This window comes from Neolamprologus brichardi, chromosome 17, assembly GCF_056152115.1.
Source record: "Neolamprologus brichardi isolate AB-2024 chromosome 17, ASM5615211v1, whole genome shotgun sequence".
NCBI classification, from domain to species: Eukaryota; Metazoa; Chordata; class Actinopteri; order Cichliformes; family Cichlidae; genus Neolamprologus; species Neolamprologus brichardi.
Window position 1 is genome coordinate 31,735,091 of NC_142120.1, and position 71,402 is coordinate 31,806,492.

Sequence of the window (71,402 nt, forward strand, 5' to 3'; positions counted from 1 at the left end):
GAAACAAATAGTTTCAAAAAGTTATTTTACATGTTCAGACAGTTAATAAAGAGCAAGGAATACTTTATATACCAAGATCTTTATTGTTTCATTATTCATAGGAAGCCACATCTTCGATCTTCTTCAATCAATCAATCAATCAAAGCTTTATTCGCCACATGCAGGTTGCCCTGCAGTGAAATGGGACCCCCCCCCCCCCCCCCCCTCCCCCGACCTTACACACACAACACAGACATTACATGGGAATACAAGTCGGAGATCGGTAGCGTTTCAGAAAAACACTGAAATGTACACTACAATGGGAAAGTACAACAGGAAAAAAAGAGACCTCTACTCATGCTTATTTCTACCTTTTCTTTAAATATTTGACAGAAAGAGTGACAATGATGTATATCTGACTTCATGAGTCAAACAATCCACTACTGAACAAGTCCAACAGCAACAACTCACTAGAGACTTCATTACCTGCTGAAAGACTGTGCTTTCAGATGACAACGATAATCTGTTTACAGCATCACAGACAGATAGATGGAAGTTGAGTTACCATATAAAAAAAAGACTCATGTGTGCATTATGAAAACACGTTACCGTTACTTATAGTATGTAATGTCAAGTAAGTCCTCTCGGAGGAGCTGTTGTGCATCTGCTCAGCTTGGAAACCACAGTTCCATAATAGACAGATATATCAATTTATCGATCTGATACCAGGTAAAGAAAGGGCCAGTACCAATATCGATACTGATACTTTAAACTTTTAAAGGCAGCTTATGTAGAGGTGACACGACTTATGAGATGAATCAACATCAAATTGCAAAGTCTGGACCGTTTTATGACCATAATAAAACGGGGCATAAATAAAGGGCATAAATAAAAGAGACGAGGCAGTCAACACAAATAGACTGAGACATTTTTCATATTGCATGTTTTTTCATTTCCAAAAGAAATTATTTAACACAGTTCGGTGAGCTATATACTGAACTTAGAGGATAGAAATGATATATTGCTCCTACCGCACAACGGTCAATCCGATATCAATACCAGTGTTGATACTGACACTATCAATACGATTGCTCTGCCTGCCTCTAATAGAAAGACAGCAAAATGCAGGACTAAGACAGAGGGCGAGGTTACCATTCACACTCATGGCCAATTTAGAATTGTCAATTAACATGCTGGGGACCGAGGCAGAGAGGCCGTATTACCCAGAGAGAACCCACACAAGCACAGGAAGAACATGCAAACTCCTCTCTGAGGAACCCCACCCAGCCAGTGGCAGTTCAATCCTCAGATGTTCTTCCCGGAAGGTAGCTCCTTTTACCATAGCACCTCTGTGCTACTTGCAATTCATAGCTATAACCCTATAAGTCTTAATTACCATGTTGTTGCCTTAACTAACTAAAATGTAAAAGTAGCTGCGATGATAAAATGTGCATATTCTTGTCTGTAAATGTTGTGTTAATGAGTTTAACCTTGCCACTTCAAAGGTTTGGCACACTCACACAGGCATTCCGTATTCTGGCTAATTAGACCTCAACTTATGTTAGAGCTGTTTGGAGTGTTTCTGAGCTTTCTGAGTCTCATGAACCAAAAACAAGGGTCACGGTGTGTACAACTCTTAAAGAGAGTGACAAAAAATAGTTGGAGGCCAGAACCTTGGTAGTTTTTGGGCTGTAGGCCAAACAGTGTAGCTGCCAAGCCAAGTCGCAATAGCTCCCAGGGTTTTTCTTTTCTTCTTTTATTGTTGTTTACTTTCCCTTGCACTTAGGTTATATTTGCCTGTGATTTCTGCAGACACTGTTTCTGGTGGTTATCTCTTTGGCGGTCAGCACTGTCAAGACATGTCAATTGATTAAATGAACTCTGAGCAGTCATAATGATTTAGGCACTCATCAGAAATCTCTGCAGAATCTTGCTTGTTTATATATAAGAAGTTTATTTCCACCCACACTGTTTTCAGTGTGTTTTGAAGTGGAACCAGAGAAAATAACAAAAGGTAAACTGCTGAAAGCAATATGCAGAACAAGCCAGCTAAATAAATCATGACACGAAAAGTCTGCAACTGCAACAGATTTAAGAGAGCTCTTATGTTTGTGTGTTTTGCAGTCGCTGTGAGCCAATGGCTGTGCTTGGGTTGAGTTAACTGAGGACAGGTGTACTTGATTGCACTTCCACTCTGATCTACTAACACTGCTCTCACATTTTCTCTGTTCAGCAATGTTATATATACAGTCAATATTTAATATGGTTTGAGATTGAATGCAATACTTTTATAGTAAATATTCTTTTGTGGTTCTGTGAACTTTACAGTTACGATCCTGTTAAATGCTTGGTCACATTATCCTGTTTCTCTGTGCAAGACAGGCCCTACTACATCTGGCAGTTTAAAGAGAGAGTAAAGAAAGAATATAATGTGCAGCCATAGATTTTTTGCACTTTTCTTACAACTCTGTGCTGGACTGGCATTAAAGAATTAATATGGAAAATTCTTTCATTTTAAAATGGTACATCGAGATGGTTTTTTTTTTGGGCTGTTATGTTTTCTTCTTACCCCCCCCCCCCGCCCCGAAATATTCTGTCTGTACACAATTTATAAAGGCGAGTCCTAAAAGATAGCCTATAAACTTTCTTTATATCTTGTCATACAATCTTATTTTAAAAAACGTACATGACTTTCTAGACCTAGTTACTCTATAATAACACCACAGTGTGTATATTAACAATAACATGAACATAAAACAGCAGAAAGGGTTTAAATATACTTTGCAAATAAGCTGGAGACCACACAACAACAACAACAACACAGATGGAGCAATAAGTTGCTGGGAAGCTTGAAGGTACGAAAAACTGATTTGCAGAGCAGTGATCAGTGAAGATAGGAAGACAGGAGATAAATGAGTGGACACTGAGTCAGTGAGCAAGGCAATTATTTAGGGGGAGGAACACACTGAAAGAAGGAGAAAGGATGGAGACGAGAGGCCAAGGAGAAGAGGAAAGACAAAGATAAAGAGGCGCTTGGAGAACGAAAACAAACAAAGAGAAATGAATAAATGGAATGAAAGACCACAAAGACTAAAATGTCAGTGGCAACTTTCATAATTCGCACTGTTGAAATTTTACAGCGATCTCTAAACACACACGTGCAAAATACAAAAAAGAAACCAGTATTAAAATGAAAAACCCACACACCCACTGATTAGTGTTTAAGTGTGATGTCATGTACTTATGTTAAACTTGTGCCAGGACATGCGTTCAAGTCATTCCCCACAAACGAAAGTGATCTGTTTGTTTGTTGTGAAAGAGTCAGTGGAGCACAGAAGGCCTGAGCACGGACAGATGGACTAACTGGCTGGCTGGCAGGAAGTAACAGGCTGCATGCTTCTTTTTGATTGGCTCTAATTATGATCTACTGCCGTGCCTTCCAGAGATTTGCTGACTGGTTGATGTGAGTTGTGTGGATGTGTGTGAGAGCGTGTGCGTATGCATGTGTATGTGCACACCCTTCTGTGGTGAATCCAAAGTTTTCACAGGGAAAATAGGACAGGCAAAGGTGTTAAGCAAGTAAGAAGCAGGTTGTGTTTACATTTAGTTAAGCCATATGGTAATGCAGCAATCTGAAAACAATTTGTCTCAGCATCTGACTGCCTCAGCAAAAAAAGGGGGGGGGGGTTCTTTGATTGGTCGCAGCATATCAGTTGCACGGTATTTCATTGCTGGTAGCAAGTTAATTTTGCAAGCCCACAGTCATCTAGAGCTAAACAGCTCCATCAGTGAGATTTAATTAGAAAATACCCTTTTTTTGGCTCTGTTATAATCTAGTGGAAGAATTTTCTGTTAATTTTCAGCGATGCACTGGTGATTTAGACCCTGCAAACTCAAACCACGCAAAGTCTCTTTTTAAGAAATATGACCCGAGTCGTCAACCAATTTTCACACAAATTCTAGAAAGAGAACTCAATTAAAAAGATGACATTTAAGCACATAGTCATTTATTTATAAAGGAAAATGAGCTTATAGCACATATCTGTCAGGGGAAATCGTACATGCACCTCTAGGATTAGCAGTAAGTTTGTAGGTGACCCTAGAATCAGGTGCTTAATCAGGTGTAAGTGTTTTAATTTAAAGAAGTGATCTATATCAAAACCCGATCTTCATAACGCATATTTGCAGAACTCAGTTGTGGCATAAACAAATTATATTCCTATGTTCTTCAGTGAAAAGAGTTGATGCTCAGTGGGTAAGGAACTATCTCTGAAGAGTTGCCTAATGCTAGAGTCACAGTAAGGAGAAGAGCAGTTGAAGGATGCGGCATGACCAAAATGATCCCATATGTCAGAGTCAGTCGCCACCTTTAAAGCGACTTTGGTGCATCAAGATGGCGATAAAACAGCAGTTTGCAATTGAATGTGGTCAAACTGGCAATTACATGCAATCTGTTTGTGACATTACAGTCATTAATGGTGATAAATCAGCCAACATTGCCACTGCTGTCCTTTATCCATCTGCTCCTCTCTATGAAGACATTCACAATAGACAGAAATTCACATTAACCGGTTACATTCAGAGTCTAGTCAAAACCTCAAAGTTTTGGAAAATAAAATCAACGATTCTTCAACAAATAGTGGCATAGTTGCTACAGGACAGCAATTTAACTGCAAAGTACCTTTGCTGCTCTTCTATATAAGATCTCGCTTTGATATTGGAATGTATGCTTCCTACACAATACACTGCTGATGGCTGTCTTTGTTCACACTCTCAGAATTTGTTAGTCAGAGCCTTTTAGTCTGTGGCACCAAGGCTGTGGAGGAGTCTAACACCGGAGTTACGTTTAGTTGACTCTGTGGATTCTTTTAAAAAGCTGCTAAAAAGTTTAAATAGGCTTTCTGTTCAGAATTTGTTTTGAATTATTATTTATTTATTTTGTGTCTTATTGTATGTTTTTATGGCTAGAGTAAAATAAATATGAACTTTATGCGTACAGCGCTTTGTGACTCCTTGTCTCTTAAAAGCACTTCAAAAATAAACTTTATTTACTTATATATCTATAATACAACCAGTTGTTGAGTCAAGAATGCATTGCAAAGAGATGTGTCACAAACCAGTGACCAGTGTTGGGGAGTAACGGAATACATTTCCGCCGTTACGTATTTAAAATACAAAATATGAGTAACTGTATTCCGTTATAGTTACCGTTTAAAAAGGTGGTATTTAGAATACAGTTACTTTGTTGAAATAAATGGATTACATGGCGGTACTTCCCTGTTTCATATGGTGGGGGTCAGGACTGTTTGGGTTTTGTTTGACAGCTACGTTCTGTTGTTCCAGGTGGCAGCGTTACGGTTGCCATGGTTACAGGGCGATGCTCTCTCTCTGCGTGTTTCCTGGGTGAGAGAGGCCGTTTTGTTGTTGTTGTGCTAAGCTAATAGGCAGAATGCTACAGGCACAGCCCTAAAGAATGTAGCATCATAGGCAGTGTAGTCCGTGCTGCAGGGAGAATGGACTGCCATACCCGTTATGTGTCTGTGAGCGAGGGAGGGAGAAAAAGGAAAAGTACGAGTTGTCATCGAGCAAAAACGGGAGCTGGAAGCATGTAAATATAATAATAACCACTGCAGCCAAGAAGAGTGCCTGATGAGCCCAGTTGTAAGTAAGCTATTAAGACTCGACTGTACACCGTGTTCGTGTTTTCCTCCAAAAACAATAAGTTCCTTTGGAGCAGCCTTTCAACGCCTCTCTCTGTTTCTCGCTAGCAAAGTTGACCTAGACAACAAAGTAAAGCTAGTTTTCGGCTAGGAGCCCAACACGAACCGGCCGTATTAGTCAGAGGTCCCTTTACTACTGTTCGGAGCCGCGGACCTTCAGTAACAGTAATAAATCACAGCAATAGTACATTCACGTAGTTGTAAACAGCATGATAATATATTAAGTAATCCAAAGTATTCAGAATACGTTACTCTCATTGAGTAACGTAACAGAATACTTTACAGAATACATTTTGGGGCATGTATTCTGTATTCTGTAATGGAATACATTTTAAAAGTAACCTTCCCAACACTGGCAGTGACCAGCTAGACTCTGACTAACAGCAATGTGTTGGCAATCTGCCTGCATTTATAAATTAGACTGCAATTATTTGCAGACCTTCTTCAATCTATCTGACTGTGTAACACCCGAGTGTTGCACACTCGTGCAGCACCTCTTGTGAGAAATGCAATTCCAGTGCAATCACAAGGCTACTGATTTTTCCTAGTCATAAGAAAGATGCTGTCCTATTTTAAGTGGAGTGTGACTGAGCCATGATGTTCATGTTCATGACTCCACCATCAGGAGAAAACATGGCAGGCACGTGCAGAGGGGGGGGGGGGGGGGCTAGAGGGGCTTGAGCACCCGCCCCTTTCCTGATGGGTGCCCAAAGTGCCCTTTTGTTGAGGCAACTTTTAAATTTTTCTTATTTATTTTTATGTGTGTGGGCGTGCGGAGTCCTGTCTGTGCCCCTCAACAATAATATTTAACTATTAATCACAGTTTTGTTAAATAAAAGGATCTGGCTTGCATCAGTCACATGATCACATTTAACCAATGATCGCCCTTGACGGCAGAACGCGCTGGTTACGAGCCGGGAACGAGCTCATAAAGAGCACGCGCATTTTTTGCAGTCCGGAGCTGTAGGAGAAACACAAGTTAACTCAGAGACACAGACTTACTATATTTCTTCCATACAGACTGATGCGACAAAACCAGTAAGTAGGTGTACAGCGTAAACTGTAGTGTATAGCACACAGGAGTATTGGCTTATTACGTACACGTTGGTAAGTTGTCTTGTTGCAATTTGATGAACTGAAACAAATGAGCGTGCTGTCTGTGCAACAGCGTGACAAACATTACCTGTCCTTTTATTAACTGCACATGTAGTGCTGGTCATAGCTGCTAGCTCACTGGGTAAGGCTGTCATAGGTCTGTAGCTCTGTCCACCGTCTTAGTGAACATATCTAGTTTTAAAGTAAGTTACAGAGCATTTCCTGCCTTTCTGGGGGGATTATATTTCACTAAAAAACGATCTAATAAGCATGTCCACATAATTATGCATTATTATAATATTTTAAAAAAACACGCTGTATTTTAAAGAACATACTTTAAGAAGCAGATTATATTAGATTTATATTTTAAATAAGACAAAATTTGGTTTTTACAGCAGTAAAATTATTGTATCTCTACAGTTTAAAAATGTAATAAGCTTTGCCCTGCACAGAGTGGATAGTGAAACAAATGGAATCATCATAAATACATTATTTCATATTTATTACTTCCCCCTCCTCATTGCTTTATTATTGTAGCTCTAGTAATAAATAATAATGTAAGGATTCTGGATCAGCACCACGATGCCCATAGTATATACAGTATTCTGAAGAAGGTCTAAAATGTCACTGTGTGTGCGTGCATGTGTTTGTTTTATGTATATGGATTTTTTTAAATTAATACTCATGATATAACATTGTCCAGACATGCCTGGTAAGTACATGAGGAGGGAACAGTAGAGCTGTGTGAGGCTACTAAAGGCAGTGCTATAACATTTTTCTGTCATCATTTTATTATAGATTAAGTGCAAGAGTTGTTAGGTGTGGATAATTAGATTATAGTTTATTGCAATAGCAAGTTGTGCCTTGTTCTCAGATAGACAGCAAGTGGAGAGTGATATATGAAATGATGGGATGGAAAGAAGAAGAGAAGCAAAGAGTGATTCACAGGCAGAGCCGAGTTTATTTCTCACAGTTTTTTGTTGCCTTATGGTTCCAAGCGCTGTCACCAATCTTTGCATTTTGTTATTATCTCATGATACTTGTTTAATCAGCTACCATCTCTCCTATGGACTTTTTAATGTCTACAGTCTCAGATCAACACAGCCCTGCCCCCCAGCACTATCAGCAGCAGGAGCAGCAGAAACCCCTCAACATCAACATTGTACCCATCAGGTAAAACATCGGCTACGTTTGCTTTGCCTTGTCGCCACCTCACAACAGTGATGTAGTATGATGCGATCCCATATTAGATTCTTGATGAATGTGTGTTGTTGTTAATCAGCCTGGTTCAATGTGCCCCTTTTTAACTTTGAGCACCCGCCCTTTTAAACGTCTCTGCACGGCCCTGAAACATGGCATGCATATCAGGGCTGCGGGGAGAAAGCCACCACTCTCCAATAAGAAAGCTGCTGTCCATCTGCAGTTTGCTAAAGCCAGAGGGTTACTGAAACAGTTTTTCTATTCAAAGGAAACTTTAAAGTACTAGCTCATAGGCTTTTTCTATCTGTGAAACATTGCGGTAGTTTGAGCCTCTTTTTTTTTTTTTGCTGCATTTGGACCAGTGTGGCTTCCTATGAACTCTCAGAACCATCATTAAAGCTAAATAAACTTTTTTAAAAAAAAGGGTTTATTAAGTGCATTTAATTTCTAAATTAGGCAGAGAGCACTTGCTTTGGCACAGTTCATTAGGTTTATGTGGGATGCATGCCCTACGAGGTGAACTACAGACGTTCCCCAGAAGAACTGTCTCTTTATGCCCTTTCCCAATGAGTGCCAAACTCCATTGATGACCCTGGAAACACCCAAGTGTTCATGAAAACTAAATTTTCTAATAAAACCATCTGCCGAGCAAGTTATTCAGTCAACAGCTTCAGCGTGTTAAATGGCCCTTTGGTTTGATTTTTTATTTTTTTTTTGGTCAGACAGTTTTATTGGCTTCAGTGTTAGTATTCCCTCCTCACCCCTTTTCGCTTTTGTCTTTGTTTCTGATTTCCCTAATTTCTTTTCCACCCTCAACATCTTTAAACCTCCATTTTCTTCTCCCACCCTTCTGCAGTTTTGTCTTCCTCCTCCTCCTTTATCCTGTTCTTTTCCTCCCTTCCCTTCCTCCTCTCCTTATTCCCCATCTTTCAGCACGAGCTGCTCTGCATGCCAGGCCTCTCCTCTTGCCTTCTCTTCTCATCCAACCTCTAATCAGATCAATTCACTATTCCATTCACAGGGATATAATAAGGTGATTATGCATGGGCCCCGCGCTGCTTCCATACTCTTGCTCACACACACACACACACACACACACAAACACACACGCACACACACACACCCTGCCCCTTTAGCACTGATGGAAGTTGACGTTGCATTTCCCCTAAAAATTCTGTGGATGTTCTCCGTCAGAGAAAGCTGGCAACCTGGTGCTCCCCGATTAATTTGTCTCTTCGCTTCTAATCAGTGTCACGACAGAGGAGGAACACAGTGATGAGAGAAGGAGGGAGAGAAGGAGGAGGAGGCAGGGAAAGAGGAAAGCAAACAAGGAAGGGAGGAAGGTCCCTCTAAATGTTTGATTAGAGTCCACCAGGAGACCTCTTCAGATCAAATCTCCAAACTCAGCACAAAGAATAGGGGTGATTAAACTTCTATTGCCATACTTCAGCAGCCACCTCAGCTTCTTTGCACACCCATAATAGCCCCGTGACAAATACACCAAGGTTTCAGAGACTGCTGTGTTTGGTGTGTCTTACCTGTGGTGCAAACAACAGCAAGAGCAACAACAACAAACCCTCTAATCAGGCTGATTGCTGCATGTCTTCATTTTAGCATAGAGGTTTAGCAAAGTAAAGGTGAAATATCAGCTCACTCACACACACACAGCACGTTTCTGGCTCCGCTTCTATGGCCCACGTCTGATCAATTGCACCGTGCATCACTAATTTCACTGTCCATGATTCTGTGACAGTGAAATCAGTGATGCAGGTCCATGACGAGTTCATAATGCGCTGATCGTTTTGTTCATTTGTGTTTTATATTGTGGAATCTTTTTCCAGGGTGAGCAGATATTAAATGAACTTAAATCAGGTATGAGGATTTCTTTTGAATAGGCTGAAATATTTGATGATAAAAAAACAACAAATGTTGGGAAACTTGATGTATTCAGCTAGATAACTTTCTACTCATTTTTGACTACAACCATTTGGTTAAGTGTCTCATGATCGTTTTGATTGGCATCTGCTTTTTTCAGGCCACAAGCAATCAAAGGAAGATAATTGTCTGTTATACAAAAACAAAACTGGAGAGGATTGTAGTATCGCTGATCACATAACTGATTAATAGGCCAATCATCCCAGTCTTGTAATTCAAGGACGCTAAAGAATTACCAAAGAATATTTGGCTGCAGGGAATGGTAAAGAAACAAGAGAAGCAGTGACAAAATCCAAGAAGAATACAGTAGGAGAGCTAGCTCACAGTTCAGGAAGAGAGAGTGGGTTATTTCACACAGTATTTATGTATTTTGTGTGCATGTGCGTGTGTGTCCTGATTCAGTGATTCACCAGGATGCTGAATAGTAAGTATGCAATTTTCACTTCATTTAGAGAAGAAGAAAGTCGTTGATAGGAGCAACGGTTGGGGGGTGGTGGGGGGGGGGGGGGGGGGGGGGGGGGAATCACAGAGAGGTAGTGATAGATAAAATGGCTCGGATGGGCAGTAGAACACCTGGCCATGTGGGGGAATAGCTCACTAATTGGATGGAAAGTGAAACACTCCCATGAAAGCAAACCATGCAGCCTTGTGGAGCCTGTTTCTCACTCTGTATGGGTATATTATAGCTCATTTAAAGCAACAGAATGCGTGTATGGTGGATGCATTAAGGAAACAATAGTGCCACTGAGAATGCAAGATTCTAGGAATTTGGCATGCTTATGAACTGAAACATTTTGTTTGTTTATTAAGAGGCGAATATTTTTTTTAATTGTTGCTGGTCTACTCTGCTTTACAAAAACAGATGCTAAGACACAATTATGTCACTTGGTTGTTCACATGTGATTTGTCTCCTCCAGGCGAGAGCTTGGAGGTGACAAATCACATAAGAGAGTTGTGAGAGAGTTCACAACTCTCTCACAACCAGAGATGTAATAAGTATTTCAACCACTAGGGGCCACTGGGAGCTACTACTGCATGCAACTCACTGCTGTTGGTCAGCTTTCATCACTATTGTCTTCTGTTAAATTTCCATTATTGATTTAAAAGAGATCTTATCTCGCCCAACTTCAGAAGACTACACCATGTGTGCAGAATGAGAATGTACCCAGAACCCCACACAAGACATATTGAAGACTAAAGAACCAAAGTCTGCTGTTTTTTCTCCAAAATAAATGCAATTTAGAAAAGAAAATGTGACCAACCAGGTGAAAAATTAACAACCAGTGTCTCTGGTAATCATAAACCTTTTAGTTTGCTCAGTCCTTTCGAGTAAAGGTTGCAGAAGGCATAACTGAAGGCATGTCCATCCATCCATTCATCCATTTTCTTCCGCTTATCCAGGGCCGGGTTGCGGGGGAAGCAGCCCAAGCAGAGAAGCCCAGGACCCCCCTCTTCCCAGCCACCTCCCCCAGCTTATCCGAGGCCAGCCGAGAGATATAATCTCTCCAGCGTGTCCTGGGTCTGCCCCGGAGCCTCCTCCCAGTGGGACGTGCCCAGAAAACCTCGCCCAGGAGGCACCCAGGGGGCATCCTTGTCAGATGCCCGAACCACCTAAACTGGCTCCTTTTGATGTGGAGGAGCAGCGGCTCTACTCTGAGCCCCTCCCGAAGGGCCAAACTTCTCACCCTATCTCTAAGGGAGAGGCCAGCCACCCTTCGGAGGAAACCCATTTCCGCCGCTTGTATTTGCGGTCTCGTTCTTTCGGTCACTACCCACAGCTCGTGACCATAGGTGAGGGTAGGGACATAGATCGACCGGTAAATTGAGAGCTTCTGAAGGCATGTACACTTCTTTTATGAATAGGAATATAAGGGTGCTTCATATATATAGCTTACCAAATGAAACCAAAATAGCCATTAGCAATTTTTTTTTCAGGTTAAAAAATGCCATGACAATAAAGCAATTTTAAACATGACTGTCAGTTTTCTGACAGTTTTGTTTTAGCCTGTGTATATCGCTTCCAAAGAGCACCTCAGACAGAAACAATGTGAATCCACGAAGCGCTCCTTCTCAAAAACAGTTGTACCCATACAGAATATTCGAACAAACCCAGAGCACAATGAAGACAGAAGATATGACACAGATAACCTGTGGACATCAAAATTCCCCTTCCCATTTGTTTTGCAGCAGTCTGCTGTAAGCTAGAACTCTGGGGTATTATAAGCTGTTCTTCCTTAAAATAAAACACCACCAACAAAAAAGGCCTTTATTTTTCACAGTATAAACAGAGGAAAAAAACCACAAAATGTACTGTTTCTACTTCTTTTTTATTTAACCAGTGATTTTCCATCTTGAATGTAGCCTCACAACTGATATTTGACAAAGCAAATTCTGCCAGTGAATCTGCATCAAAGGGTGGGTATTATCATCTAGATAATGTGAATAAACATATGCATGAACTGCTGTTTCTCTCTACTGTAATTCCCCGTTATAGTGATTTATCTTGTCTCGTTCCTATCCTTACCACTTAGTGTTATTCAGCCTGATTCTCTCCAGCAAACTGAGCTTGGGCCAGAAAAAGCTGGAATATAACAACTCACTGGGAAGCGACCAGCATTCACTCTTAAGGGTATAAGCCATGAGTGGATTTTTCTGCCCAACACGGACTACTTGCTTTCACTGTAACACTTAGTGACCAAGGTTTCTGCAGGCACTTAATGACCACCTGAGGATCTACAGTATAGGCTGAATTACAAAGCACTTTGTCACCTGGCCAGTGGTTACTTTTTGGACCACATGAGTGTCTGTCAGTCAGTGCCCCACTAATGCGCACAAATGGACTTTGTGCTTCCTCCGTCAGAAGCAAAATGTCTGCTGACTTAATGGCTGGGTTGGACAGTGTCAGCAGTCAGCATTTTAGACAAAAGTCAAGGTCGGAACTCAGGGTCGGAGACCTTTCTGAAATCTCTTGCTTTCTGGCCTCGTCATTTCCAATTCTAGCCATTTCCTCTCTTTCCTTTCCTTTTTTGCTAGTTTGCCAAAAGCTTTCTCACTAAGATTTCCTCTGGAAACATCTGCTCTCTATTATCGCCATGTAATTACATTGTATGGTGGCAATCATGCCTTCCTCATGAACTGATGACATGAGATGTGACAGAAAACCCTAAAAGAAATCTAGTAAGTAGAACACAAATAAAGAATTTCTGTGAAACCTTTTCTTAAAGGTTGGCACGGTGGTGCAGTGGTTAGCACGGCTGCTTCATAGCAAGAAGGTCCTGCGTTTGAATCCACTGACTGGTTGGGGCATTTTCTGGATGTATGCTCTTCTATTGTCTGTGTGTTTTTTTCTTTAATTGCTCTGGCTTCCTTCCAGTGTCTGAAGACATGCATGTTAGGTTATTTGGTGGCCCATATGAACGTCTGTCTGTCTCTCTGTGTCAGCCCTGACCTGGTGTTGCCTTATGACAGTTGGAGTAGGATCCATTCTGATGTGATCCATCCATTCACTTCCATATACAGAAGTGAATGGATGGATGCAACACGACCTTTTGAACTGCAAATTTACAAAGTTCATTGAGTACAAGCTAAAATGTATTTATTCATGCTTGGCACACAGTGTGCCTCCTCTTCACTAGTACATTTTGGTCTATTCTCCCTTGCAGACAAAACACATGGACAGCTGCCTGCAGCGGCATCAATTACACACGACTGTGTATTGTTCTTGTAACCCACAACAGACCAAAGATTGAGCAAAAGGAGGCAGATGAACTATGAGAGAATAAACAGATGAACTAAAGTGCTGTTGGCTATTTCTGAGAATGACAATCAAAATAAATGCTGATGTGATGAAGTAAACACATCCTACTGCAGTGTGATAGTGTTGGGGATCAACGATACATTAGCCTCGAGAGCTAACTTAAAGTTGTTTACAAAAATGAAGCCAGTATTTTTGTCTTAGAGTGACATTTCTGGCTTTTAGTTCCCAGTAACAGTAACTGTCAGATCAACTTCATGAAACAGAGTGTTGATCCTGGCCGGAAGAGCAACCTTGACTGATGGTGACTATGGTGATCCAGGTTCTCAATAAAGGCGATTTTGAAATTTGTGGTTTTGAGGGAAATCCCTCAGAAGCAATTGCATGGATTATTATTGTTATGTAAAATTTTACTCATGCCTCTTCCATTCAGGGTGAATTATAACCATGACAATACTGTAGTTGTGCATTACTTTCATTTTTGTCCCAATACCCACAAAACTAAACAATTCTCATCTGTCTAATCAGTACTTTTTGGTATTTGAATTCAATCCATACACAACCAACCATCTCCAGGCATTTTAAGGTCAGTGTCTAAGTGCATTATGAGAAACTCAAGATTTTGTTATCTTGGAAGTAGTTGGCAAAGGTGCGTCAGACGAAAAACCCACAATTTTCACAGAAAGAAGCTTCCAACAGGGCAGGGAGCTGTTTGTCTCAAATGGTAAGGGTGAGAAGACAGTGCAAACAGAAAATATGAGAAATGAGCAACAACAAACAATAAATATAAAAGAGATTTTTAGAGAAAGTAACCTCAAATCAGAATGTAGCTTCCAAAAGTCAAAAATGCCTGGGGCACAGGAAGCGAGGGCAAAAGCATCTGGTGAACATGGTAAAAACTGTGCCTGGAAATATGAACGCACTGATATTAGCGATCACTGTAGTGTCTAAATAGGACTTCATAAATGCCACAGGCTGCTGTTTTCTTTATTGGGGGTATGGCACAACAAAAAGCACAGCATAAGCCATGGCATCATCCTCAAATTTAGCTTTGTATTAATAATATTTGATCTTGAAAACACTGGCAACAGTATAGATGTAAGCCCATTCCTTGGAGGTCACACATGCTAGCTGCTCATGGTTGACAGACAACAGAATGTGGCTACTGTGTGGCTAAAGTAATACATGGGTATAGGCCTGTTCTTTAGCAGTCATCTCACAGATGTTTTGATGGATGGAGAAGGAATGGATATCCACTCAAGAAAGGACAGATCAAGACTAAATGACCTAAAAACTTTTCCCAGTAATTCATCCAGTATTGTTTACTTGCACATCCCTAAATCTCCTTAGGCTGATTGAGAGCCGTAGGAGCTAAAGCACTCACCCATCTTAGGCCCAGACATTCGTGACTGTATTATTGTTTTTTTGTCCAATCCTCCAGCAGCCAGGAATAACTCCAAAAGAGGAGCTTGACAGAGTGAATCCAACTTATTTTCAATCTGGTGTCAGGAAGCAGTCTGTTGCCCTGATATGAAGATTTCTGTCTGGCTCAAGCGATTACAATGACAGAAATGTAAATTATGTTTTTTTTTTCTCCTTTTGAAGCTATCTCTGAGCAGGGCTCTGACCATGCAGAGAATGGAAGAATTAAGGGTGGTGATGTTCAAATCGTAGAAATCGATTTCCATCAGAATAGAACGAATGTCACTCTCAGGGGGGCTCAGACAGCCTGTGCTTTGAGGACTAGGAGGATAAAACACTGAAAGAGGCCGAAGACATCTCAAATGAACAGCGGCTGTCAGCACAGAAGTCCACAGTCTACTTCGTATCCTGCCCATCTGGTATTAGTGATAGTGGAACTCCTCTAACCTGCTGAGCTGTGAAATAAACAAAATTTGCATGGTTTAATACCAAAATAAATGTCTCATTAATATGCTAAAGTGACATGAAAAGATCGTTCTTCATCATCAGTGTACATAGAAATCAGTTTGTTATTGCTAATTATTACATCTACAATCATGGTAAGAAAAATAAAGGAAACTCTCTTTAAATTCCAGTGTAGTAAATATAATCTGTCTGCCAGTACTGCTTCCATGGGAATGAAGATAGTAAGTAGCAGACAGGTGCTGATAATCAAATGCACTTAAGTCATAAGAAAGCGTGACCACCTCTTTGGCAGTTTTCTGACCTGAAGTATTCAAGTGAATTAGCACAGTGCCAAGGAGGAAAGACATCAGCAACAATCTTAAAGAAGCAACTGTTGCTCCCCATCAATCTGGAAAGGGTTATGGGGCCATTTCCAAACAATTTGAAGTCTATCATTCTGCAGTGAGAAAGATTATTCACAAGTGGAAAACATGACACATTCATGACAGCTACCAATCTTTTCAGGAATGGATGTGCCAGCAAATTCATCCCAAGGTCAGACTGTGCAATGCTCAGAAAACCTGAAAAAAAGCCAAAGTCTACATCTCAGACTCTACAAGCATCAGTCAGCATCTTAAATGTTAAAGTTCATGGTAGAACAATCAGCAAACGGCACAAGTGTGGCTCTTCTCTCTAAACAGAACATGGCAGCAGTGCTTAGGTTTGCAAAGTCTGAACAAACCACAAAACGTCTAAAACAATGTATTTTGGATAGATGAGACCAAAAAGGTGGCGTTTGGATAGAAGAAAGCCAAACACAGCATATCAGCACAAACACCTCGGTGGTGGAAGGGTGAAGATTTAGGCTTGGTTTGCAGCAACAGGCCCTGGAGACCTTGTAGTCATTGAGTCAACCACAAGCTTCTCTGCATAATAAAATATTCTAAAGTCACATGTGAGGTCATCTGTCTGACAGCTCAAGCTTGGGTCACGCAACAGAAGAATAATCTCAAACACAGCAGCAAATCTACAACAGAATTACTGAAAAAGAAAAGAACCAAGGCGTTGCAATGGTCCAGCCAAAGTCCAGACCTCAAACTGAGAGAAATGCTCTAGCTCAGGGGTGGCCAACTCCAGGCCTCGAGAGCCGCTGTCCTGCAGGTTTCAGATATGACCCTGGGTGAACACACCTGAATCAAATGATTAGTTCATTATCAGGCCTCTGGAGAACTTCAAGACATGTTGAGGAGGTAATTTAGCCATTATATCAGCTGTGATGGATCAAGGACACATCTAAAACCTGCAGGACACCGGCTCTCGAGGCCCGGAGTTGGCCACCCCTGCTCTAGCTGGACCAAAAGACAGCTGTGCATAAATGCCCACAAACCTCAATGAACTGAAGCAGCCTTGTAATACAGGTGAGCCAAAATGTCTTTGTTACAATGTGAGAGACATATAGTTAATCCAGAAATTATAACTTCAAGTTACAGTTCAACAAGCTATTAAATGATTTGCTATACTTAGTTTTCTTCTGCATTTTGGCTCAGTGTAATATATCAGGTGTTGTTGTCCATCTGAGGTTGCATTTACCTAATTTTAAGACTGGGTAAGGACCAGGTGACCTTTTATTAACTGAATTGCCAGAAGGTGTACTGTCATTTCACCATGACTGTATGTTCTAATTATTACAACTGTTATTCATTAAAAATAACACATTTCTGCAAGAGTACTCTGAGCTTTCCTGACAAATCAAAGTAATGTCAGTAAGCCTGTAAAGTTGGATCACTTTTGTAGTCCAGGTGTCATGAAAGCGAGACGCTTATTAAGAAGAAAGCTGTTCATGTTACTATTAGTCAATCTCAAAAGCAACCTTCAAAGAGATAATGAATTTAACTTTCAGTAACATAGATAAGAGCAGCAGTGTGATGTAAAGAGAAAAAAAAGTTAGGATAAAATAGGCAAAATATTAAAATACTGCATTCGTTCCAGATTCAATATCTTTTGATGTTTTTTAGTTATTTGAATGGCGTATGAAAGCAAAAATCAAAGATGCTATGTGCTGTTTTGTTCAGTTAGCAGTTCTGATGCACATTGCATAAGCTAGGACACCAGCAACCACCCAGGTAATTACCATACAAAAGAGTTTCAATATAAGGCTATGTCTTATATTTTTCTTTAAGTTACATTCACACTGAGAAACCTGGACACCACATAAAACATTGAAAAAAGGCAAAGATACGTCTGTCTGATTCTGCTTTACTTTCTGGGTGATTATTGATTATCTGTTTCTTTGCTATGTGGCTATAATAAAGGTTTGCAATTACCTTGTCCTCCAGAGGAAACCATATCTGTTAAGCAGCATAAACATAACACCGCTAACCATTAATTGCATTAAGGAGTGTTTTACTTCTCACCACCCGAAAGGGTAAATTATCTCTTAGACTAAGTTTTATTTTTAGTATGCACACTTTAAAGCATGTCAGCTCTTCGCCTTGCCCTTGGTATGGTTAAGGTCCTTGCTTGACCACTTGAGATGAATCGCTTTCAAGTGACATTTTGAGTAAGATCAACTTACTTCCATGGTCATAGGCAAAGCACACCATTAGCATTCAGCACATACGCACTCTGGTTCTAACTGCAAGCCCTTCACTCTACAACTGCTACGTGACCACATAAGATGAATACAAACTGTCCTTCGCTAACATTAAAGTGAATGATTGTGACTCCCATTGGAAGTACTCCTCGGTTTTGGACATTTCAATGCTGATGGCCTTTGCATACTGCACATCCACTGGTTTCTCTCGGGTACAGATCAAAATGTGTCTTATGTCCACTGGAGAGTTTAAGGAAAAGGTTCCTTGGGTAGCATGATTAAAGAGGAAAGGATCACAGGCAGAGATATGTATGTTAAAGACACATAGAGGCTACCTCCCAGGAAATAAACAATAAAAGAATTTATTTATTTTTGAATGTCTAATGAATGCAGAAACAAACTTTACTCAGAGCACCATATTTTGGGCTGTCCTGATTTTCCCCACAGACAAAATGTCCATTGACAGTGACATTGGGCCAAAATGCAGACATTTTTCTCAGTCGTGCCATGTCAAAGTGACAGAAATCGACTCAGGAATTGAGTAATGGGAAAGAAATGTCGATAGTTTCTTTCTTGATGAGGTGGCAAGTGAAAATCCTGAGTCTTCCTTTACACAGTAGGAAAAGATTTAAAGTAGAATCTCTAAATTGACGTTAGACTGTAAAGTTCTCATATCGACCCATCCACTGTACTTTCCAGTCTGCACGGGTGTACAACATCTCCTCTAAGAGGACTTATTTGATATTACACACTAGACGTAACGGAACCGTGTTTTCGTCAATGACCGTAGATTTTTATACAGTCATTAGTTTTCTAAACCACCCAAGGCATTTTATTTTATATGTTAAATCTAATTTAAAGACTGGAATGGAATTCAAAACAACATTTTTATCTATATGAAAAGCGGAGATTTAAATAAAATAAGATGATACGTGACAAACGTTCATTAGAAACTTACTTGCAATATAACTTACTTGTGATTTTCGCCGCTCTTCAAAGAGCGAATCGGACATTGAGTTATAGTATAGTGTAGTGTGACTTAAACGTTATTTACTTCTGTATTTTTTTTTTATTAATTTATTTATGTCTGTGAAGTTTCTCAGTCATCCAGGTCATCGTAGTCAAAGGAGCTTGCAAAGAAAAGCGTCTGGACTTCTTTACTAATTTATTTACTTTACTTTATTACTTTATTTATTTACTTTATTAATTTATTTACTTTTTCTGCGTTGGAATTTTTTCCGGGTTGGAACCATTATTTTTACACTTTTTATCCGCCGGCGAACTGAATAGGTAGGACGTTCAGAGGCGTCACTTCCGCTCCACGTGAAAGGCTCCTTATAGTCCATGTGAGGAGCACTGTATATCCGAGGCGTATTGTTTTACGTTTTAACATTGATAGTTCACATATAGTCATCTCATGGTTATCGACAGCAAGACTATGGCGTCCGTAGAGGAGGAAGCGCTGCTCGGTCAGGATTCAGAGGAGGAAAACAGTGAATTATCGGACGATGAGGTCAGTTTCCTAACATGCTAGCATCGTTAGCTAACCACATTCCTGTTAAGAATTAAGGTTTTAAACGTCACTGTGCCTGCTGTTTATAAAGTTAATCAAACAAACAGAGACCTGGTACTATTATCAGTATCAGAATCTTTATTTTTCTAATCACGCTTTTTAGATAACAGGAAAATTCACGTTTAGTAGGACCGTGTAGTCTTGCTGTAGCAAGTGGTGGTTTAGATAAGTCAGAGTTAATATTATTCATCTTCATTTCATTTCCCAGCTGCAAGAAGCCTTCGCAGCGGGGTTGTTGAAGCCTGGGATGAACGTCCTGGTGGATAAACCCAAAACGTTCGTCAACAATGTGGTGAGTGGCATCTCACATCTTCTGTTAGTAGCAAGTTATGCTACACAGGGATGATCAACGTATTATAAACAACCATACCACTGTAATAGTTTTAAAGCAGCAATGGAACAGTTCTCGAAATTCCCTGTAAAGTGAATAATATTGTTAATTGTTGTACCTTTATTGCTCCTATGTTGTCACACAGGAGGGGTTGAAACAGTGTCTTGCTGATTTTCGTAAAGATCTTCCCTGGGTAGAGAGATTGGATCTGACCAACCTACCAGCTGCAAATATCATTTCTCAAGCTGAAGAGAAAGCTTCAGCGCCAGCCGCTGGGGAACTGGATGCTGATGACGATTTCCAGAGGGAGATGTTCTTGTAAGTGACCGTTAATTCAGCTCAGTTTTATTTATATAGTGCCTGCTCATAAGACAGAACCAGGATTGGGGAGGGGCAGCCATCTGCTGCAACTGGTTGGTGGTAAGAGAAAAAGAAAAGGAAGCAGAGAGAGATTGGACGATAGGCTAAAAAGCATCACATATCCTTTTATTTTGTAACCACACTAATATAGTTTCGTTACGAGTCAGACAAAGAAGTCAATTTTTTCAGCTAAAGAGTTACAAACATGCATACGGTGTTGAATGTTTTAGAGAAAAGACTAAAAAACATGCTGGAAAAATACAACACAGCTTCAAAGAGCCCATTCTAATTACTTTGTGTTTTTTGATTATTTACAGCTACCGTCAAGCTCAGGCTACAGTCCTCGAGGCACTGCCGCTCCTAAACAGGCACAGCATAGCCACCAAGAGGCCCGAAGACTACTTTGCAGAGATGGCCAAATCTGATCAGCACATGCAGAAGGTGAGCCTGGTCTCCTATATGATGATGCAGGTTCAGTTTTGACAAATATGTTTAAAGCTCTAACTGTATTTCATTACATTAAACCGCCAAAGCATCAGCTGTTTGCTTTTTATTCCATAACACCTGAAACAACATCACTGTAATTAAGTATTAGTTCTCACCCATATAGTAAAGTAATTAACATTTCTTTGCACATACTGGTTCAGGACCTGAGTTTAGTTCTTTTGTTCTGTCGGGCCTAAATTCACATACTTTTTCATTTGTTGGTCTGTTCAGATCAGGAAAAAGCTGATCTCAAAGCAGATGATTATGGAGAGGTCAGAAAAGGCCAAGAAACTGCGCGAGCAAAGGAAGTTTGGCAAAAAGGTTGGTGACTGAGTTCAGAAATTCTTCTTAACACCTGTAAGTGTTACATGTGTATGATACTTCGACTATACATGGCTAAAAGACTAACTCTAATTTTGAATTTTTTGCCAGGTCCAGATAGAAGTGATCCAGAAGAGACAGCAGGAGAAGAAGGCCATGATGTCCGCTGTAAAGAAATACCAGAAAGGTGGGTGTTTACAAGTGTAGCATGGACGTTATTTCCTTATTTCTATTATTGTTTTGTCACTACACCAATTTGGACACGTCACTTATTGAGCACTGTGAACAACATCTTCTCTTTCTAGGAATGACCGACAAACTGGAATTCTTGGAAGGTGACCAGAAGATGAATAAAGAATCTTCTCAGGGCTCAAAGAAAGCAGTGAACAAAAAGGGGTAAGTTTGAACTTATCAGCAGTGCACACAGCAGTCATTGCTTTTTTTGTCTTTTTGCTCCCACTTCTGATTTGTGGCATTTTTACAATGAAACTCTTATTTATTTTTTCCACAGGCCTAGCGCTAAGAGAAAATTCAAGGACCAGAAGTTTGGCTTTGGAGGCAAAAAGAGTGGAAAGAAGTGGAACACCAAGGAAAGCTACAACGATGTTTCCGGTTTCCGTGCCAAAATAGCTCACGGCAAGGGAGGGAAGAAGGGGAAAGGAGGAAAACAAAATGTGAGTCTCTCACACACATGGTTATCTATTGACTGTTTTATTCAAATGAGTAAATAAGAAAACAAATAATTTCTTTCTCTTTGACTTCCAGAAGCGTCCAGGCAAGTCTGTGCGCAAGAAGATGAAGAATCGCTCTTAGAGACTGGCAGGCTGCTCAGCAGACTGGACTTTGCACTCTGCTTTTTGGCAGGATTTGCCTTAAGGGACTATGAGCTCTTCTTCTACACTTTTTGGTACAATATACCTTTCGTACATGCATCTGGATTGATATGGAGGTCCATATTAATCATATTCAAACCACAGATGGACTGAGTCCGATCACACAGCTGGGGAAGCTATTCAAAGGGCCTGTAAAGCCAAGAATGGACTGCACACAGCTCCAAAATACAGAACTTTCCTAAGGTTGAGAAGGACAATGTTATTTGCTGCAGATACCCTGATATTTGCATCTGGCTGCAGTTGTCCCTACCCTAAGGTGGTTTTAGATCCACTCTCTGTGATTACACCTCCGTGTCTCCACCTTCTCAATGACACAGTGTTCTCCTGAGGTTTGTGTGTTCTGTTTTACTTTTCTCACTCAGCTTTTTGACTCGTTGATTCTCTCCCATGTTACATGACATTTTATAATATTGAGCAGCTGTCAGTTTTGCCCTTTTCCATTCATTAGTATGATTAGCATGTGATGGGCGTGTGTGTTTTGTTACAGACCTGTGCAAATGTTCCCCCCAAGTGTTTCTCTAAGAAGGGTCAGCTTCTGTGCTGACACCCGCATGATTGTTTGATGAACAAATACATTTCAGTAGGCATTCAGTTTCTATTCTCTCTCTTTTATGTGTGTGTGTGTGTGTGTGTGTGTGTGTGTGTGTGTGTGTGTGTGTGTGTGTGTGTGTGTGTGTGTGTGGCGGAGGGGAGGGAGGGGGGGGGTTAATTTTGTGTTCTTTGGCCAAATTCATGGTGTTTGGTGACGTCTGTCATAAATCGGAAGAAATTGAATCTGGTGTCTTGGCGGGACTCCGGGACCTGGTGGAAAATAAATCAACAGAGTTAAGGTGGATGCGCGATTACATCAGCCTACTGGTGTTGTTTACTGTAAAAAAGGAAAACAATTTTCAAATATCAAAATGGCATGAATAAATGATAAACAAATATCTGTATTGTGTTATTCTAGGCATCATTGTCAGCCCAGGAATTTAAAATAAGTGTTTCCCTAATTAAAAGAGGAATGTTTGGACATGTTAACAATGGTGTTCCCAATTTTCAAGTTATTCCACCAATAATTGTCGTTTACATTAGGCTGTGACAGCGGCTTCTTCCCTGAAATATGTTTTTGGGTGTCGCACCATTTGCTGCAGACATTAAATTAAACTAAACACATTAAATATCCCAGCTGTGTCCCAGCCATTTCTACTCGAGTTTGATCTCCCACACCAGACTAAACACTGAGAAAGTATGGGGGGGCAGATTCTTCAAAGTTTACACAAGCGGGGTTTCATGACGTCTTCATAGTAGTGTTGGGGTTGTTAGTGTTAATGTTTCACACATTTAAGCTACAGTTTGTTCCAAAGTCCATTAACAGAGAGTTTTACTCACCAGTGGAGTCGACATCCATCCTATCTCCTGGCTCTCAGTGAGTGGCATAGAATACTTCTTGGTAGGAACTTCGTGGGCCTTGCGGAAAGCCTTGATGAAATCCTCTGGAGGCCAAAAAAATCAAATTATAAAACCAACTTGTTTAAAAACAAATTTATATAAATGGAATAGATGGATAGAATATTTCTCATATTTGATCTCAATGGAAATTTTACCGTCCTCTGGAATCACTTCTGTCGTTCTCCTACACATGGGTTTGTCTGGCAGTACATGCACTGTAACACAGCACACACACACACACACACATAAGAAAAGGAGGTATACAGTACAACAATTATACAGAGCTCTACAAGAGAGGACCAAACTGCCGTGAAATGCACAGCACTCGTGCTTTTCAGTGTCTGGCTCTTCCTAACACTGAATCATAGTGTAACCTTGCTTGCAAGCACTGCTAAAGTGCTGGGGGCCCTGAATTTGGTCCCCTAATCGCAGTGAAATTCAAAAGCCCTTTGAAGGAAAAACCCCCTGCCCAGTCACACTTTTGAGTAAGTGATAGTTCTTATTTTTATCATATTTTTGATGTGAGGGAGAAACGGAGCAAGAGGGGAGATTAGCTTACTTACATTTCCTGTGGGGGTTGATGCTGAACTCCGTGTGGAGCTTCTGGTGTCTTTGCTCTTTCCGGACCCGCTCGGCGTGAATCGCGTCCCGATGGACCAAATTCAGTTTATCTTTATCGGCCATGTTGAGAGAAAAATAAAAACGCCGACAGTTAGGGTAGGATAGTCAGCAGAAAGCCTTTCACTGGCGTTAAACTACGTATGCGCGTTACCTAGCAACAGTAAACACCGCCTCATACTGGCTGCAGTTGCGAGACTCGAACACGCGATGGCGCCATGCTCTCAGATTTGGTCATGGTGGTAACTGTAACAGTTTATATTAGACGATTTATGTAATCAAATGTATTTTATTTTGGAGAAAAAAATAACTAACTAACTACTTTTCTTTTCATTGTTATTATTTTTCTAAATCCTCAATAATTCAGTCTGTGATATCAGCAAAGAGAAGTGACACTTGCATCTGACAGGTTAAACACTATATGAAATAAAAAAATGTTTTGAATTGGTTGATTTTAAGCTGCCAATTCAAATCAAAGAAGAAATCACTAGTGATTTATTATGACATTTATTAGTTATTAATTACACATGATTAACTTGCCAGTATTGTTGCCTGTTAATTCTCTGTCAGTCTGTTTGATGAGGTCATTTCACCTCTACTCTTACCTCCTGGATACTTAGTGGCTGCGCAAACAATGAAATTTCTATGTCTGATTATGTGTAATAGAGACTCACCATGTGCGAAGGTCAGTATAATTAATCCAGTGAATACACCGGGGTCAGGCTGAAATCATCCTACTTCTGGTTTCACAATTTAAGACTGATTTGCTTATTCAAATATATATTTCTCACTTTTGTAGTACATGTTAATGTGAAATTTTTAAGATGCTTTGCTTTGGCTGGATTTTGTCAGGCTGAACTCTGCAGTCTAAATCATTAGCGTTTGCAGTGTGCAATTGCTATTCAACATCACTTTTGAATAGATCCTCCTAATGATACTGCAAAGAGATAAAACCTTCCATTTAAAAGAAACATGAGAACCCCAAAACATTTGAGTGTTACAAGGAAATGTTGCTAGAGAGCAGATGTGGCATCTTGTAATCTCATTTCTGAACTCCATTTGTGTTTGATTAGAAAATTATAGCCTAAATGAGGCAATGTTGTGAGTCTTTTCATTTGAAGCTTTACTAGCTCCGTTAGTCAAGGATTCTGAATATATTTAGTGTGGAGCACTTTGCTCTCAGAAAGTGCTGACTAATCTTACAACATATTAATTAGAACCTAAAGATAAAGAAGATACAGAAATAAATTCAGTGACACTGCTTTTTCTTAATATTCAATTAAACTAAGAGCAAACATAAATTTTTAAGAACCAACATTTTTCTTCACTATCAATCATTAATCCTCAAAGTTACAGAAAATACCTGTGACTTGATGCCTTCGGGAAAGGTGGAGGCTGATCAAAATCCTGCACATCCTTTGGCTATGAGCCAGGATGCTTCTTATGCCCTTCTTCTGATGCAAGGGCATGGGAAGTCCAGTTTACACTGGATTTCATCCCAATCACTAAACCATGCTGAAAATGTTTGCCTGTAACAAACACACCCATCAAAACGTGGAGAAAGAGCTCTGAGTGAATAGCAAAACCCATCAGTTTAGAAATATTGTTGTATTCCAAAGAAAAAAACACTATTTTTTGAATGAAAATGACATTCATTGAATCTCAAATACTGGAAATGGTTATTGACGACTGCTGGAAAATCAATGTAGGCGTACAGCGGCCCCTTTATTAGGCCTTCAAGGCTGTGTTTGCTACAAATGGAAAATTCTTCACTGAAAACGTAGAAATCAAATCTGCTAGTTGAGTGTCTGCCACCAGCCCTGGTGCTCCAGATTTAAATAAAATTCAAGAAAACTGAAGAAGGAACGTACTACTCCCTTTACAGAATGCTGCATACTAGCTCTAGGAATAGAAATGGAAGGCAAACCTGGGCAAGAAGGCAGTGTTTCTGTCTCTACTGTGATAAAACAAACACCTGACAGGTCCTCAGCTGATAACGTCATTAAATGGCATGTACAAAACACCAGTCTCGGAATCAACCAGCATGACTCCTGGATGCTGGACTTCTAAAATGCAAAGAAAAGGCCATATTTGACACTGCCTGGTTGAAGAACACAAACTCTGATGATTGTATGATGCTCACTCCTTCCACTCGGGAATAAGAACAGTTCAAGTCCAATATTATCACAGCATTCATTCCCATGATGAGTGTGCAAGTGTACATAAACTTCTGACAATAGCTGTAAACAGGATAACAGTCTATCACTGTGTTTTGCAATGCCACACTACACCCTGTGTTGCTTGACAACCGATGAGGTTTTTGTGGGAATAGTTTAAAGAAAATGCCCATCAAACTGGACTATTTTGTGACGAGACAAACATGAAAGTGAATCACTTACATTGCATGTCCACACTGAGAAAATATAGCCACCCCTGTTTACAGTGTGATCTTAGTTTGTACATGTTCTGTTGGTGCGACAGCTGACTGTTCAGGCATTTTGCTCGGTTCACTCACCAGGACTTTCCGAGTTACGCACACAAAGACAAACATGTTGACACGTTTTTGCCGAGCACGCACAAGCCGGCGACTGCACAAATATGTTTGTGAAGGTTTATTGGCCTTGAGCGTGACACACTAACTGGAAACAAATTTGTAAGAATGCAACTGGAATGACAAAGAAGAACAGTGACCCAGTGACAAGCGCAGTGTGTTTAAAAACCAAAAAAAAAGTGGAGTGGCATTTTTCACATTTCCTTGTACCGCCTTTGACTGTCCCTGCACTCTGTGGCGTTACAATTCACACATGAACGACCCTTTCACATTTTTTAAATAGTACTTATGGTTGTGTGATTCCTGTGAAGGCACTGATAAACTTTCAAGGCTGCTGTGGCCTACGTTGTCTGATGACTTCTTACCAATTGTCTCCTCACATTAGGATATCTTATTTAATTTCCTGTTTCATTTGAGTTCCCCTCTTCGCCTTCCTCTTCCTCCAGCTCTTTCTCCCTTCACACCGTCCCATCTGCTCATCTCTGAAGCGATCACTGTGCTTTTATGCTCTTCAGTTTCTGTCTGTGTTGATTGTGGGAACTTAACTCCGTGTGTGTACGTACGCGGACGCTTCCTCTCGCAGTAACAGACAGCTTAATAAAGGCTGAAATGTTCAGCTCTTGGTTCCCGTCTCATAATTCAATTCATGCTTTATTGGCACTGTGTGAACGATATAATAGAAACAGGTAATAACTCAAAATGTGGAATAGCAGGGCAGTAGATTTCAGCGTGGGTGGGTGACAAGTCCCCTGTGGTGTTTGTGTACGTGCGCGAGGAAGAGTGAGCAATATGTATAACGCAGGATGGGAGGGCTTGCGGTGTCAAGCCTCGTTCCCTGGCTCCTGTCACAGTGTCGGACCACGTTATCATCAAAGCAGCCACTGAGCTCCTCAGGCAGAGAACAGTCAAAGGCCAGTTTGTGAGTTTGTTCAAACTCTACTTGCCAAAGGAAGGTACTACAGATGGTGTGTGATTTAATCAAATATGACAACTCTTTCCCATTCTCCCCGTGTGGCATGCAGGTAGAAAGGAATCATTTTATGCCATTTATGTTAACTAATTCATATTAGGAAAGTGGATCTAATCTCTTTTGTCCCTGAGTGTCAGCGGGAAGGGATCATTTTTTTGGCTTTAATATGGTTTAGAGCAGCGGTCCCCAACCTTTTTTGCGCCACAGACCGGTTTATGCCCGACAATATTTTCATGGACCGGCCTTTAAGGTGTCGCGGATAAATACAACAAAATAAAACTAGTACCGGTACCGAAAAAAAGAAAATTTATTCATAACACACGTGAAAAGACCAAGGAAAACCGAGTAAACGATAAAAACAATAACAAAATAATGCTGAAAACCCCTAAAAACCCTGAAAACTATACATTTCACACCTGAGCCTCAACTCTCGCGGCCCGGTACCAAACGACTCATGGACCGGTACCGGTCCGAGGCCCGGGGGTTGGGGACCGCTGGTTTAGAAGATATATTAATGATGAAACAAAGTGATGTGAACTGTGATGAAAGTATTATCCTGCCGTGCTGCTTTGTCAGCCTGCCTCGTGAACACAATTTTAAAATTGTGGCGTTTAAAACATTCTTTTGCCAGCGTCCAGATGGTTATCAGGTAAATTCTTATCTTTTTTTTTTTATGTTTGTCTCTTAACTTCTTTTTGAACATCTAATTTGGCCAAATTATAGAGATGACAACCTCATGTACACTGGCACATGGAAATGCTCCTCTTTCATTCTCAGTCAGATCCACCTCTTACTGCCGCATCTGGTTTTTAAACACAAGGTGGTTTACCAGTGGCACTTCATGAACCACTGGTTGATGTCACAGTGTCTATGTGCTGTCTGTGTAAATAAAAATGGACTCTTAGCAAATTTGGTGCTATTCTTGTAATAAATTAAATCATTGTGTTGCTTTGGCAATGAATGTAGTTTTTTACAGTCATTGTTTAGTCATGGGTCCAGGTTCCTGTGCTAATGATTTAATTTGTTATTTTTTCTTTCTAATGTTAGTTTTTGCAGTTAGTGGAATTGGCTAACTGCAAGAGTGCAAGAGAATGGATGGATGGATGGAAAACTGTTCCACAGTTTTACTCCACAAATGGAAATTAACTATCTATATCACATTATATTATTTGTCAATTAAGACACTTGAAGTTTAACTTTCCCCTGTGGTTACTGTCCCCATCTCTGTCAAAAAGCATCCTCTGCAGATTTCCTGGTAGCATATTATATGCAGTTTTATTTTATGAGGTGCATGAGCTTCAAAAAAATAGAATGTAATTGCAGACTCTAAATCCTGCACGATGAATCATTCCGACTGCTCTGTTTTTGGAAGTTTCCATAATCATCGACTTGAACTTTTGAATGTGTTGCCCCAGACTTTTAAACAGTAATCTAAACAAGGTAACAGAAATGAACAGTAAGCAACTAGCAATGTTAAAGGTGTTACTCTTTCTCAACGATATTTATCATAATTTTTACTCCAGTATCTTTTATACAGTTTCCAAATTACATAAAATTTGAACAGTAAGTAAATTTATGTCTCGATGCATGATCAGTCATCCAGGTAAGAAAATCACAGAAAGTTAATTCGATTCACCTGGATGCAGCAGTGGGAGAAACGTTTTATCACCTCGTCATTTGCATAATGAGAGAAACCAGCACCGCTGACTAACAATGATTTTGGGCAACGCTATGTCCGAAGGAACAGGATCAGCTTTTTGGGTTCAAATTTAATGTTCACTGCTTCCCATCAAACCATGAATTCAGCCGACTCATTTCTTGTGAGACAATTTCCATTTTTTAGTTTTAAATATTAAAATTAATAATGTATCAGATGACTTTTCATCATCAGTGGAATGCTGCCTATTCTCCCTCATCTGTTTTAGAAGGAAAGCAAACAGTGACTTTACTAGCTGGTTTACAGCAGAGGCACATTTCTGTCCGCTCATCAACTATCCTGTGTGTGCAGTTCAGATAACAAAACAATTGGGAGAAAATGAGAAGACAGTAGGTCTGAACAACACCACACCATCAATTTGCAAATATATTCAAAGAGCAACAGCAAACGCGATGAGATATTTTTGTTGGAGCTTCGTCACAACCTCCTTTCATGAAAGAAATCTCAGCTTAATTTGCCCAAATGATCTACGAATGATCTTGCAGACAGTGAAAAAAGATAAGACAAGCACACAGAATGAGACTCAGTTTCAACTGGAATGTGACTGGCTTCATTCAGGAGCCTGCATTTATCTCGGAGATCACTTGCTTCCTTTTAAACAAACTCCCAGGCCCCAACGCGATCCCCTGACCTTTCATAACAAGACTCTATTTTAATTAGCAAGTGCCCTCCACTGCTTGCTAATTAAAAACACCATGTCATGTATTATTCAGCCATTTTCCCAACCACCACTCCAACATAAAACAAATGAGAGGTACACACTGTGTCTCGTCACACTCCATCTAATCCCCTCTAACATGTATGATGGCTAATGAAAGGTTTTCAAAAGGAGGAAGTGTTTGCTGAGGTTTTAACCTTAATGAAATCCCCCCGTATTCCCTCCCACCCCCACTTGCCTCATCCTGCTAGCTGGTGACCTTTGTATGGAGTTTCTGTGACTGAAATTCAAAGGAATCTGTGCTTCTTCTTCTTTCTTTCTTTCTTTTTTTTTTTTTTTAAATCAAGCACCACTTAATAAAAATGGAAATTGATTTTCTGTTGCTCAAATACATAGCAGAATGGGATTTTAAAGAGCTGCTTTCAATGAAAATACACCAGTATAACCAGTGGTGAGTGAATGATTAAGGAGTGTGGTAACCTGCCAAAGCTAAGATAAGCACATTGCATGTTTGGTATACATTTAGATCAATTCCTGGGGATAATGTAAAAATTCAAATGTTAATTTAAGTTTCTTTTACAAGAAAGCTCCGAGGATTTTTTATGGGGGGGACACAAGAAGCTCAACAAATGTGTCAAGTCAAGATCGTGAGAAAGTGGTTTTGTGGTTTGCCTTTGGACCCCCTTGCCTGCTCCGTCTGTGGCTGCCCGTCAAGCAGAACACTAATCTAACAGCAGATAAAATCCCACTCATGTCACCCCTTTGTCTCCTCACGTACTGTGATAATAATTTATCACAGGTTTATCTCTCATTTTCTTTTTTTCCATCCCTGCAGTGGGACTGTGGTTGTTTGCTTATCTGATTATAGATTTTTATTCTCTATTTTAAACAAGCCATGTTTGGAGACACGGGGCACCTTTACGCACGCTCACGTTCACCTCCCCTCTGCGACTGTCTGTCCACCTTGCTCTGGAAACAAAAGGTGATAGCTGAGCTCATGCTCTTCCACATAGATAAACACACACTTACATGCCTGCGCTTTCCAGTTTGTTTTGATAGTCGTGTAGGTGTGCGGGGCTAACTGGAGACATCATGGTCGTGGGAAAGCTGTCTTCTCATCAGATGGTTGCTCTGTGTCACCATTGCTCTTGTCTTCAATCTCCTGTTTTGTCTTAGGAAAGAAAACTTTCTCGGGTAGGACAGACAACAGCAGAGATTAGTGCCGTAAACATTAGGCTAGACTTAACTGTAGCTCTATGATAGCAGAAATAGTAGACACCCCAAAGTTACACATAAGTAATTTAAACAGCTTTACGCATGTTTTATTAACCATAATAAAATTTTGATTGCTCATTAGCATTACATACAGTTAAGCCTCACTCACACAAGCACAGGACACAAGTGGTGTGGTTGTAGTACAAAGTTTGTATGGAGGACACCGCGTTGTCTACAAACACTGAAATTCTCATGAAGTGATCGTAAAACTGTGATGATTGGGATGCAAACTGGAAACTGAGATTATTCGCCTCCAAAGTAAAAGCTACAGATTATGAAGTGTTAGTTTCAGGAGTAAGGCACAACTCTTATTTTGAAAGGTTTGCATGATACTTATCGCTGTCATGGTACGCGTCCCTCCTTGCAACTGATTTCACCCAGCGACAGCCAGGAACCTCCAACAACCACTCAGGGAACACATATTTTTCCCTCGTGCCAGGAGCCCTAACTAGTCACTGTCAGCTGCATGGGCAAGAGGAGTATAATGTTGTTCCTGTATGAAAATTTATAAACCAAACCAAAAAGAAATAGAGAAAAGAAAACAACAACCCAATATTAAATCTTTTTCCTAAAGAAAAATAAGTACTTACAAATTGATGTTTGTATATTTCTATATTAAATTGTTAAATGGTCTAATTTTTCATCCTTTTTTTGTCTCTTTGAAATGGCAAGTGATAAGCAGAGTACGTGTTACTCATAATAAGCTTGGAACCTGAGCATATGTTTGTAACTCTCAGCTGATAACAAAAATCTGGTATGGTTGAAAAGGTTTCTTTCTTTTTTTTAATTGCTGATGGAGCAGTTTATCATATGGTTGTACTGTTATCTGTCTGTGTACTAACAGCTGAGGAGAAATGGTTCCCCAAACAGGTGCTGCATAAAACATGTGGCCCGTATTTGCTGACAGCGGCTTATTGTTGTTAGGTTCAAGAACTTTCTTCTTCAGTATTAGAAAAATAGAAAACTTCTACATTTATTAGCAGAAACTCACAGCCAAGATTGGTTATCCGAATTTTCTATCACATCTTAATTTTAAACAGATGGCTACAAACAAATGACAGTGATGAGTATGTAACTTTTCCAAAAATGTAACTATTTTTAACTGAGAATGCTGTGATTGTGGCAGAAAAGGAAGTAGTAGGTTGAGGACATTTTCACGTTGAGGACTGTGACTGCTGTGCTGAGTTTCCTAAAATGCATATAGAAAACAGACACTTTAACCTCAAAAACATCTGCCTGTGAACACAGACGCTTGCAGTTACTGTATATAACTGTGAAGGTGGTTCCTAACAGGCCTCACTGTTGTTTTGGGGAGTTAGTCAGTCTGTGGTGGCTATGGACACCATGAACAGATGTTTGGCTGTTTCAATCCCAGAAAGCAAGGTGAATAAAAATCTCTGGCATTGCTTTTCTTTTGCTATTATTATTTCATAAAAAATTTCTTGACTGCAGAAGCTTGTAATCATGAGCAGCAATGACCTCTAATTAGTATTACATGGATGGCTTTTCTCTGCTTTGACTACAAGTGATTAGCTAAACATAGGTTGGGTAAATGTAAAATAGTGCATTCCTAGGTTTGTGTGTGCTTCTTTGTGCAAGGGGCAGTATGAATGCATATGTAGAGGCAAAGCCTACGCTTGAAGCCACTAAGGTGTTTGCTGGCAGGAGCTACGCGGTGCTACTGTTATGAATGAAACTTGACATAGTCCAATAACTTCAGCCGTACATATCTTGTCTGTTTAACACCTGTATTGATTTCTATTGGTTGCATTTGTTGTTCAACAGTTTGTATCCAACGTCATTTAACATAAATTACAACAGTGCAGCGGTCACAAACTGTTGCATGTGTCCACCTTAAATACCTTACCATAAAACCATACCATACTCTCAAGTCACAAAAAGTGACCCCTAGTGGCACACACTATAACAACACAAAAACCGGTTCCTACAGGATAGAGGAGAGAAAACATGAATGCTTCTAATTGTGAGAGACTGCTTGTGCTCTATGACTCACGCTCCATCAATCTGCTGAAGAGATTGTGTTTTCACTCTCTACCTCAGTGCCTCTTATCACCACTAATGTGTGTGTTTGGTCTTCTGGTGAAGACAACCCAGTTTATGTGACATGTAGAGTTGCACACATACAAACAAAGTCATGCGTTAGCAATTGATCTGTTTTTATCAGCGTTCCAGATGTGATCTGATTATGTGAGCAGGTGTGTTATGTAGGGTTGCTGAATCAAAGGATTTGCCTTGAGGAGAGGAAACATGCTCTAAAATACACAATCGTTCCCCTTGTACAAATGCCCTGGCCAGGTACACACCCTCTCTGAGTGAATGTCCCATCTCCCCTCTGGAATCAGCATTTATTACTTGGACACATTTGTGTCAGATGTATCGCTTTTTACAACACTTAATAGAAAGCTACATGTATTGGCTAAATCATGTATCACAGAAAACAACTGAATTTCCTGCATTACACACAAAAATGCTGAAAACATATGTGCAATGATTCAATGATCAGGTACTTCTCACCAAGTCTAGACTAGATTAAATATTCATTTATTTAGTAATTATTGTTTGGGCTTTTTTAAAAAACCTAATTTTGTTGCATGTTGAACAGATGCTATGCTAGCAGCTTATTTGGAGTTCATTCAACTTTAGCTCTCAAAACACAATTTTTCCATTAATCTTAGTAGGAAATTCCAAGAATGTACCCTAACTTTCCAAAGTCTTGAACCACCCACTACTTCTTTATATTATGCTAGGAAATGGAAAATAAATATTGTAATTTATCAAAACATGCCAACATACATAGAAGTACAGTATATATGCCAGTAACTGGTATGACCATGTTTATTCTTCAGCACAGCTTTGACTCTCTTCTTCGGGAGTAGTTCTCCAGGCTTCTTCAAGAATAATCAAAGCTCTGCTTTTGATGGCTACTTTTAGTGTTTTTTTCTCTGTGAAGCTCACCCAATACTGCTTCATTAATGTTGAGGTCTGGGCTGTGAGGAGGCCAGTCCATGACTGTCATGTTCCACGGTCTGTTTTTAAGATAAGATAAGATAAGATAAGATAAGATAAGATAAGATAAGATAAGATAAGATAAGATAAGATAAGATAAGATAAGATAACCCTTATTAGTCCCACGTGTGAGAAATTTGTTTTGTTACAGCAGAAAGGGAACAGTGCAAAGTTATATGGCAAAAATTAGAGAACACTGGAATACAATAAGAATAAGATACTGTACACAACTGCATAGAATACAATAGAATAAAATAAAATAAGAGTATTGCACTTAGTCTTATTGCACATGTGTGGGTTTGTGTGTTTGATCAGCTGCAAAATCTTTGTTGTGGAGTCTGACAGCAGTGGGGAGGAAAGACCTGCGAAATCTCTCCGTCCCACATCGTGGGTGCTGCAGCCTGCCACTGAAGGAGCTGCTCAGTGCTGTCAGTTTCTCCTGCATGGGGTGGGAGGTGTTGTCCAACAGGGATGACAGCTTAGCCACCATTCTCTTGTCACTCACCACCTCCACTGGGTCCAGGGGGCATCCTAGAACAGAGCTTCTGATCAGCTTGTTCAGTCTCTTCCTGTCCCCAGCAGAGATGTTGCCACCCCAGCAGACCACACCATAAAAGATGGCTGAGGTCACCACAGAGTCATAGAAGGTCTTCAGGATTAGGCCCTTCACTCCAAAAGACCTGAGTCTCCACAGCAGGTACAGCCTGCTCTGCCCTTTCCTGTAGAGGGCTTCAGAATTAGGAGTCTAGTCCAGTTAATTGTTCAGATGAACACCAAGGTACCTGTAACCGTTCACAGCCTCAATGTCCATACCTTGGATGTTCAGTGGTTGCAGTGATGGATGTTTGTGCCTGCTGAAGTTTACCACCAGCTAATTGGTTTTATTAGTATTGATCTTGAGGTAGTTCTGCTGGCACCAGTCCACAAAGTCATGGGTCAGTTCTCTGTACTCCTTGTAGTTATTTGACTAGCTGGGATGTCATCCTCAGTTAGGTTTGATGGTATTTCTGGTAGATAATAGCAGATGGCGTGAGCATGAATTGAAGCTGCAGTTCGGGGTAGGCCTCAGACACACACAAACAAACGAGAACAAACACCAGGTTGTGCAAAATTTAGATAAAGTATTTCCATTGGCAGTGTGTTTGGGTTCAGTGTCATGCTAAAAAAGAATCCATTGCAAATCAGATGCTTTCCAGATTGCATTACATGCTAAATCAAAATCTTTTCTATGGTCAGAATTCCATCAATTTTGACAAGATCCCCAATGCCACTGGCTAAAGTGCAGTCCCAAACCATGCCAGAGTCACTACTGTGTTTCACACAAAGCTTTAGACACTCTCTCTCCCTCCTAACCTCCTCATTTATACTGATAACCCAAAATTTCAAATTTGGATTCACTCCTTAAGACCTCAGCCTTTCCTTCCTGTTTTGCTTCCTTAAGAATGGCTTCTTAACAGCGAGACCCTTTCTGATGAGACTATGTAAATAGCAAATGGATTAACTGAAGGGCCAGATGTATCTCGCTTTTTCTCAAGGACGTGACTTTCAGGTAATCTTGATCTGCTGCAGATAGTTTTTAGACCTGCCACTTCTTTTTTTGTCCCCCACTTGTCCAGTTTCATAACACTTTTAAGGACACATCGCACACCATGCTGAGATATGCCAAGTTTTTATCTAATAATTAATAGCAACTTTACTACTTTATATCTATGAAACTGTGTTGTCTTTGGCATTTTTCATACATTCAGATAAAGAAATATGAATTTTTGTGACAGGCTGCCCAAAACAATGTGCCTAAAGATACAATTAAAACTTAGTTCTTTGCTAACTTATGTGTAGTCACAACAACACTGGTTCATAAGTTGCGTTAGGCACCTTTTTTATGCTTGGATTGATTGTTAGGTCAGTAACAAACAAAAGAAAAAATAAGTCTTCTAAAAATGGTCAGGTACAAGTACACACTAGTGCTGAAGGCCACCTGTAAAAACTGAGATTTTTGCACAGTACTGTGCAGTATATAGATAAGGACAATGTGATAACACATTCTAAAGACAGAAGATAAATAAAACTATTTAACAATAGTATAATCCAAGTTAAAAAGGCAGCCGTGTTAAGCACACAGCTCTTGTTTTCCTTTCTAGTTTACTCGAGCCATCATGACCCACTCAACTGGCAGTTGCTCAGGCAGCCATCCTCTAGTCCCTCATCAACCTCCCAGCGTAAATAGAGTTCACTTTTCGGTGCCACTTGGGTAAATTGTGTGTGTTTACAAGCAGCTGTAGCACCCAAACCATTTTTGTACCTGTTTCTAGTTATCTGACTGTAATCATTTTTTTTTTTTTTGGCTTCACTATGGCTACCCTGCAGCTGCGTGGTTGATTTCCTGCTTCCCTACATCAATCCTCATTTGGTTTGTTTTCCTCATTTGACTGCATCTACTTGCAACTGATTTTCACCATATTTTCTGTGTCAGTCAAGTTATTAAACGCTCCCACATTTCTCTAGCAGAGTAAAGCAGAGCTACCCGCTGTGGCGATCTCAAAGCAAAATCACTTCGCTGTCAACTGTTTTGTGACTTTAAGATAATGTTATTTTAGAGATGAAAAGTTGGGGAGCAGAAGATAAGAATGTGTGCAGCTTATTTAAGAAAGCAGCGGAAGTCTCATTTCAGTAAGCTGAAATGAGTTTGCAGGCATATCCAACCTTTTAATTTGTTTGGAAAAGATTCTATCCAAATTAGTTTATAGCAGGACAATGAATTGCCTCAGGAACGTGAAAAACAATTTCAAGGTTTTATAAAACTGTCTGATCTGACAGCTCGCGAAAGCCTTATCACAACATGAAACAATCCCCTTTATAAAAAAGTGATTCCACATTATTTTAATGCAGTGATTTTTTTCAGTGCTACTGTGAAATAACAGAACAGATCACACTGAGACTTAATAGCAGCCTTCCCCTCCTGGCTTCTAAACATCTTATGAGAGAATATTTTTGGACAACATCAGTAAATTTAGCCCTAGAAAGAGACGTGAGCCACGAATCCCCGTCATTGCATTTGCTCAGACAGTCATTGAATTTGCTCAGACAATCATCTTCATAATGACTGCTTTTCAACCCAGCGCTTAAGTGTCTTGTTATTCAGGGACTTTTCATATTCTCTGCATTAAGACCAAGATAAACCAGCTACTATTTCAAAAAATGTCAAAAGACAGTATCTTAGCAAGTCAAGAGATACATAGAGGAGAATTGATGAGCCTGTGATTATTAAAAGCACTGCTGGTGGGCTTAACACTTCACAGTAAAATTACCTTAATGGGAACAGTTACCAAATAGTGGATTTGGAGTACTTGAAGCTGATACGCTTTATTCATGCAACACTGAAATTTTTAAATATCAAGATATACATTAAGAGAAAATAACCACTCTTTACAATTGTGACTATAATAAAACCCTCCAGATTTATAAAGTCTGAGCAGTGGAGCCATAACTGACAGACATTTAATTTTCTTTTGACTTTATGATTTCAGCATGAAATGATAAATCGCAGAACAATTACTTATGCATTTTGCAACATGTTAGATAAAACTTGCTTTGTATGATTCTCCCCTTATCTCCTCACCCAGGTAAGTGAATGAGCTCTGAGTTGTGTGTGTGTCATTTCTTGCTGATCTCATGCAAGGTCAATCAAGTAGCCAGTAGTTGTGAGTGTTTTATCTCATTTTGTTCCCGTCATTGCAGTCTGGTTTATTTTTCTTATAATTCATTGGTAAAAATCTAAGTGATGCCTAATGTCGTCAGTGTACCTGTCGTTTCTCTGACCTTTAGATAAGCAGTTCTCTCTTCCACTGTGGTGTTTACTGCCTCGCTGGTTTTACATCATTAACCCTCTGTAGCTCCAGGGCTGATAACACAAACCCAAGTGTCCATGGATCAGATCTCTTGAATAGGGAGATTGTTGGGAGAGAGCGATGGGGTTATCACTCATGTCAAATTCCTGGCCAAAGAGGTCCACTTTGTTTTTTCTGAAAAAGATCTGGCTGTGTCACGGCTCGGCACTCATTCACTCCCATCAAGTGAAAGGAGCTCAAGACAGACCTCAACACTCAACAGACCGTCGCTACGCTGAGGAGATCTTTAATTTTAAAGCAAATGGAAACATTTTTTTTGTTATCCTCCAGAAATTTTACACCATTCTCCATCAGCTCAGAGGTTTCATGCTTGTAACGCGCTTTGATATATTTCATTTTTTCTTTTCTTTAATAATCTAGCATCAGTTATATTTTTACCTGGATAAATAAAGGACTAATAAAAAAACAATAAAATAAAGTTATAAAGCTACCTCACAGTTTCGCTAAAGTCCTTCTCCAAGATAGGAGATTTTCATCTGACACTGAAAGTGAAGAGGGCCACTTAATCACTCCCAACATGAGCTTAGTGAAAGACTCCAAACCAGCCATGACATGCTGGGATAATAAATATGTCAAGCCATCAATTAGGAAACTTAAAACGGGCCGTATATAACTTGGCAAGGAGTGTAAGGTCCAAGGTAGAGCTGGGCATTGCTGAATCTGTATCAGCACAGATATAATAAGGTGTGACGGTGGCTCACACAAGGTCACACAAAGATTATGTTTCTACACGCCAGGTGAGAAAAGTGAGTCAAAAACCTGTAACAGCAACGCATAAGAGTGGTAAGATTAAGGAATCATAAAATGTATCAGAAATATGAGGTGACAGTGATGCATGTTGTAAAAACAAAAGCTTTTCCCCGTGCAAGTGGGCAAAACTCATTATCTGCTGAAAAAAAAAATCCCTTTCCTGTAACTTTTACAGGAAACATGTAGCCAGGCTAAATACTGGGTGTGCTACATATTCTAAAGGGGATATTTCCTCTACACACCTGCACTTGTAAGTGGATCGTTTTGGAAGTTTGAGAAATCAGAACTACGTTCCCGGTCTCCTTTCTCTTCTCGTCCAGCTAAATGTCAGATCTGTCAACGGCTAGCACTTTAACCGAGCGACAAAAGAGGAGTCGAATTTTGGCTGCGGCTCAGCGTTTTCACGAGGAACTGGTAGAAGCTTGACACTTGAGAAGCTGGTTTCTGGAGTTAAAGATACTCGTCTCGAAGCAACAACAGACATCTAAGTTGGCAAAGTGTAAAATAATGTGCTTTAAAAAAAAATCACCTCTTTGTCCACGTTTTTGTCTTTAAACTCAACTTATTATAAATTATAGTAATAAAAGCTGCCTTTCAAAAAATATGTGAGCAGTGCTTTTAAGCATCTAGCTGCACAAAGTGCTTACTAACGTGGGTTTTTTATTTCAGTTTAAATTTGCAGAAAATAAATGTCTTCCTCCCAGAATGCATTGTGCATCCTTGAAGCCTAACAAATATGTTGAATGCTTGAAGAACCAAATCTTTTGAAGGACTCGGAATGAACAGTCTTCCTCATTCCCTTCTCTGTTACACTGCATCTTTCTTGTCAATGTAATAAACCCATGGATGTTTATGTGTAAGTCTTTTTTACATTAAAATGTTTCTTCTTTAATTTTTCACCATTCTTGCAGAGGCGCTTCAGTGAGGCCAGATTGGATGAGAAGGCCTGGCAAAAACCATCCACAAGGCGGGTGTTTTCCTGGTAAAGTATAAAATGATCAAGAAATTAAGTACGCAATTTTGGAAATTTTGGGAAAGGGATAAAATTTCAGTGTTCTCCAAATAAAATCCCAATCTTTCTGTTGCTGAGGTAAAGAACTACAAAGTATTATTTGAGAATTTGTTGAAGCCGGTGAAAGAACTGAAAACAGAACTTCAAAGTGACGGTCTTGGTAATGGTGGGATAAAGTTAAAAAAAAGGTGCTTGTGAAAGCAAAATGAAAAAATCTTGCCTCACTGACACTTCAATATTCGGAAAAATGTCTTTAATCTATGTTAATGCAGGACGGGAGGTTTTAGGCAACACTTCCAGTGGCTTCCACCGAGATACTCGAAGACAGGTGCCGTCAGACCTTGTTTGAATAATCATTATCTGCTGCAGAGCAAGAAAACGGCTGACCAGACTTTCACGGTGAGGCGGCCAGGCGTGGTGTCATCACCTTAAGTTTTAAGCTATTTCATCAGCCAAGAAAAGGTGATGCAATTCTCCTCTCATTTTCTCCACTTTACTCCTCTTCATCTCTCACGATCACCCACAAACTCTATATCATCTCTTCACAAACTCATCATTTCTTTCATATCCCGCTTTTCAGACTTCAAACTTGAGGCCGAATACAGATAAAAAAATAAAAAAAAGGAAAGGAAAGTAAACAACTTCTTTTCTGGGCTTCAATTAAGCCGGACTATTTATCAATAGGAGTGCCTGACTGTAAGGTGAAAGATGGGAACTGCAATCGTTTTTTGATTTGGCTGTGCCTGGAGGAGAACATATAGAGATTGATGAGCTTATTAAAAGCAAATGGACTCCCAGACAGACAGCTCATTAAAACTACAGCGTTTGGAGCCCTTCACAATGCAGGTCAGTAGTGAAGTAGCCGCTAGAAATCGAGCTTGTCCATCATAAAGAAACTCTAGACAGTAAAAAAGAAAAAAAAAAGAAAATCCAGATTGCTTTTCATCTGTCAGGGCAAACACTTGAAAGAAGACTTGTGGACATAGTTGTCAAATGGTTTTTGTGTGGTTAAGGTGCATTATCTCAGTGATAGTAAGCACACCAACAAAAAAAGAAACTGTCTTTTGAGCGTCCAGAAACGCTGCGTATCCTTTGCCTTTCTTTATTCTGAAGTAATCATTCGTTTTTCGGCCTCAGAGCCATTCGAGTTTGGAGATCGATCGCTGCAGAGCTCTGCTAGACTTTGGGTCAACACGTAGGTCGACCATTGCACCGCTTCTATTTTCTTCACATGCCCTTCCAGAGTGAAGCAGTGTATCCCTTCAAGGATTCCTGGCTTTCAAAGTATTGGCTTAACTGGAAAAAAATGAACCAATGTCTCATCCACATCCAGATCACGGCTCCTACAGACGTAAGCATCAAAAGAAAAATGGCTTAGCTGACATTTGCTTCTTATTCTGTATAATGCCTGGCAACATCATGCAAAATAAGATTGGGTTTATGTGTGTGTGTGTGTAGAGTGAAAAGAGAGGTGCCGCATCAACGGGAAGTGGGTTAAACGTTCCCCTGTGCTCTCCCACGACGGCTAAACCGCTGACTGGCATTTTCCTGTAGCAAGACTGAGAACATGTGCAATATGTATCTTCATGCATTCACATACACACACACACACAAGCTTGTGCGCACGTCCAGTATACACACACCTGGAGGGCTTACATGGCTTTACATGGATGGCTGGTACTCAGCCAAGAGCTGCCGCCAACAACCCATCATCACACTTTTCACCTGGCAGTGTCTCGGCAGTCCATCTTTTTACAGCTCTCCCATTAAAACGGGCACGTGTCTGCGTGTGAGTGTGTGTATGTGCAGGTGTTAATGTGTGCGCCTCTGATACGGTAATGTGTCACAAAATAAAGTGCTGGCAAAGTGAAGTGTGTGCTGAGACATGGAACAACAGTGGAGGCTGTTTATGTGCAGGGCCTCATTCCAGCCACATTATGACTCGTAATGGGTTTCATCTTTAAACGATTGCATTTGTTGACACAGCACCAGCTGCAGGTGATGTATTGCTTCTCTATGTGCATTTGTGTTGCGTTGCTTCGAATACAGAGAGCAATGGACAGAAAGGTAAAAGTTTAGGACGAGGACACAAACTCTGGAAGAAGACTGCAGCCCAGTGAAAAGACGGATCAGTCTTTTCCAAATTTTGCTATCAAGTGCCCAAGTTTGAGTGACTATTCAGCAAAATTACTAGTTAAGAAGATGAATGGGTGCATTTTCTATAAATCTAAAAAAGGTGGGCATACTTGTTTGTACTTATGATGCGAGGTTTCACCAACTTCAGTCACTCCTGATTCACCACGTTGAAACGGCATTAAGGTATTTATTCTTGAAACTGAATGAAAGTAATCTTCAGTTGCACTAAAGTGGTACCCAGGTACTAACATAACTCCTCCATCATTTCCCTCCTTTCATTCTTTTCTGGGATCACTGCTCATCTTGCTTTCTGTCACTCTTCACCATCCAAAAACAGAGATTATGTTACAGCCAACAGCAGTGACCCCCACTTCACACAGAGATTCATCTGGAGAGGCCTCCTTTGTCCAGGCACGTCAGAGATGGGGCTTGTGTTCTGCCATGACTGGCCTCTAAAGACAGCAAAGGATGCATCGACCAAGAGTGTGCATGTGTGTGTGTTTTGGAGATGCTTTTGCTGGAATTACTTGCAAAAACCTTTCACTCCTTGCAGGCTCCTGTTTGGAATGATGATAACTGTTTTGGGTGATGGAATGCATTTACAGGTCATAAGCATATTTTTGGGCAAGAGTGGTTTTCAGTGTTTAATTTACATGAGCGGATCTGTTTGGGGCCTAACCCTAAACCTTCCAGCACAAGGATAAGAAATGCTAACCAGTTTTTGTGCAATCAACATCAAGTCCTGTCCTTTAAGTTTAATAGTGCGCACGGACTGGGTCGACACATTTATTATAACAATATGAAGCTTAAAATGTTTAAGACATTCTGATTTTTTATTATTTTAAATTAGGTTTGAAAGGAGACTATTTTTTCCTTCGAGGACTGAAAATATATTCAGCTACTATACATTTGTGACTTCTATTTTTTTTTTAAAGCCATTTTTTTATGTCTGATTCATTTCAAGGACGACAGATTTTCCTTTTAACCTTTTCTGATTTCAACACAGTGAACGAAAAAATGAAACAGATTCGTGCATAGATGTCTTTTAAACTTGTGGCTCAAAGTCTGCTGTATCTCTGTGGTTTGTTACAACAGCTCAGAGGCTTGTATAGCATGTAATCAGCTATTTATCGCTCAGTGTTTGTTATAGTGTGAGCTGATTTCAAATATAGATATAGTTTGGCTCTTAGATTGACTTTAACGTTTGAGGATTTCTTTTTTTCTGTGTAACAGAAGCATTTTATTTAAATTTCTTATCTACCAAGTAACAGCTTGAAGCCAGTAATGTGACAGCTGGGTGGGTTTGTGAAAGAATATATCTCCGTGTATCTCTCTGGAGAGCGAAGACACACTCATTGCGTTCCCTCTGGATCTGTGTGTGTGTGTGTGTGTGTGTGTGTGCGTGCAAGTGCGCAGGCTGTGAACTCTTTTATGATTTCTGCAACTAAATATATAGCATGCGTGGATATACATAACCAGGCACAGTTTCATTTTCAAACGAAGGTTCACGCCTCTCTAATTACACCTTATATTCCTTCTGGCTGTGCAACAAAAAACCCAGTGTCATTTGGGTTCAATAAAATATGGTTACAGTGTGCATTTTGACAAACAGCACGGGCTTCCATCTTCTTATGTGTTACAGCAAACAAGTAAACTTAATCGCTTCACATAAATGTATATGATAGTTAAAAGTTTTAATGGCGTTTCATCCTTCTGACCAAACCGCGAGCAATGGCGCTGTTTGCATTGGAGTGAAATTTCAGCGTGTAAAAGTCAATCTCACATAAATCACTATGAAATAATTTGCCCAAACAGCCAAAACCCTTTTTTTGTGACTGTGTGCTACAGGTGATGTGTATTGCATTACATTATATTATTTACATTATGTTGGACTATTATGTTGCCACATTCATTTCAGTCTGCAGTAATATGTCCAGGAGAAATCTCTCCCTGAGGAAAAGCAGTGTGAGGGTTTATTATTGAAACCCCAAAGACTTTGGGGACACCACCAAATAGAAAATAAAACCTTTTTGTAAGTAAGATGTAGTGGCACACTTCAGCAAAAATGACTCCATCGGGGGCGGCGGGTTTGTCTTTTATTTTTTCTCTCTTTGGTGTCCTAATTTGTCCCACATGGAATATCGTCCATTCCCTCCTGGCAGCTACGATGCTCTCCAAAGTGACAGATGTTGAGAGCTCGTTCCCAGAGCTCCTCTTCCCCTCTGTCGCTCTCTCCCTCTTTTTCTTTCATTGTGTTATACTGACAGTATACTGACACTCAAGCTCACAAAGATTCTTACACATAAGCAGAAATTGTTCTTCCTCACACATACAGTTATGTGGAAACGAATATTATCACAGGACTGTAAAATCAAGTACATTCAGTGGCTTATCAAACCATCTTTAGCAGCAATAACTTCTAAGTAATCATTTTCTGTGTGACTCTCTCATCATTGTGGGGGAATTTTGATCAACTCTTTGCCACAATGTTACAATTGCAATAGTTCCTGTGCAGCTCTCTTCATTTCCCATCACAGCATTTCAGTCAGATGGCGTCTAGACAATTCCTGAACTTTCATTCTTTTGTTTTCAGCCTGTGGATGCAAAACAAGCTCGAATCATCACCCTTCCACCACCGTGCTCGGGAGCTAGGATGATGTGTTTGTGCTGATATGCCGTGTTTGGTTGGTTTTTTTTTTCTGTTCTTGCTTCACTTCCCATGAAGATTGTGAAAGTGTGCTAAATACTCTTGATCTCAAACTGCCAAAACTTCTGCTTTTATATTGGTCCTTACACTTGCTAATGATCAGTAAATCACGTGCATTTGATTAACAGCACCTGGCTGCAGCGGCTATTTACCCTCTTAATTCCTATGGAAGCAGTAATGGTGTAGTTAGGACTGCACAGAGCCCTGTGAAAACGTGTTTTTTCACATGACTCTACACGCAGTATTGGTGCGCTTGTTCGCTGAGGTTATTAGTTATATGCTGTGTATTTGAATGGCAGTATAAGTGGTGACAAATCACGAGGTGTTGCCAGTGGAGCAGTATCATTAATTACAGTCATTATACCTATCAACCTCAAAAAACACATTTACACACAAATCTAAACACTGTCCCTATGTAACTACCATCGTGATGTCAAATACTGAATCACAACTAAATAAATGTGCACCTGTTGACACAGCTGGAGAGACAGTGTGTGTCTGTGCAAGACTAACTTCACTGTGTGTCACTTACAGAGGTAAATTTGTCTTGCGATGCATGCGATTCTGTGTTTTCGAATGGCATTGGCTTTGCAGGACCCAGAACAAGACATGTGACAAGCAAACCTACCTTCAGGCATCACTGCTGAGTAATAGCTGGTTGTTTCTGTGGTTTTGGTCTGACAAATGTCTTTCTTCATTAGCGTCAGAAGCGTTCCTTTTTGCCCCTGACCTGATGATTCCCAGGGAACAATGACTCATTTTAAGTTGGTAACAAGAATTCACATCATTTGACTGTATATTTTCTCTGTTTCTCATCTTGTTCTCCAGGAACCTGGACATACATTTAGCACAGAAGGCGGATAGCATAAACCTAGAATAAACAAAGCCATCACCAGGCAACAAACAACATTCATTTCTTTGGATCTAAGAGATTTAAGATTATCTAATCTTGCCCATGTCTCCTTTACTTCTTTGCAGCAGACCAAAATAAGAACAATTTTTCCTTCAGGAAACGTATCTTTACGGTCCTTTCTGTCATATTTATCAAAACCTTCGGCTCTCGGAATATATGTTCGCTGTTATTTTTAAACACATTTTTGGTTATTTTATCTCAGCAACAAACAAAAGCTCATGTGTGAGAACAGAAAACTACTTCTAAGACTGAACACACATTGTTCTCACACGAAAACCAGAGTCAGAGTTTCTGAGTCTGATTTTGTGTATGTGTGATTGTGTGTGTAAGAACAGTGATGCGTCTGAGATTTGCGATGGGGCAGATTGCCGGCTGACAGGGAAAGAGCACAGGAAGAGGGGCAGGCGTCGGGTCTGACACGCAGTCTGACAATCAGCAGCCTTGCTGTCTCCACTCTCTTCATTTCTATCTGTCTGTCTCTATCTTCCCCTCACATTTGCTTTCACTTGCACACACAAGCGCCGTTTTAGAGTCTGGCACATAAGAAAAGAAGCTGATTATGATGATGATGATTTTTTCTTGGAAAAAATAATAAAGGGGACGTTTAATGTTTTTGGGGAGCTTACAGTGGTATTTTTTCAGATATTGTGATGATTCACAGAACTGAAAATGTTCACAATAAACGTGTAATCCATGAATCCACCAGCCTATTAATTAATGAAACACCAAGACAGACTTTTAATTCATTTGAAAGCCTGATGCTTAATATTGTCCACCCCAGCTGTGAAACTCAGAAACCAGTCTTACTTGTTATCATCTATCGTCCACCTGGGCCTTACACAGAGTTTCTGTATGATTTCTCAGACTTTATATCTAATTTAGTTCTGAGCTCAGATAAAATAATTATTGTGGGTGATTTTAACATCCATGTAGATGCTAAAAATGACAGCCTCAACATGGCATTTAATCTGTTATTAGACTCAATTGGTTTCTCTCAAAATGTAAAAGAACCCACCCTCTGGATACTGTAGCTCCAGTGAAAACGAAGGTCTCTAATCAGAAGTACCTGACTCTGTGGTATAATTCTCAAACACGTACCCTAAAGCAGATGACTCGTAATCTGGAGAGGAAATGGCGTGTCACAAATTTAGAGGATCATCATTTAGCCTGGAGAAATAGTTTGTTGCTTTATAAGAAAGCCCTCCGCAAAGCCAGAACATCTTACTATTCGTCACTGATTGAAGAAAATAAGAACAACCCCAGGTTTCTCTTCAGCACTGTAGCCAGGCTGACAAAAAGTCAGAGCTCTTTTGAGCCAACCATCCCTTTAACGTTAACTAGTAATGACTTCATGAACTTCTTCACAAATAAAATTTTTATCATTAGAGAAAAAATTACCAATAATCATCCCACAGATGTAATATTATCTACAGCTACTCTTAGTACCATTGATGTTAAGCGTCTGGACTTCTTTAAGTTGCTTGAAGACGTTTCACCTCTCATCCGAGAAGCTTCTTCAGTTCTAAGGTCAAGTGGTGGCTTAGAACTGAAGAAGCTTCTCGGATGAGAGGTGAAACGTCTTCAAGCAACTTAAAGAACTCCAGACGCTTTTCTTTGCAAGCTCCTTTGACTACGATGACCTGGATGACTGAGAACCTTCACAGACACATTGATGTTAAGTTAGACTCTTTTTCTCCAATTGATCTTTCTGAGTTAACTTCAATAATTACTTCCTCCAAACCATCAACGTGTCTTTTAGACCCCATTCCTACAAAACTGCTCAAAGAAGTCCTGCCATTAATTAATTCTCGATCTTAAATATGATCAACCTATCTCTAATAATCGGCTATGTACCACAGGCCTTCAAGCTGGCTGTAGTTAAACATTTACTCAAAAAGCCATCTCTAGACCCAGCAGTCTTAGCTAATTATAGGCCAATCTCCAACCTTCCTTTCATATCAAAAATCCTTGAAAGAGTAGTTGTCAAACAGCTAACAGATCATCTGCAGAGGAATGGTTTATTTGAAGAGTTTCAGTCAGGTTTCAGAGTTCATCACAGCACAGAAACAGCTTTAGTGAAGGTTACAAATGATCTTCTTATGGCCTCTGACAGTGGACTCATCTCTGTGCTTGTCCTGCTAGACCTTAGTGCAGCATTCGATACTGTTGACCATAATATCCTATTAGAGCGATTAGAACATGCTGTAGGTATTACAGGTATTGCACTGCAGTGGTTTTTATCCTATCTATCTAATAGACTCCAATTTGTGCATGTAAATGGAGAGTCCTCTTCACACACTGAGGTCAATTATGGAGTTCCACAGGGTTCAGTGCTAGGACCAATTCTGTTTACATTATACATGCTTCCCCTAGGCAGCATCATTAGAAGACATGGCATACATTTTCACTGCTATGCAGATGACACCCAGCTCTATCTGTCCATGAAGCCAGATAACACACACCAATTAGTTAAACTGCAGGAATGTCTTAAAGACATAAAGACCTGGATGGCCGCTAACTTTCTGCTTCTTAATTCAGATAAAACTGAGGTTATTGTACTCGGCCCTGAAAATCTTAGAAATATGGTATCTAACCAGATTCTTACTCTGGATGGCATTACCTTGGCCTCCAGTAACACTGTGAGGAACCTTGGAGTCATTTTTGACCAGGATATGTCCTTCAATGCACATATTAAACAAATATGTAAGACTGCGTTCTTCCATTTGCGCAACATCTCTAAAGTTAGAAATATCCTGTGTCAGAGTGACGCTGAAAAACTACTTCATGCATTTATTACTTCCAGGCTGGACTACTGTAATTCATTATTATCAGGATGTCCAAAAAACTCACTGAAAAGCCTTCAGCTAATCCAAAATGCTGCAGCAAGAGTCCTGACAGGGACTAGAAAGAAAGAGCAGATTTCTCCTGTTTTGGCTTCCCTTCATTGGCTTCCTGTTAAATCCAGAATTGAATTCAAAATCCTGCTCCTCACATACAAGGTCTTAAATAATCAGGCCCCATCTTATCTTAATGACCTTGTAGTACCATATCACCCTATTAGAGCACTTCGCTCTCGCTCTGCAGGCCTACTTGTTGTTCCTAGAGTATTTAAAAGTAGAATGGGAGGCAGAGCCTTCAGTTTTCAGGCCCCTCTTCTGTGGAACCAGCTTCCAGTTTGGATTCGGGAGACAGACACTATCTCTACTTTTAAGATTAGGCTTAAAACTTTCCGTTTTGCTAAAGCATATAGTTAGGGCTGGACCAGGTGACCCTGAATCCTCCCTTAGTTATGCTGCAATAGACGTAGGCTGCCGGGGGATTCCCATGATGCATTGAGTTTTTCCTTTCCAGTCACCTTTCTCACTCACTATGTATTAATAGACCTCTCTGTATTGAATCATATCTGTTATTAACCTCTGTCTCTCTTCCACAGCATGTCTTTATCCTGTCTTCCTTCTCTCACCCCAACCGGTCGCAGCAGATGGCCCCGCCCCTCCCTGAGCCTGGTTCTGCTGGAGGTTTCTTCCTGTTAAAAGGGAGTTTTTCCTTCCCACTGTCGCCAAAGTGCTTGCTCATAGGGGGTCATATGATGGTTGGGTTTTTCTATGTATCTATGAAGCGCCTTGAGGCAACTTTTGTTGTGATTTGGCGCTATATAAATAAAATTGAATTGAATTGAATTGAATAGAAGCAAGACCTTTACATCATATCCCTATCTGGTGGGTCATAGTTAAAATGCTCTGAATTACAAGGGGAAAAAACACTTCTAAAATATATAAAGTGTTACGACATGTGTTGTAACACTTGACATGCACTTTCATGCAATATGATCTCCGTTTACTTAGCATCACCGCTGATGGTTGCCCCCACGGAAAACTGAACGGGGCTTGGTAATGTCAGTCCTATTTTTGCCACTAATCCATCCACAAACTATAATGCACTCTAATTTTGTGAGAGGAAAGTAGCCCCATTTGTCAGCACCGTCACTACTATGTTTTCTCATTTATCTGTCAGCGATTCGGCTCAGTGACTTAACAGCAGCCCAGTTCCCTCCATTCATTCGCTCGTAGTTCACTCTCGCTAGGGTGTCAGTGACTCGCTATAGGGCAGTGATTTAGTGCTCAGGAACATAACTACTGCAAGTGGAAACTCACAGAGGGAAGGAAGGTCTTTCCCTCCTCCTATGATGATTGATAAATGATAGTCAGGGGGCCTCCGAGCATTCGCTGCCCTGCTGTAATAACCGGTTACGTAGTGAGAAGAGACACGCGACTAAATCCATCCACTGCTGTCTCTCAGCCTGCTGTCTCTCCGTCTTTCTTTTCTTTCTGCCTGTAACAGTGTAGCCACTGTCTGTGAATATGTTCCTAATCTGGAGTGACTACAGCTCTTCTGTTAGACTTTCGGACTTTTTCTGCCACACTCATCAGTTTGATTGATTGTTAGAAAATAGTGGTAACCGCGCGCTGCAATTTCAAGCCAATTTAGGCCACCTTAAACTTACATCAATTTCACCTGGACATGGACTGTGGATCCATTATAAACTGGACTCAAAGCAGAAGCTCACTTTGCCAGAAAATTGCAAGTTGGAATAGCGCAAGCTTATTTGAAATAAAATGCTATAGAATTCATATCAGACATCAGTCATCAGATATTTATTTCCACCGTAAACACTTTCATCAAAATCCACATGGCCACTTTGGAGACATATCTGTATATTACCGCTGTATGTGAAATTAAATTGCTGTCAGAGGAAAAGCACAATAGTAAGAGTCATTATGAAAAAAAAGGCTTTTCTATCAATCTGAAAATGAAAAGTTATTAAATTAGTCTGTTGATGCACACACCTGGAATTATTATTATTATTATTATTATTGAAAATGCAAAATTTACAAGATTTTAATAACAAGTTAATTGAGTGTTTGTGAGTGTGTGAGTAGGATGATTGATGCAAGTACCCACTTTGGGGTTTATATACTGCACTGGCACTGAAGTTAGAAATTATTCATTTACACAATGAAAGTCATTCCTGGGGGAACGTGGCAAGGTGTCATAAAATGTATGTTCTTTTTTTAAGATCTCATGAGTCTTGTCTTTTTTTTCTCCCACTTTTCCCCTCTTTTATTATCCTCAGATTTGGGGGAGTATTTATTGTGCTATTGTTATGACAGATGGTTTTAATCCTAGCTGGGATGAGTGGGAGTGGATTCAGTGTTCCTTCTAATCTTTGAATATTTTATACCGGGTAAGCAGGTGATGGATTATCCACTAACTTTTGTGGTCCCTTGCTTAGCTAATTAGGATCTCACTTGATATTTTGTTTCTTTTAATATTAAACACTGTTCACGCCTATTGAAGAAGGCACTAAACTGCTTGACTGAGTTCCCGAAGGCATGTTAAGCTTAGCTGCCTTGTCTGAACGCCGCTGTAAAAGTGTTTATATGAATGAATTTCTAATTACTCTCTCATATTGTCCACCATCTGTTTATAGCTTTCTACAAGCACTTTGATACGACCCAACGGCTTACCCATCCCCTTTTAATTCCCCTTGATGTTTCATAAAGAAAGACAACACCCTGCAATGTGAATATCACCCACAGACTGCTACATGTGGGTCTGATCAAATCTGCACTTGTCTTCCTTGCTGTCAACAAGCATGGTTGGCATCATCTGTGGTGATCCAGCTCATGAAAGGCTATAGCAGAAGAGCACCACAAGCTGTGTTCAAAGGAGCATACTTCCATCTTGGATATCAAACATTTGGCAGCAGACCCTGGTGCGAGTAACCCAATGAGCAATCAGCGGTACAAGGATAAAAGATGATCCCGTGGGTAAGATATCTAATCTCTAAAAAAAAGCTGGTTATCCTGTTGCCTTTATGGGTCAAACTGAGCCTTAAGTTGATGTGCTGCATTATATTTTTATTCATTTTATGTTAAAGCAGAACAGAAATTTAATATTTGAGTGGAACTATTCAGTACGGAGGAAACCAGAGTGCCCAGACAGACACAGGGAGAACAAACTCCACAGAGAAAATGAGCTTCTTCCTGTGAGGTGACAGTGCTGACATCCCACCATGCCTTCCTAAAGGTTTAATGGGAAATGTAATTGATTAATCCTCTAACAGTGTGACAGAAACACTGTTCATCTGGGCCCATTTTTGTCAGAGTGAGCTCAAGGTTTGACACTGGGCCCCTAAACATCTTAGCACTGGTACACTGCTTAATCCCATTCTCCCTCTTCAAGATCTATGACTGTGTCCCCATGTACAACACTAATGCCACAGAGAGGCTACTGATCTCATCACTGACAACAACAAACTGGCTTACAGAGGAGAAGTAAACAATCAGGTGGACTGGTGCTTAGTGAATACTTTGTCTCTGAATGTTGCAGATCACACTCCAGCCATCAGGGACCTGGGAGTTCATGTGTTAGAGGACTTCACATAGCTCAAAAACACCACCACACAGGTAAAGAAGGCACAGCAGCAGCTGTTCTTTCCATGGACTCCAAGAAAGACGCTGGCTACTTTTTTACTTTTGCTCTATAGAGAGCATCTTAACATATTACATTTTATTTTACTAACTCAGCTGCACTGCAGCTGGCCAGGAGGCTCTCCAGCATGTAGACTCCAGTGCTCAGAAGATCACTGAGAGTCAGCACTGGGGAAATCTACAACACCACCAGCATCTGTGAGGACCCCACACACCCATGCCATCACCTCTTTGAGCTACTGCAATCTGTAAGATATTACAGACAGTGTTGGGAAGGTTACTTTTAAAATGTATTCCATTGCAGATTACAGAATACATGTCCCAAAATGTATTCTGTAAAGTATTCTGTTACGTTACTCAATGAGAGTAACGTATTCTGAATACTTTGGATTACTTAATATATTATCATGCTGTTTACAACTACATGAATGTACTATTGCTGTGATTTTTTACTGTTACTGAAGGTCCGCAGCTCCGAACCGTAGTAAAGGGACCTCTGGCTAATACGGTGGGTTCTGTGTTGGGCTCGTAGCTGAAAACTAGCTTTACTTTGTTGTCTGGGTCAACTTTGCTAGCGAGAGACAGAGAGAGGCGTTGAAAGGCTGCTCCAACGAAACTTATTGTTTTTGGAGGAAAACACGAACACGTGTACAGTCGAGTCTTAATAGCTTACTTACAACTGGGCTCGTCAGGCACTCTTCTTGGCTGCAGTGGTTATTATTATATTTACATGCTTCCAGCTCCCGTTTTTGCTCGATGACAGCTCGTACTTTTCCTTTTTCTCCCTCCCTCATTCACAGACACATAATGTGTATGGCAGTCCATTCTCCCTGCAGCACAGACTACACTGCCTATGATGCTACATTCTTTAGAGCTATACCTGTAGCATTCTGCCTATTAGCTTAGCACAACAACAAAAAATAGGCGCTCTCTCACCCAGGAAACACACAGAGAGAGCATCACCCTGTAACCATGGCAACCGTAACGCTGCCACCTGGAACAACAGAACGCAGCTGTCAAACAAAACCCAAACAGTCCTGACCCGCCACAATATGAAACAGGGAAGTACCGCCGTGTAATCCATTTATTTCAACAAAGTAACTGTATTCTAAATACCACCTTTTTAAACGGTAACTGTAACGGAATACAGTTACTCATATTTTGTATTTTAAATACGTAACGGCGGTACATGTATTCCGTTACTCCCCAACACTGATTACAGAGCACATCTGTAGGGCCTCAAACTAAATGTAAATGTACTGCATAATAAACACACGGCAATGACAATAAAGATATTCTGCTTCAATTGCAAAGTTGTAATTGCAGCCTTCCTACCTCATGGCTGGGTTGAAGCCTGTTATTCTGTGATCTTTCTGAAACATTAGCGTGTCAGTCATTTAAGCTAATCTTTGTCTCGGTGACAAAGCCCTCTAGTTACCATAGTAATTACGATGTAAGCAATGGAGGGAATGAGGTCAGGGAGGATGGATGGGTCAGGAAAATGTCAGCCTTTAACAGGAGAAACCAGCATCTCTTCTTCTGGTTCAAACCAAAGTCAGTTCGTAAGTTTATAAGGTCTTCTAACCTGAAAAAGCACTCAGTCAAACCTAGGCCGTGATGTTTCACTGTCTTTGTGCCTTCTACAATAGCTGTGTCACATGACAAATATATTATAAAAATAATGAGCTATACTGTCACACCAAAGTGTTGCGAATAAGCTTGGATCGTTTCACACAGTGCAGGAACAAATTATCTACGTGGTTGTTTTGGCAGCAGCTGTTAGAGTTATTACATCGACATAGAGTTTGTTGCTTCCAGCTATTCTCAGTTATTTGATTGTAATGGTTAATGTAGTTTTGGTGTTAGCTGAACACCAAATAGATTTGTGAGCATCCCAGAAAGCTGAAAATACATCGCTAATCTCACGGACTGCTGTCTTGTTCACTCTCACATTGTTCTTGTGTTTTGTTCCCTTTTTATTGTTTTCCTGCTGCAGTGTTGGGAGAAAAACAGTCTTTGTGGGAAAGTAAAGATTGGAACTAAATTGCCTTTAAGAATTTGGAAAATAAACTGTTCTTCTCTCTTTTCCGGCACTATGCTCTTTTGTGTTTCTGTGCTTCGGGGATTCCCTCTCCTCCTGCATGCAGCATATAGATACACACAGCTTTGGGCGTATGCTTTTCCCCTTCTGTATCACTAATCTCTAATGGGCCCCCCCGTGGCTGTTTCCACCATTTCCCTCTAGCTAATGTTTTGTCATCTGAAGCAGTGATATCATGTGAATTAGCCGGTGGTGGAGATTGCCTTGTGGTGGTGATTCATCACCTGTTTGGCAGAGGTGACTGAATGAGCAGTCACTTGTGTGACGTGCAGAGCGAGCATCTGGCATAAGGGGTTAATTGAGGGCGATTAAGGTGATTAATAGCTTTGTTTGAAGTGAAAACACAAGACAGACTAGCTTGTGTTACAGAGCAAATATTTTGGGGAAAAAATCCATCAGTGGCAAGAGTGTAGCCTGGCTGGAGAAGGTAGCAGTCGAGTGTGTGTGCTACACCTAGGATATTTAGGCGCTCAACTTAATGGGAATATTTTTTTTTTTAAAAAAGACTGTGCGCATTTGTGTGAGTGTTGGATTTGGGAGCTGGCTGTGTGTAGAAGGAAATTGAGACATAGGGTTGTGTGTGATCACTGCTGGGGAAAGAGCAATATTGACGCAGAGCTGGCTGTTAAAAAAGAGAGAAAAAGAGTGCTGTTTCATTCCTATTATTGTCTCACAAGAGTTTTGTGTGTGAGAATGAGTGAGTGTTAGAAGGGGAAAGAGAGCGAGTAACTTCAGAGAGACTCAATAACAAGACAGCATGACAGCAGTCATGCTCCCATATCCATGCAAGCATGCTCAACAACGCTTTATCTGCGCTGTAGTTGTGGAAATCTAAAATTTCTCCTCCACAGATGCTGCTCTCCCTCACCCCTAACACACCACCACCTTGAAAAGGCTTGTTACTCTGAAACAGGAGGCAATTCCACTCAAGTGGATTGAGAGATGGCTGCATTTTCCTCAGGCGTCGAGGTTTTGGAGAGGCAGAGCTCCAGCATCAAACCGCACACATCATGGTGAATCCCACTCATTTTGTTTCACAGCAGTGCTGGTTTGCTGCTGTGATTTAAGATTTTGTTGGAAAGACAGAAACCTGTCAGACAGGATTTTTTTCCCCCCAAGAGTTCTTTTACTAGCTGTGTGCAGGTCATGAACTACTTGTAGCTCCAACCTGGGGGTCAGTTATGAACCTAAATCAGTTATAACACAAAGGCAAGGTGTTGTGGTTTAATAATTACTAATCTGAAGAGGTATGAATACATTTGGCCTTTACTTGAACCATTTTTTTATTCCACTTTATTTCATCTTTTCTGTGGTCACAACAAAAATACCAGATTTAAAGTCTGAATAGTGCAAAATCAGTTCCAGTCCTCCAGTTTATAAAGCAAACTTTAAAAAAAAATATGAAGAAGCCAAGCAATGAACTGTGGTGACCCCTGCTTAGACACCATTATGGCTGTTTTTTAAAATTTGGAAGTCTCCTCAGGAGATATTCTACAACTGTTTTCACAGGCTGTGTACTGCTAGTTATTTCTGTAGGTTGGTAGTCTTACAATCATCAGGACAAAACTCATCTGTACATCTACTATGAGATGAGGACTCTGAAGATTACACATTGGACCAACAAGACTGTGAGTGACCATTAATAAACAGAGGTGGTGGCCTGTGACACCAGCTGTTAGCCACCTATGATGGACTTTTGGGATCTTTGCCTAAGCCGCTACTCAGATCTTGACCCATGTGACCTTACCAAATCACACAATGGCACAGTGAAGCAGTCTCTCACAAAGGATTCACACCTTCAATCTAAAGATACACCTTGGCTCAGTTGACCTTTAAAGACTCAAAGGTCAAAGGTGCTCAAAGGTGATGCCTGTGTCTCCCAATCAGTGTTTTAGACCTGAAGAAGCCTCATAAGTGGCTTCATGAAGTCTAGTTGACTTTAACTCATGTGCTTAAGAGTACTCTTTATGATGTATGTGATGAGTGTCTGAAAATGTGTGTGTTAAATAAGTTTTGAAATGAAAAGTTTCACTGACCTCTTTGCATTTCCAGCACATAAGCTGCTGCATTTGGAATGAGCTGTAACTGCAGAATGGTTTATTGCTAGTTATACATCGTGTTTGTTCTAAGGTTGTTGTTTTTTTCAGCGTGAAGCATCCCATTTTTCTTATTTAAATATTTCATATTTAAGCTTTGAAGCCTAGATTTATGGGAGAGTTTCGTTCCTGATTTCTGAATGTATTCCACCTGTTTGCTTCTTGGAAGTTCTAAATACCCTGATGTCCATTTCAGAGAGTATCATTAAACTTAGATCCATGATTCATGACATCATGTTGGTTCAAAGTCAGCAGTCCACTGGACCCGAGAGAGATGCAAATTAGATTGCAATAGACATCAGCTGAGCTTAATCAATCCTCCATCAGCCCCCATTACCATGTCATACACTGCTCAAAAAATTAAAAGAACTCTTTGAAACCACATCAGATCTCAGTGTGGGAGAAGAATCGTGCTGGATGCTTGTGTGCATGCCTGACAACATCAAGGAACCGGGGAATTTTTTATAAATGTACCATGACTGGCCGGGAAGGAGCGAGGGCAATAGTTCTGGGATTGGTTGTATTTCTAAGGAGGATGCACCATCTGGATTCAGGGAAATGTTTCATTTCAAAACAAAAAAACATTTTCGAACCAGTCGCGAGGGAACTGAGCAGGGAGACAGACACAGTGGCATCTACTCCACCACCAGTCAAAACACCAACTTGAAATAGACGCTTTGTTCCTCGTAAATGGTTTTAACACGTGCGCCGCTGACACTCGAGATGTTTAATAACATCTTTTTACTGACCCTATTTACACTGTAAACACTATTAAAGTCAATTGCATGTCGTCCTCTTTCCTCTCTGTGTTTTTAATACCTCAGACACTCGCATGGTCGAGCGGTCCATCTCTGAGCATAATCTGTTTTGACTAAAAGGGAAAGTAAAATGCTTTAAAACATGTTGCTGATCTTGGCAGGTTGTCGTGGGTTATAGCGAGCCGCAGGGTTCCTGCTATCACGCCATCTTAACTTGACACTTTTCCTTGAACAGTTGCCACTCCCTCCCAGCGCTCTGCCTGTGCCAGCTGTTATTCTTAAAGGTCCGTGAACCTCACATCAAAACACAGGTTTATATGTCATTAAACTCCACTGTCCTTCCCTTATAGGCCTCAGGGATAATCAATCACTTGTTAAAGGGTGCCAATATGTTAGCATAAGGAGGGGGTACAGATCAGGACATGAATAACATCAGGGTGGATTGGATTACCGGGAGTCAGAATGTGGTCAATGGAATTGTTTAAGTTTGGGTTTGCAGAATTTTCTATAGAATAAAACCCAAAGCAAGCTGGATAAACACAGCTTTAATGAAGGTGGGGCAGTTTGAGCTGTTTTTGCATTAATGTTATTGCTGCCACCCTTGGTCTCTAAAGTTCCTGAACTTGCCTGGCATGCGCTGCTTTTATATTATAAAGGTAAGAGTCCTGAGGCTGAGGTACAGACCGGCAAAGGTTAAGCTAACGCTGAGTGGAGCTGCTAGAAGGTTTTGGAAAACCTGCATTGCAATGTATTTATATGCTAAACATTCATATCTGATGAAAAAGATTACGGCACTCTTCCCCTTTTCCCCCTTCGCTCTGTTTGGGTTCACTTCTCCAAAAAGTACCTCATTCTCTGTACCTAGGGCAGGAAAGGGATGAGCACTGATAAGCAGGGAAAAGGAATATTAATGAGAAGGAAAGAGGTAAAATGGATTAAGCAACATCGTTCAGTAGCATCCAACTTAGCTCATATAAAGCCCATCCTGGGCATGCTGCAATATTGTGGCTCAATAAATGATTCATTAAAAAGCAGGAAGTTCTGGACAAATGCTTAAAGTTGCATAATTTTCACTATAATTTTGATGTTATGCTTACACAGGATTGCAAGCTTGTTGCAGGCTGTTGTTTCCATTTTTTCTTCAGTGTTTTAATGCTCTTTGGAGGCTGAGACAGCTAGAGAGAGAGAGAATGAGAGTTGAGAGAAAGTGCGGTCTTGTGGTCTCCTTCGGTTTCTAATATTGCAGAGGTAGTTCTTCAGGAGCCAAGCTGCACCATGTGATGGTAACTGGATCGCCACACAGCTGCAGCCATGGGCACCATCGGTCGTCCCCAAGGCCGCTGGAATAGCGACAGGGCCGCTACGCACACACACACATATGCGAGCACACAAATACTGTACATGCACACACATCACTGGATGGAAAATCCCAAATACTACAGGATGGGGGTAAGTGGGGAGAGAACTCTACACTACCTGTTTCAAAGATGTTTTTAAAGCTGTGAAATTTCTAGTCCAACCACAGCAGACTCGGTTACACACAGAGCTGTCTTTTAAGCTGAGAGCCTGTATGTTTGTTCTTCTGTTAAATGAAGGGTGGCGGTGGTCAGACGGGAACCCAACTATGTTCAATTAGGAATGTCTGTGTCACAGGGCAGACCAGACTCTTGTTTGCTATTAAAGCCTTGTTGCTTCTGTCTTCCGATGACAGAATTTATGGAGAATTTGCTACCTTAAAGTAGCATGAAAAGTTCAAAACAGACCACTTTTACCTGTGACTGAATTGTCTGATCCTTGCGAATAAATCTGCTGAAGCAGAACAAACATAGCCTTGAGCAATGACATTTGGGTTTTTTGGTAACACTTTATTGTATGGTCCACAAGCAAGGGTGCAATTCCCCATATATTAAATGGAATTCTATTTTATTTTAAATCTAAATGCATTTACCTACAAATACCTAAATACTGGTACACTAGAATAGGTTTTTACAGGATACAAAGGAAGCAGTGTGCAATTTCATGAAAGTTTTGCAAAAAAAAAAAACCCATTTCTCAATCTTACATCTAAAATACAATGTATTCTTCAGGTCGCTGGATGTAATATGGAGTGGATTCATCTTAACACATTCACTCGCACATCTATATAACATTCATTATATAGATGTGCATGAAGGATTTTCTATTACTTGTCCTTTCATTTTACCAACATAAATGTGCTGTCACTTAACAACTTAAGAGAAAAATAAATATGAAAATTTGCTATGTGATCTTACAGTGATAGAGCCAACTTATATTTATTCTTTCACAGTCACTGTTCAAGCATATTTTTTAATAATAATAATAAGGGGTGTGCAGGAGTGTCTCCTTTCCTGTAAGTTAGGCAAGGTTAGCCCACTCCATAACAAAAGTGCAGCATACTTACAATGTAAGATGGGCAAATATTGTTTGTTTTTCCTCAAAATTACCAAGAAATTATGTAGTATTTAAAATTATTTAGAGTATAATTGTGTCTCCTTTCCTCTAAATCACCCAGTACTACTACAGAGTATTAATGAATTTCTTATGTTTTTACGTAACTATTTCTTCACTCCTGTAAAATACATGAAGTTATGCTATAATTAGAAATGTTCATGCACTACCTAAGCTTACTTGTGAATTGCCAAAAATGACCTAAATATACTAACAGTATGAGAATTTTTTTGTTTCTTTTAAAAACCTGGCTTGTTACCCCCTTTTTTCTTGGGGGGGGAAGTAAAGTTGTCCTTCATTTAAAAGTAAGGACTGCAGTGCACAGAATCGGTGTGTGCAGACAGAGTTAGGGAGGCTGTCTGGTGATCTATTGATCTTGTCTTGTTTTTCTGTTTTTACCATCTATCCCTCATAAGGTATTTCATGTCATGTCTTGAACTGACACTTGCAGAGATCATATATCTTCTTACTATGAGCCAGACTTTAAAAAAATTAAACTCTGTAGATCAAACAACAAAACACAAAGATCTCAGTTATCTTGGTTAAATTTAGAAAATCTATGACTGATTCCTGGCATGGTTCTCTAACATCTAAAGAAATTACTCAAGCGGCCACTGTGATTGAAATGCAACACTAAGCTTTTTAGTCAAAGAGGTGAAGGCACACCTTTCTATCATTTGGGTTCAGTTGTGCTTTAGAAACAGTCAAACAGCAGACTGTTGTATTTTTAGTGGTCACTGTAAAGCATCAAAATCACTGTGAGCTGATTCATGCAGTATAGCACGGAAGATGCTTTCATTACTGTTCAGTATCTACAAATTATTGCAAGACTGTTGCACCTCTGTCTGTCACACAGGCAGCACACACACACACACACACACACACACACACTTACACAGATACACACAAGAAAGCAACGAAACCCTACACCAGTATCTCTGAGTCAGGCTTGGCTACCAAACACCAGAGAGCATGCAGGGCTGTTGCAGGGCAGATCCAAAGTGCAAGTTGGCAGACAGATCAAACGCGCTGCCCTGAACCATGATACTCAATGTTGCATTCTACTTGTTAAAAATAAATGGAGGGAATGCAGATTGGAATGTAATGATAACATTAATCAGAACACTAAATATAGTGTCTTGGAGATATACAAACACATAAAACATACAGGAAATTTGAGTTTTTGTACTGAGAAAAAGGGCACTTTCTTCTCTGCCCAGAGCTGTGTATTGTGTGCCCGACATGAAGGATTATAATAAGTATAATACTATTTTTTAATACATTTTTTGTTTTTAATGAACAAGGTTTATGTTTGTAGAACACTCAGAAGTAATAAAACAATAAAACTTGAGTGATAAAGAATTAAATATACCCAAAACACCAATCTTAGCTCTAAGCTCCTATTATTCGTTGTAGTAGTAGTAGTATTCAGGCTCTTGGCAAGATGTGAAAATCTGTCACCTTATTGGCTTTTGGATGGGTAAACATTCAGATAGCAGTCAAGCCGTTTTGTTTCAGTGAAATATGTTTGAAATTTAGTATTTATTATCCAAATATACTCAATTTTATACCCGAGTTTTCACACCTCGTCAAATGAATTTATTTTTTACAAGCCAACAAGATCACTACTAAAGACCCTGTGAGTGGGAATTCTGTTTATTTCTATTCAGACCGGAGGATGTTCACCAACCTGAAGAGTAGTTTTCCCTGCCCTCACATCTTATTACGACACCATTAAATTCAGATTGTGTCTCTTTTAGAAGTGCCAAGGGTAATGACCTTGCTGGGCCAAGACATATGCTCTTAGCCCACTCTCGTTCTGTAATGAGGGGAGCTGGCAGGACGATCAAAGGCTTTCCACTGAGCCCTGATACTAAATGTTGCTGATGAGCTGTCCAAGGGGGGAGCTAACTGGTCATACCAAACAAGCAGAGAGTTCAGGCTGTGGCAGTCTGAAAGTGAGGCTGGAGTGTAGTTATTTAAAAAATAATAGTAACAATCCCTTGATGAGAATTTACCTTCCTTACATGTCTACCTGTGTACACACCTAGCATAAACACAGAACGGTGGAAAAGTAAATGAAGGCAATAGGGGGTAAAGGTCATGTTGATAGTACTGTACAGTAAACATGTAGTGTGATGGCTTTGTGCTAGTAAAGGAACAGGCCTATGCTGGTGTAGGTACAGACTGCAATTTCTTGGTTATACATTGAATTTTTATGGATCAGAGGTGAACTTGATTATTTTTTAATGCATGTAAAACTAGAGGTTGCTCTTTCTCACGTCTACATCAGCTCTTGCTGGCTGATGCATTATAGTGTCTGCAACGTTTACTGTTCCTACTGCCAGTGTTGGGGAGTAACGGTATACATGTACCGCCGTTACGTATTTAAAATACAAAATATGAGTAACTGTATTCCGTTACAGTTACCGTTTAAAAAGGTGGTATTTAGAATACAGTTACTTTGTTGAAATAAATGGATTACACGGCGGTACTTCCCTGTTTCATATTGTGGCGGGTCAGGACTGTTTGGGTTTTGTTTGACAGCTACGTTCTGTTGTTCCAGGTGGCAGCGTTACGGTTGCCATGGTTACAAGGTGACGCTCTCTCTCTGCGTGTTTCCTGGGTGAGAGAGGCCTTTTTGTTGTTGTTGTGCTAAGCTAATAGGCAGAATGCTACCGGTATAGCTCTAAAGAATGTAGCATCATAGGCAGTGTAGTCCGTGCTGCAGGGAGAATGGACTGCCATACTCGTTATGTGTCTGTGAGCGAGGGAGGGAGAAAAAGGAAAAGTAGGAGCTGTCATCGAGCAAAAACGGGAGCTGGAAGCATGTAAATATAATAATAACCACTGCAGCCAAGAAGAGTGCCTGACGAGCCCAGTTGTAAGTAAGCTATTAAGACTCGACTGTACTCTGTGTTCGTGTTTTCCTCCAAAAACAATAAGTTCCGTTGGAGCAGCCTTTCCACGCCTCTCTCTGTCTCTCGCTAGCAAAGTTGACCCAGACAACAAAGTAAAGCTAGTTTTCGGCTATGAGCCCGACACAGAACCCACCGTATTAGCCAGAGGTCCCTTTACTATGGTTCGGAGCCGCGGACCTTCAGTAACAGTAATAACAGCAATAGTACATTCATGTAGTTGTAAACAGCATGATAATATATTAAGTAATCCAAAGTATTCAGAATACGTTACTCTCATTGAGTAACATAACGGAATACGTTACAAAATACATTTTGGGGCATGTATTCTGTAATCTGTAATGGAATACATTTTAAAAGTAACCTTCCCAACACTGCCTACTGCTGATAATGATGCAGTCTGTAAGATGAAAATATACATATCAGACTTACAGGAAATGCCACATCAAATCTTTTCTACCCTGAACTGAGTGAAATTGATCTGGCTGAAATGGAAATGAGACACAACGCAAGACTGAACCGCAAGAGTGCAAGAGGTGGCCGACCAAAGGAGGAGGGCAGGAATTAAGGAGAGGGGTTGAGAAGACTCAAAAACGTGTTTTAACCTGTTGGAATGACTTTGTCAGCAAACTGGCCTGATACCAAAGACCACCTCCCACCTCCCCAACACACACATTCTTTCTTCGTTTTTCCTGGATGTGGCCAATCGTAATTCAAATTCAGAGTTATCATACCACAGAGCAGTTTCTTTGCCTCTGACATCTCAATTTTTCTCCTCAGACTTTTAATTTTCTGTTTTATTTTTATTTATCGATGCATCTTAATATGTGTTTTTTTATTTTATTGCCGTCTTTTAACTGATCTACTTTGTTAAACTTCCCTTGAATTAAAGTTGGATTGGATTGCATTAAATTAATTTGGGTCCAGAGAATGCAGCAGTACTTGAATCTTATTTATAAATAATATTGAGGGAGGCTTAAGTTTTAACATGTATTTGTCCAGCAATATGTTGTGTTCACCAGCATCAGTTTTCAGCCCATGAAGTGACCTCCATTGCAGAAGTGTATTTTAAATGCAGTGCAACCTGTTCAGTCTTCTGCTTCTGGATGGATTTTTTGGAGGTGCAATATCATATGAAAAGAGCACAGAGTATAATTAAAGCTAATCTGTTTTTCCACAGTCCTAACAAGATCTTTGGAGAGTGATTGACATTTCAGAGCACTCACTACCTATTAAGCTGACATAAAGCTTGGCTACAGGGACACTGCAAAAACGAAAGGAAGCAGATAAATTAGCTTTTTTCCTCCAGGTGAGGAGAAGCTGATTTAGATCATTTGTGTTATTCTTCACAGAAGTCATTATCAGTTCTCGGTGACTGATGTGTATCTTTTGTGAAATTGGCCATTTGTTTTCCCTGGAAAAGAACAGGTTTTAATTTTTGTTTTAAAAAACATGACACAGATAGCGCGCAATAAAACAGGACGCCCCACCTTCTGCGACGTCGTCTTTCCCCCCCCTTTTTGTGCCAATCTCCCTTCCCTGTCTGTCTGTGAAAAGACACGGGGGAGAGAGGCACTCCGATATGCTGGTAGACTCTCGCAAACAAAGCCTCTGCGCTATCACCTCTGTGTTGACGCCACAAGGTCCCGAGTTGTCAAAAGTATCTGACCTCCATCTCTGCGAGATTACAGAGCAGAACAAAAAAAAAAAAAAACTGGATAAGAGAAAGAAGTAAAAACCGGATATAGATCAAATGCGTGTTCAAACAAACTCGGCTGGCGTCAGGCTCAGCATACAATAAAGAACAATGTCGCCTAGGCAACACTGGCAGCCTCCCAGTCAACCTTTTGGTGAGCATTTCCCATATCCCCTCAGTCTGCTGGTGTGATGAAATGATACTGTGTGAAATATTGAACCGCGTGCTGTGTGATCAATATTTATACAGTCATAATGTCAGAATGGCAACATGTATTCCATCTGAAGAACTGCAAAGCTTATCAAATGCTGATAAATATTTAAAGCACATTGCATTTATTCTTTGGTGGAAAAAAAAGGAGTAGATAAATGTTAAGCTGTTTATGAAAGTCTTTGTGCTTTAACTGTCTCCTTTCTTTGTCATTTTTAGGTGTGAGCTATTTCTGAGCAGCAGCACCTTGTTTAGACCCTAAACAGCCCTGTGAGAGCACCACAGAAATCAGCCAGGGACATCTGCACTGCAAGTTAAAAATCAGAGCATCGAGTAAGGAATGGGCACAAGTTCAACAAGCACTTGACTTTTTCATTGGCTTTGTTTTATGTCTGTGTTGTGTATTTCTTCTGAGGATAAAGACTATAAAGCGTGACTGATGAAAGAGAGTCCAGACAGAGTGGTTCAGTAGATTTTTATGGCACTACTGACATGGGATGATAAAAAAAGAAAACACTTTTTCAAAGTATGCATGTTGCAAGATGTGATTAGCCCAGAATGGAAATACAAATATGGTATTGTAGCACATATACATATCTTTTAGCGTTAATTTTTTCAATAGATAAAATATAGTAAAATAACTTTTCATGGAAATAAAAAACACAAACACTGTGATTTTACTCTATAGAAATAGTTTTTAAAAAAATCTCTCACTTTTGGCACTTTACAGAATAGCGTTTCCAAACCTGTACCATAAAATCAGTTTTTGCAATTATATTCAGACAGTTCAGGTTGGGTTGTGCATAATAAAGTATGCACTATACTCTGCTTGCAGTTGTCTGTCAGGCCCTCAGCAAAGCCTCTACAGAAAAAGGTAATGGCCTCACAGCCGGAGTCCTGATTGAGCTGCCGTGAGGGCTCTTAACAGAGTCGGCATGAGGAGCTGCCTGGGCGGCAGGAGTGTCTGAGCTCCAGCTCTTAGCTGTCAAAGGTCTGGGATCAAAAGTCCTGCTGGGTGCGCTGATGTCTGGCTGACCCAGGACACCCTGATCTGATGCAGAAATAGCAAGTGTGACTGTTGAAGAGCCATTTGAGTCCATTATTTCTGCTTGTTTTGAAGGGGATTTGACAGGAATAGCACATGACATAGCCTTGCCATCATTTCGGAGTCTTTGTGTGGATGTCGAAGGAATGACCTCTGCTTGTTTTGTCTTCTCGCTGTCTTTCCATCCATTCTGCACCTCCTTCTCCTGTCTGCTTTGCTGGGAGCTCTGACATAACAAGAAGTCATTATAGTCATTTCCTGTGGAGTACCTGCTCTTCAGGGGAAAGAACTGATAAAGCTGGAAGTCACACTCATAAAAGGGCTTGTATTTGCACAGGGGCACATAGCTAGATTGCCCTTCAGTTGTGGGATCCTTGCTGGGTGGGCAGCGGTGGAGACCAGGGGAGATGGGCAAGGGTGGAGGGTGAAGCATAGGAAGGAGGGCCGAGGGGGGGAAAAGGTCATTCTGCAGCTCCCTCTGTCTCAGTTCATGCTCCAGCATCACATTTTCCAGCTCTTTGTCTGCAAACGCTCGTCTCTTCCTCATCCGGGCGCTGATGGAGGGGCACGTAAAGTGTGTTTGGTCACGTTGCGTCTGCTTCGACCAGCAGGGGGTGTCGACCTCTGGAGGCACAGCAGGTTTGATTCCTGAACGTGGGAGCAAAGCCACATATTGCTATTACACATTTGTTTATGCAGTCAATTTATGGATAATGATATTGTTCCGACCAATTAATTGCTGTGTTTATGTCTGAGCACTTTGTTGTTTATTATTTTAATAATGCAGTTGGTTAGCCGCGTCACTGTTGCTTTACTGAGAGCGCAGGGAAGACAGAGAGGGCTATAAAGAAGACAAAGCCTCCAGCAGGTCTTGACTGCAAGCCAGCAGGTAATAATGCACACAGTGTATTACAATAATGGCCTGTTGTTATGAAATAGTGAAGTCTCAATGATGGGGGGTTTGTTTGGATAAATGAAGTGTGTCTAGCCAAACTAAGAAGGAATACCCATGGCACACTGACTACAAAAAGACCTGCAAATGCTAATGCAATTACACGTTTCTACACAGGGGCTGCAAATGTCACTGAGAAGGTCACTGTCACCATTTGGGGACAAATATACATTTATTGGGGGGGGAAAGCTGTTTCCCACAATGCCAGTTAGAGTTAAAATTGAGTTTCTACTGGAGGAAACCTACAGGGAAACTACGTCTGCACAATTTTATTTCTCTTCCAGCTTTGACAGAAGGTTCAAAAGCTTTACCATGTCAGCACGGAGCAGGTGAATGATGATATGCTCCATGGAAAGCTTAATTTATGATGTTGCATGAACCTAAATACCATTTAATCAAAAGCAGAAGTTGTCTACACGTAAAGATTCATTCATGTACAGAACATGAAAATCTAGGAATAAAGCAAGACGCGATAAAGGAGACGCTAATTAAACTTCACCCTGCAGGATGCTCTTGGCCACGATGCTCGACTCGGCCGCTCTGGTGTAACACTGATATGCCGTTCTGCGCAATGGAGCTGCACACCTGACCCCCTTCTTGCCCTGAGAGAAACATATGAACTGGAATAAGACATTTGGACATAATTATCTTACAGTCAGACGTTCACAAGGTAATTAAAGGAAAATAGTACATGATGTAAGAGGCAAGGAAAATCTCTAGGATTAAAACTAAAGACAGAGAGAATTTGCCCTTTTATCTCCAGCATTACTGCTATTACTAGGATTGCTAACTATGTGGAATATGCTATTTTGCGCAGAGAAGCACCCAAGTACCCAGTTGTATCTATAGCTGCTATTTATAAAATCCATTATTATACCATATGTATATAATTAGTTTAAACTGATTTTTTTTTTTTTTTTTTTAAAAAGGAGGATTTAGAATTTTGTCTGCAGTAATAAAATCAATGTAATTTTTCCTATAAATGCCAAATTAGCAAAGTAAGGCACTCATTATTCTAAGGGATGTTATTATTATTATCATTATATTACCTCATTTGCTTCTTTTCATTTCTGCACTTTTCTTTTTATTTGTGATATAACCCACTGAGCTGGTTTCTTATATTTCTTTTCTGTCATCCTAATGAGCACTTGACGCTCTCTCTTTAAAGCTCAAACCACTCATTCAAAATAGAAACAAAACAGGGCTTAAATGTTTAAAATTTGAGCATATAAATGCTGTTACGTGAAAACAATGTAAGTATTTAAAATATAAAAGATATTGTTCTGCACGTTCATCGAGATTTTAAAAAGTTGTCCCTTGCTCGAGATATAATTATTGTATCGACTGAAAAAGTAAACAGTAGTGCTATCTCTACAACACAGACTGTGAACTGTTTTTTTCTAATAAAATGTATTATATGCCCTTTGTGTTTCTATAGAAACAGATACAGGGACGCATTTCCAAAGGTGATATTAAAACGTGTTGTCGCCCTCACTGCCTCATGCTCATCCTCAGCTTTTCTAGTCCAGACGATCAGAATCAACTTTTGGGGAGCTTTCCTACTGATTTGCCCTTTCATCAACCATACACTGTGCGTACTTGCTCCATAATAATCATCTACAGGATGCCATGGATACGTTTTTGTTTGTTTGTTTTATTTGTTTTTGGTTGCCCCCTATCTTTCTTCTTTCACTGACCTGCCCCTGTGCTCGTCTCACCTCCGCAGCCTGCTGCCGTCTGAGAGCGACCTGCGCCGCCATGACGCGCTGGCGCTCCACCACCAGCAGGCAGCAGGCACAGCGGCAGTCCCTCCAGCGGCAAAAGCGTTTGTGGCCTTTCAGACAAGAAACGACGCCGTGGTTTCGACAGCGGGCGCATTTTGGACTGCGAGTCATCTTGCGTGGTTTCATCTGGGGCTGCTGCTGCTGTCCCTCCGGGAACAGAACCACTTTATTTTCTCCTCCGTCCCGGGGACATCCGTCAGGACTTGTCACATCAAAAAGTTCTTCAGATTTTAGTTCCTCGAGTTTTACTGTGGTCTCCGGCTGCAGGCCTCCTCCCAGCTGAGCGGACATCTATGACTAATGCTGAGGGAATTCCGCTGAGAATTTGCTTTCCTGGTGCTTGACTGAGTTAACCTTTACGCAAATGGTTAAACAGGATTCTCGAGGCACAATACAATGCAGCTCAGTTTCAACAGGAGGGTGTTTAAATAGAAATTTTCCAATATATATGTAACAATTCAATCAGGAGAATTACACGTAAACAGAAACAGAACAGCTCCTTCCTAAATGAGCAAACAAAAAAGAGAGAGAGAAAAAAAAACAAAAAACGAGGCCCCTGGTTTGGAGTGGCTGTGCGCAAAGCTTTACAGAAAACTCATTCCTACAGCACCAAGGCATGTGCCGAGGAGTCCTGTACCAACCCTACTACTACTGCCGCATGACACTGTTTTCGGGGTGGAAACTTTACAGCCTACCGCCAGACGTTTGAAATGTTAAGCCTTTGCTCAGCTGCTCTCTGACGCCGTTTCCAAGAAGAAGCAGATAGGAGACCGGGCCACAATGCCGAGCTCCTGGCGCGGGACTCATCCACAAAGATTTCGGGGAAGCCCAATCTACAGCAAAAGCGTTTCCCTCTCCCTATAAACGCCTATACCTGCCCTGCCCTGCCCACCTTCCAAGCTGTTCTCATCTTTCAGGAGAGAGATTTTGGCAACTTGCCTGACCATCTTGAGCATCTTGCCGCTCGGCGCAAGATCTCAGTTTATGTCCGGAAAATATGTTTTTTAGCATAAATGTCCGACGCCGTTCATTAGTAAATTTTAACATATAGGTGGGTTAGGTGGTGGATTTAATATAAAATATACAATAAGGTCACGTGCAGTTAGTGGTGCATGTGGAAGCTGTTATGTTTCACCAGACTTCTACAATATGGGCTAATTGCGCACGCGCCTCCGGGAGAGTAGGCTGAGGGAGTGAAACAAGAAGAATGACATTTTCATATTACCAAGGAGTCATCTTCATATTCACATTTATTCATAAAAATAATTCAATGATTTAATGGTTCTCTTGATGTTAGGCTCGTTTACCATTTCTGACTCTAAATCAGAATAATCTAAAATTTAAAAAAATTAAATGCAAAAATATTCCTTCTCAGTAAGGGTTGAGTAAATGTGTACATAAGTGTTTTAACATTGGTTTAACGAGGGGAAATTAATCTCATTGTCATAATTTTTGAGAATTAATAGGGTTTCGTATATTTTATTGTGATGTCAACATCAGTAAATGCTGTTGCATTTGCCAATGAGTTGTCACGAATAGTGAATGTTTTTGCAGATTTAAATGAAAGCTGGTGCGCCTCCTTCCTCTGATTTAGCGCTCAGTTTGAAAAGAGCTCCTTGTCTGCATGGGTACCACACACTCTGCTAAAATGCTATGAAAAGCCTGCTCCCTACTGGAGGCGCTCTGCAATTACACCCGGGGCAATTTTGGAATTTCTTGGTCATTTGACATCTTTGTTCTCTCTGCATCATCTGACTGGACTACCTCAGGTGGCTGTAATCATCTACAGGTGTAGCTCCTGACGACCGGTTGTCAATTTTATCGTCGTACTACTGATTAATGACAATTTAATTATAATGACAATTTTTAAATTCTCTTAAAAATCTCTCTCTCTCAGATAGATAGATAGATAGACAGACAGACAGACAGACAGACAGATAGATAGATATTCAAAAATTCAAAATATAAGTAGATTTTTTTTCCATGCCATGTCTTAGTCTCAGTGTCTCAGATGGGAAAGGGCCATCTTTAGTCTAGATTCTAGATTTAGACAAAGCCAGTCGTGCTCAGTCAGGAGATTGTAGTTGTGAGCTCATAAAGGGCCAAAAGATCAGATGGTAAAGCTACTGGTAAGAGCCACCTGAGCCCAACATAGGAAAATCAAATATTTAATAACAAAAATGTAGGACAGCAGCAGACGTTGTGATGATCTAACATTTTGTCGTGTCAATAAGCAGCAATCTGGAGCTCTGCCACAGTGGACAAATGTGTTACAGTAAGTCATAAACATATTTTTCAGTCCATCAGCACCTTTTAAAAGACATGTTGTTCCCAAAATAGTGAAATATTTGACAATAATTGACATTTGACTATGCACAATAGATCAATAAGCAATAAATTACTTTACATTTATTAAAAAACAAAAATATAAGATGTACATAAGTCACAGCTTTTACCATGACACTCAAAATTGAGCTCAGGTGCATCCTGTTTCCAACGATCACTTGACAGATGTTTTTACAATTTGACTGAAATGCACCTGTGATAAAATCAGTTTATTGGAGATGGTTTGGAAAGTCACACAGCTGTCTATATAAGTCCCTTAGCTGACAGTGCATGTCAGAGCCCAAACCAAGCCATAAAATCCAAGGAATGGGCTGCAGATTTCCAAGCTAGCATTGTATCAAGGCACAGATCTGGGGAAAGGCGCAGAAAAATATATGCAGTATTGTAAAGTTCCCAACAAATACAGTGACTGACCTCCATCATCTGTGAAAATGTTAGGAATCATTTGGACTTTTCCCTAGAGATGGTCAACCAGCCATACTGAACAAACATGATAGAAGGGTGACCAAGTACATGATGGTCACTCTGACAGCTACATTGTCTGGTGGAGAGGAGAACCTTCCAGCAGGACAACTGTTTCTGCAGCACTCGGCCAATCAGGCCTGTGTGGTAGAGTGGGCAGAAGCCACTCCTCAGCAAAAAGCACATGACACCCCACCTGGAGTTTGCCAAAAGGCACCTGAAGGACTCTCAGACAATAAGAAACAAAATTTTCTGGTGTGATGAAACAAAAATTGAACTCTTTGGCTTTAAT

The 71,402-nt window shown here is 40.3% G+C and overlaps 4 protein-coding genes across 5 annotated transcripts; 2 read left to right on the forward strand and 2 right to left on the reverse strand.

The window, feature by feature from the left end:
- The first annotated feature begins 4,307 nt into the window (after positions 1 to 4,307).
- On the forward strand, positions 4,308 to 12,729 carry LOC148097987 (uncharacterized). The gene is made up of 4 exons (XM_087830412.1): positions 4,308 to 4,334; positions 6,597 to 6,737; positions 7,883 to 7,967; positions 11,331 to 12,729. The coding sequence occupies exons 1-4, from the start codon at positions 4,308 to 4,310 to the stop codon at positions 11,753 to 11,755; spliced, it is 678 nt and encodes a 225-aa protein (XP_087686538.1). The 3' UTR covers positions 11,756 to 12,729.
- Positions 12,730 to 19,450: 6,721 nt separating this feature from the next.
- ebna1bp2 (EBNA1 binding protein 2) lies at positions 19,451 to 22,697 on the forward strand. Its single transcript, XM_006804005.3, has 9 exons — positions 19,451 to 19,655; positions 19,924 to 20,007; positions 20,192 to 20,364; positions 20,724 to 20,847; positions 21,124 to 21,213; positions 21,325 to 21,400; positions 21,519 to 21,609; positions 21,725 to 21,887; positions 21,979 to 22,697. Exons 1-9 carry the CDS (start codon positions 19,560 to 19,562, stop codon positions 22,024 to 22,026), a joined length of 945 nt encoding a protein of 314 aa, XP_006804068.1. The 5' UTR covers positions 19,451 to 19,559; the 3' UTR covers positions 22,027 to 22,697.
- cfap144 (cilia and flagella associated protein 144) lies at positions 21,909 to 24,318 on the reverse strand. The gene is made up of 4 exons (XM_006804006.2): positions 24,101 to 24,318; positions 23,693 to 23,752; positions 23,478 to 23,581; positions 21,909 to 22,907 (listed from the first exon to the last, which is right to left on the reverse strand). Exons 1-4 carry the CDS (start codon positions 24,219 to 24,221, stop codon positions 22,812 to 22,814), a joined length of 381 nt encoding a protein of 126 aa, XP_006804069.1. The 5' UTR covers positions 24,222 to 24,318; the 3' UTR covers positions 21,909 to 22,811.
- Positions 24,319 to 64,985: 40,667 nt separating this feature from the next.
- dmrt2b (doublesex and mab-3 related transcription factor 2b) lies at positions 64,986 to 69,117 on the reverse strand. 2 transcript variants are annotated; one of them, XM_006804007.3, is made up of 3 exons: positions 68,237 to 69,117; positions 67,018 to 67,120; positions 64,986 to 66,214 (listed from the first exon to the last, which is right to left on the reverse strand). In XM_006804007.3, exons 1-3 carry the CDS (start codon positions 68,591 to 68,593, stop codon positions 65,364 to 65,366), a joined length of 1,311 nt encoding a protein of 436 aa, XP_006804070.2. In that variant the 5' UTR covers positions 68,594 to 69,117; the 3' UTR covers positions 64,986 to 65,363. The 2 variants fall into 2 exon arrangements, with proteins under 2 accessions (XP_006804070.2, XP_035769383.2); XM_035913490.2 differs by having other exon boundaries at positions 68,216 to 69,117.
- Positions 69,118 to 71,402: the final 2,285 nt, after the last annotated feature.

What these genes read in the sequence shown, in the direction of transcription:
- cfap144 (XM_006804006.2), bottom strand. Translation starts at nt 24,221, where the DNA reads ATGGCCGATAAAGATAAACTGAATTTGGTCCATCGGGACGCGATTCAC. An exon ending in CATCAACCCCCACAGGAAAT is followed by an intron (nt 23,753 to 24,100) that starts GTAAGTAAGCTA and finishes GCTGTGTTACAG; the next exon opens with TGCATGTACTGCCAGACAAA. An exon ending in GATGGATGTCGACTCCACTG is followed by an intron (nt 22,908 to 23,477) that starts GTGAGTAAAACT and finishes ATTTTCCACCAG; the next exon opens with GTCCCGGAGTCCCGCCAAGA.
- LOC148097987 (XM_087830412.1), top strand. Translation starts at nt 4,308, where the DNA reads ATGACCAAAATGATCCCATATGTCAGA. An exon ending in AAATGATCCCATATGTCAGA is followed by an intron (nt 4,335 to 6,596) that starts GTCAGTCGCCAC and finishes CCTTGACGGCAG; the next exon opens with AACGCGCTGGTTACGAGCCG. An exon ending in AGACTGATGCGACAAAACCA is followed by an intron (nt 6,738 to 7,882) that starts GTAAGTAGGTGT and finishes TAATGTCTACAG; the next exon opens with TCTCAGATCAACACAGCCCT.
- dmrt2b (XM_035913490.2), bottom strand. Translation starts at nt 68,593, where the DNA reads ATGTCCGCTCAGCTGGGAGGAGGCCTGCAGCCGGAGACCACAGTAAAA. An exon ending in TGAGACGAGCACAGGGGCAG is followed by an intron (nt 67,121 to 68,215) that starts GTCAGTGAAAGA and finishes TGTTTCTCTCAG; the next exon opens with GGCAAGAAGGGGGTCAGGTG. An exon ending in GGCCAAGAGCATCCTGCAGG is followed by an intron (nt 66,215 to 67,017) that starts GTGAAGTTTAAT and finishes TCCCACGTTCAG; the next exon opens with GAATCAAACCTGCTGTGCCT.
- ebna1bp2 (XM_006804005.3), top strand. Translation starts at nt 19,560, where the DNA reads ATGGTTATCGACAGCAAGACTATGGCGTCCGTAGAGGAGGAAGCGCTG. An exon ending in AAAGGAAGTTTGGCAAAAAG is followed by an intron (nt 21,214 to 21,324) that starts GTTGGTGACTGA and finishes ATTTTTTGCCAG; the next exon opens with GTCCAGATAGAAGTGATCCA. An exon ending in AAAGCAGTGAACAAAAAGGG is followed by an intron (nt 21,610 to 21,724) that starts GTAAGTTTGAAC and finishes TTTTTTCCACAG; the next exon opens with GCCTAGCGCTAAGAGAAAAT.